Below are 72089 nucleotides of genomic sequence, written 5' to 3'. Positions count from 1 at the left end.
TACTCGCATATGCTGATGATGTTGCGATTTGTAGCACTTCCTATGAAGGTATCGAAGAATCAATCAGAGTTCCTAAATATTTCGCCGAAGTTACAGGAAGCCACATAAACTCGAGTAAATGCCCCGGCGTCTGGCATGAATATTGGCCTTCAACAATGGAATTTTTTCCAGCTATTAAATAGACAAGAATGCCACTTAAATATTTCGGAGTACTTCTCGAGTAATACATTATTACTGATGAATACTGGACACAGCAAACGAAAGAAATTAAAGAGAAAGCGAATAGGTGGAATGCAACTTATCTGACCATGTTTGCTAGGGCTACTGCAGGCAACTGGTTGTTTGTGTCTAAGCTGAGGTATGTGATGCAAGTGCTGAACTGTTCCCGTGTCAATGTGCAAAAATTACATCGGCTGTTTGAAAATTTGTGTGGGGGTCTAACTGGGAAAGGTGCAGTCGCAAGAATTTATTTTGACGGGTAAAGTGTGGAGGCCTTGGACTAGGACATCTGCTTATCCAGCAGTTAGTTAATAGGTGTTTCTTTTTTCGCGAGACAAGAGATCCTTTCCTACTAACAGTGTGTCAAACAAGACTAAGTAGACTGTTGCCCGAGTTTGTTGTGAGCACTCATGTTACCACAGGGGCTACGCAAGGACACATGAAGAAAGTTGTGGCCAGAGTGCGCTTTCTGTGTGTTCGTTTTTCAACTGACTACGCGTGGTCTGTTAGAAAGAAAAAACTGTACAAAGATTTATGTGGTACGATGCTCCCCATCCCACTATACAGAGTGCTATATACCGCACGCAAGGGCCAGAATGTCATAAACGAGTTTGAAAAATGCAGCAGCTCTAAATGCAAAAACGTTCCTTTTCAAACTACACACCGAAACACTTTTTGTAAGAACCTTCCTAGAAGAGCGTGGGTTTGATATGCCTTGGAGATCTCACTGTTTAATCTCTAAGAAACCGGAAACTATTGACCCTGTTTTCCTGCACTGTTGGGAAGGAGTTTATTTTTGAGACGTTATACAAAGAACAACAAAAAAAGAGTTCCCCTTATACCTTCATGGGATCAGGTATTTGGCAATAGAGAATGAGGATGAATTACCTTTCGTTTTTATCACGATGGCTGCCTTGCACAGTATATGGCGCTCTAGAATGGCTATATTTCATTGTGACCCAGACAGGAGACCAGCAGCAGAGTATTTTAAAAAAAGAATCTCAAGATTACTCGAGGTAGTAAGAACAGACGAATGTGCACCTTTATGGGTAGAAAGGGTGAAAGCCCTACTGACCATGAAGGAATTCTAAAACGTGATGTGTTAGAACAATGCCTGACGGCCTTAGTTATTTTTAAGTTTTAGTTTTGTTCGTTGGGAATTTTAACATAATTATCTTAGCAACCAGTTTGTGAAGCTTAACCGGAAATAAAGGAAAAGAAGGCGTGGCGCAGTGGTTTGTGTGCTCAGTTTGGAATCCGATGGTAGCAAGTTCGAAGACGTCCTGTCGCATCTTTTTTTTTTTGCGCGTGCTTTCTATACCGTTTTTGTGCAATTATTTTTATATTTCTTCAGTTGCAGCTTGTCACGGTGGTTCTAACGCTGATTCAGGCTCCATCACTGCCTGCTGGAGTGCGCTATCCAACATTCACTTCACCGTACGCCAACATGCACCCTGTGTCTCTAACAATTCCGCCACCATAATCCACTAAAATGATGATTAATGGCATCCATGATTCCTATGGTGGACGTTTTTTCAGTAGGGGAGTCCTGTAAAAGCAGTGTAGACTAGACCGACTTGCTTCATACAACTTCTGGAGCGCAGCAAGATGTTGAAGATAACAGAAACGCAGCCAGTCAGTGAAGAAAAAGATCGTGCTCGATCATGGTGTTGATGAATTTTTGGCGGAATAATCCCCCCCCCCCCGCTATGAACGTAATAGCGTCTAGGGACAAATACCCAGGCAGGGTAACAACCTGGCTGGTCCCGCCCACTGTGATATTGCCAGCATCACGCACCAGAAACGTGTACTGCTGTATCTAGCGTCACCCACATTAACTCTGTCGTGTGGCCCATCGGCAATGATTGTAGTCATGACCCAGTGTGATGAAAAAGACTAAATATGGGACCTTGACAAAAATGCGCATGCTAGGTGAGCGAGGCGGAGGAGGAGGAGGTATAGATTGGAGGAGCCGGCGCAGGCTTGGGTGTCGTCTTTTTCTCTGCATTTTAATATATTTCCATGCGCAGTTGCAAAGTAGTCTTTGTTACGTATAGATAAACGAACAAACTTGTGCCCCGCAAGTGAACCAGTTATTCAAAAGTGTTTATAACTAGAACACCTTGGTTTTTTTCTAGGTTCGGCACCTCGTTGTCTTCTCTTATACCGTGGAGCTCGCACGTGCCTGAGTTGTCAGGGTCGACCCTAATAGTCTCCACCAGCGCTTCGCTTGTTATCTTTCGCACGAACACCACAGGCAACATTGAGCGCTTAGCAAAATGACTGGCGCTCTAACTTTAAATGTTTCTTGCGTCATCATCTAACTTCCGAGAATGCATCCTCCCGACGCTTGTTCAGGTTCCAAGCTGGTATTGTGTAGTAATTATACTGGTAGTAGCAGTCATCATCCAGCGGTGTTGCTTCACTGCTCATTGTCCTTCATGATATAGCTTCATTCAGATGCCGTCCACAGTTTCTATACGATGCCATCGTATGAATGATGTAACTTGCTACTCAGGGACAACTTTTTAGTTCAAAGGACCAAGCTAGCAAAGCACCTTGTAGGGGCCAAAATGAAACCGAACTAGCTATTTGGAGAGCCCACGTACTGCTGCGGGTGTCCATACCTATACTTTGTCTCCACAAGCGTACTTGAAGTCTCTTTCTTGCAAATTATACCGATTGGCATCGCCTTTTTGTTGCTGCTGAATGCGATCTCTTGCCAGATGCCTTGTTTCTTCAGCTCTTTGCTTGAAGTCACTGGTGCTATGGTCTCGGTCGGTGTTATCATCGTCAGGTAACATTGCATTTAGAGGTGTCGTGACTGTTCGGCCAAAAACAAGTTGTAAAGCTGTCATTCGTGTTGTCTCCTGCACAGCGGTATTGTATGCGAATGTAGAGTGTGGTAGTATTCATTCCCATGCTCGATGCTCTACGTCGATGTACATCGACAACATGTGAGGTAGCATTCTGTTGAGCCGCGCTGTCAATCCGTTCGCTTGGGTTTGATACATCGTGGTTTTCCTATGACTTGTGTATGTCAATCTCATAATTTGATTTGCCAGTTCAGCTGTAAATGCTGTTCCCCAATCCGCGATTAGCACAATAGGAGCTCCATGCCGAATCACAGTGTTGGTCACGAAGAATTTGGCAACTTCCAGAGCCTTTCTCCGAAGAAGTGATGCTGTCTCCACATATTTAGTTATATAGTCACTTGCAACGATGATCCATTGCTTTCCGGATAATTACATAGGAAATGTGCCAAGTAAGTCCATTCTCACTTGTGCAAAAGGGGCATCTGGTGGTGCAATAACTTGTAGGACACCCGCTGGTTTCACTGATGATGTTTTGCACCTTTGGCAATTTCGGAGGGTTATTGCGTAGTGCTGCACAGAATTCAGCAACTTAGGTCTGTAGTATTTTGTGCAAATAGTGTCAGCGTTCGGCTCACTCCCAAATGTCCTGCTGATGGGTCATTGTGGCATGCTTCCAAGATCTTGGGTCGTAGCGCTGTAAGAACGACAAGGAGGAATGTCTCCGGACTGGGTTCACAATTTCACTTGTACAAGACGTCATTTTGGATAACGAACGACGACAGGTTTCGGTGAAGAAAACGAGAAAGGTCAAGGGGTTGTCCTTGTAGGAATTTGACCAGCAGCACCAACTCAGGTTCGGATTTCTGCCGGTGTGCCATCTCTGATGCAGCGACATCTCGCACACCAGGAGCATCCTATTCACTTTTCCTGGAGGTTGGAATCAATCGGTGCACGTTACAAACAGTTAGCATCACTCTGCTTGCGACCAGACTTATAGACGACCGTTACGTCATATTCCTGCGGTCGTAGGCTCCATCTCGCAAGACCTCCTGACAAGACTTTGAGATTTGCCAGCCAGCACAGTGAATTGTGATCACTGATCATTGGAAAGGTCTTCCCTGTAAATATAGCCTGAAGTTGCTTATGGCACGAACTGCCGCACAGCATTCTTTTTCTGTTGTTGAGAAATTGGGCTCAGTCATTGAAAATGCACGACTAGCATACGCAATGACCCACTTTACACCATCCTGCCGGTGAAGAAAGACGGCCCCGAGACCTAAGTTGCTTGCGTCACTGAGAATACCAGCCTCGGCTTCCTCGTAAATTGTGCGAGAACTGGATGGCTCTAAAGGCGGTTTCGCAGCTCATCAAAGGCATTCTTCTGCTCCTTCAGCCAAATAAAAGGTGAATCTCCTTTTGTAAGTCGCATTAAAGGTTCGACGATCTTTGAAAATTTTTTTCACAAAGCACTGGTGATAAGTGCCGAAATTCGGAAACTATCTAACTGCCTTTTTGTTCGTTGGTTTCAGAAGTTTTTGTACTGCTGCGGTCTTTTCAGGGGTCAGATGAATAGCTTCAGCACTGACAACATACCCAAAAAAGGAGCTGGCAAACACTTTCTAGGAGCTTCAAGCACAGATCACAGTCGTTCAACATGGTGCACGAAGATAGCCGAAAAAACTATAACATCGTAAAGATGAACGAGGCAAGACTGCCACTTCAGTGTGGAAAGCACACTGTGCATCATAAGCTGAACTGTCGCCGGAGCGCAACAAAGGCCGATTGGAAATATTTCAAACTCGAATACCTCGTCTAGTGTAACGTATGCAGTTTTCTCACGATCGCGTTCGTCCACTTCTGCCTGCCAGTACCCACTTTTAAGGTCTAGGGAAGAAATGACCTTCGCACCTCGTAGCCTATTGAGAGTGTCGTCAATCCTTGGAAGAGGATAAACATCTCGCTTAGTGACTGAGTTCAGCCTTCGGTAGTCTATACAGAATCATAAGCACTGGTCTTTCTTCTTTACAAGTACCGAAGGTGAGACCCATGGACTCACTGTCGGAGGAATTACATCGTCTTTGAGCATTTCTTGGACCTGATTTCCAATTGCTTCTCATTTCATTAGTGACACCCTTGAGAGTGGCTGGGAGAAGGGTCTGACTGATTTGTCGACAATGATGTGGTGTTTTGTGATGGGCGTTCGTTGTACTTTGGATGATATTAAAAAGCGCGCGGTGAATTCTCTTACCATGTTTTCTATTTGTCTCTTCTGGCTTGGCAACAGTCGTTGGTCCATGTCAATTGATTCCAGTACAGGTTCGACGTCTTGTAAATCAGGTGGTGACGTCTCAGAGGTGCTCAGCTTCGCAACATGGATGAAATCAAGAATAATTGCAATAATGGCCTTCTCCGTAAGGTGTTTTACTTAATTCGTAAAGTTTCTTAGCAAGACGTTAGCACATCTTTCACGAAGCTGCACAAGGCCCCTTTCCATGCAGATTCCCTTTTCGAGTATGAGTGCAGTGTAGCTGTCAGAGAGTCCTTTATAGTCAGAAAACGCATTGCTTCTTACCCGGACAGCTACTCTGGACGGGGGAGGGGGGAAGGGGGGATACCACCACGTCGTCGTGCGATGTACACAGATCATTGACTTTTTCTTCCAAATCGAAAATCGCCATATCATGGTCGGTTGAAAATGAGACGCATGATTCCAGCAAGTTATTACGGCACCATTATCCTTCAGGAAGTACCAATAATTACGTCTCGAGAGCATTCCGGCATAACAATAAAACTGTGACGTATGTGAAACCCCTGATTCTCATTCTTGCCGTACACGTTCCGTTCTGATCAAAGAGGTGTCCCCCTGTGGTGGGAACTTGAGCTCTAACCCATACAGTGAGTACCTTGTTGAGTGTTCTGGCGAGCTCACTACTGATTAGTGAGTAGTCCTCACCTACATTGAGTAGGACGTTCACTTCATAGCTGTCAACAATTACACGCATGTTGGAGGCGATGTCATGATTGCTGTATCGGCTTCTTATTTTGTCGTTATCACGCGTAGACAGCGATGGAGGTTCTGCTTCAGAATAGTGGCAGCCTTACCTTCACAGGTCCTTGGAATTTGTTTTCCCGACGCGGGCTTAGTAACGGCGCTGGGCAGTGGGGAGGCTGATGATCGATGGGGACTCAGTGACCGGCACCTCGATGGTGCTGTCAGAGCGAGGCTGATGTGGCCGAAGTTCATGAGAGTACTGAAGAGACGACAGGTACTGCTCGATCTTGAAAGGATGGTCCCTGCTCTGAGGCTTAGGTGCGATCCTTGCGATTTCCTGAAGCCCTGCCTTGTGGTACTGGCACATCGGATATAGGTGGCCGGCGTCTGTACAGTAGTAGCAAAGAGGTACCCTGTCAGGAGCTCACCACAGTCATCTTTGCTCTCCAATCCGGTGGCGGGTATGTGTTTGGTGGCGCTGTGCTGTACACCGAAGTGGCTGCGACGTTCTTACGCATGATAAAATGATATTGCTTTAGCGCAGCTCAGTTGGAGCACGAACGAAATATACTATACAGTCAAAAAGGAGAAAAAAACATACCACAGTGTGAGTGCCTTCACGCTCAAACTGAGCTGCACTAAAGCAACATCATTTTACCATGCGCCACCTAACACAGTCAGCAGTCCCTACGTACGAGGGGTCCTTGCACTAGAGCAAAGGTAGAGACTCTCTGCGATAACGATGGTGACACTTCTGGCTGGGCATACTGCTGACGTTCCCGAAAGACTACGGATCCCTTGCCGGCAGTCTGGCTTTCTCATGCAGGACTACGGCCAGTGACAACACAGCTGGAGCATTTTGATGAACTCGTTGCCTCTGGAGCTCCTCTCGCGCCACATACCTCACAAGTTCACGTGAAACTTCCATGCTGTTTCCCAAGGCAGTCGGTGCTGCGTCAACGGAGTTGATGCCCAGATACCACTTGTGCATTCTCACTCGTTGCTGAAGATTATTTTCTTATTGTGGCTGCCTCAGAGCTCTACTCCGCGATGGTGGACGGCGGATTCCTAATTACACTGGCATAAGATTACTGTCTTACGCATCGGATTAGTAGGCATTAGTAGGCTTACGCATCACATCAATGTAATCTAACGGTCCAGATATCTTGTAATCTTTTCTTTGGTTTGTCAATAAAAATCAGATTGATTGATTGATTTATTGATTAGATGGCGAAGCTTTTTGTCCTCGCTCATGTTAGGGTCTGCTCGGTGGAAGAGACGAGACATGACATCTACATACATGACCGCGCTTCATTGCTCCGCTGGTTTCGAGCTTGGAGAATGGTCTAGCCTCTCCTTGTGATCCTCATTCAGACAGGCGGCAAGTAACTGCCGTCGAAAGTCATGACAGTTCGAGATGGCAGCCTCGTGGTTGCGAATCCCATTCCTGCAGAATCCTCCAACAAAAAATAAACACGCCCTAGTTTCCCAGCTGCATTCCAGCCATTGACCCTTGCGACTCGCTAAAATTGCTGAAAAAACCGAAGGCTGAACTTCGTGTGCGTGACCGTGGAATAGTGAGGGCGTCATCGGCGGATCTACTACAATTTGTGTGTGCGCGGCCTGTGAAGTCATCTCATCAGCACCTCCGCTGGGGACTGCGACTGTTCTTGTATGATGCAAAAGTAAAACTCAGGGTCCTGACTACGTAGGAGACGGCTGCTGCGCCGTCTCCTACAGATATCAGCTCGGTGGGTCCGAGGCTCCTTTGCTCCGAATGCCCTACTCCAACTTCAGAAGAGGTTGGATTGATACCCCGGCTCCTCCACCAGATTTGTCGCGCACAGTTAAAAAGATAAATCTATACAAATAGATAAACGGGCTAACTTGTGTCCCACAAACGAGCGAGCTAAAGAAAGATGTCTACGTTCAGAACACAATGGCTCCTTCCAAGTTCAGTACCTTGTCATCTTTACTTATCTCGCGCAGGTCATACTTGCCTGAGTTGTAAATATCGATCCTGGTAGTCCTCACGGGTGCTTCATTTGTTCTCTCTTGTACGCACACCACAAGCAACATTGAGGGTGTAGCAGACGACTGGCGCGTGAATATTAAACGTATCTTGCGTCAATATATATATATATATATATATATATATATATATATATATATATATATATATATATATATATATATATAGACTGGGAGACGAGGCCTGGCTCACGGCTGAAACGTTGGTTATGTGAATTCGGCATGTATATATATATATATATATATATATATATATATATACACGTGTGACCTGGCCTGGCTCATGCGCCATGTTCATTTCGATAAATATCCTACCATGCTTCATTAGGTCATATGCTACCCTCGTCCCCCGAAAGATGGTACCAGTTACAAACTACAACAAATTGAAGATAATAAACAAAATAATGACCTAATTCGCAGTTTTAAGTCCCGAAAGAGTTCCACAATCTCACTAAATCTTCGAGGCCAAGGGAGCAGTCCAGCGATTTCTATGGCGGCTCTGGTGGACGAGCTAGACTGTTGTGTTACGGACGAAGCCGGCTACTCATGGATACTGAAAATACTGCTTGAACTCTTCTGGTGACTTAGCAAGGTTGGAACGCATTGTTGCATCGGCAGCTCGGATGTCATCGAGGATGTATTTTTTGCTGTGAATGGTGCAATCTCAGTGCTTCTTGTTTTCATGTTTTTAGACCGTCCCTGACTGAGTGCTTAAGGTGTGCAAGCAGGGCTTCCACGTCTGTATCGGTGCTTACTCTGGTGGTGCAGCTTGTGTAATAGCAGGTGCAGGGAGTGTCTCTGGTGGCTTTTCTTTGTGCGAAATTATCTGATGTCTTGAATGGGTCTTTGGTTTATGGATCTTATTTTCCGATGTTCTTCAATCGGTGAGTGTGGTTTTGTTGAATTTTGGGTTTTTTGATGCCCTCCTTGCAGTCTCTCTCGTGTCGCAACTTTGATTTGCTTATGCTGCTCAGGAGATGGCTGTAGTGGCACCCCTTCTGGAATTGGGTATTCATTTCCTTGGAGGTTTGACACGTCCTGTAGACAGCTGATGCATGGTGAGCTGGTGTCTTGCTTGTCGGGCATAGTTGGTATTGCGTCATCATTGCTAGCATGCTCTTCAGAAGCATCAGAGACATGGTCCATTACAAACGCTTCTGAAAGACAACTGTGTACAAGGTTTGATGCGTGACGTACTTCTGAATTTGTTTGATCCTTGAATTGGTGAGCTATGCATAAGTGTACCACAGGTGACGTGGCATTACCAGGTTTGAACTGCAGATCTTGGCAAATCTGTGGTGCCAGATAAATGACACAGAGCAGCTACCTTCTTGTTCGCTGTTCACTGCGAGTGGTTCTTGCGCCTCGTAACGTGCGACGTTCGCTGCATCTGACCCTTTTTTTTGACTGTCGAAGGTGTGTGCGCCGGACAGCGATGCATGAAAACGTACGGAAGGAGTATGGCTTGACAGGCTAATTTTCCGATGCGCCAGGTCATCTACCATGGATACGGCGTCCTTATAAGGGTGACGGGTAGGTGACGGGTTGCGTTCCACTGATTGTCGGTCGCATTGATGGGGCAGTTCTTGTGGCGCGTTGTACGGGGCCGGGAAAGAATAGTCAGAGTACGTTGGAGCTGCATCGGTGCCCGTTGCGAAGCGCCGGCGACAGAAGCGCGCCACGTGACCTGGATATCAGCTGGCGTAACATATCGGGCAATTGTTGTGTTACTGGAAATGGTGTCGTTGCTACTCGTACAGGCTGGGGAGTCGGCCAAAGTGGAGGTCATGGTGGAGTAGCAGCAACAGCAGCGTAAGCCAAAGGTGCATTGACGAGTGCTGTCTGAGAAACAGACGGCAGTGCCTTAGAGACTTGCGCCTGTATTACGTGCGCGATGGTGGGCGCGAGACACTCAGAAGTGGGTTTCGTTGCCGGTAGATACGACAGGCACGAAAGTTGTCGAGCCACTTCTTCGTGCACATATCGTTTGTTTTCCTACAATAATGTTTTGTGGTCTCCACTCATGGTCAACGCCGCGAGAGTTTCATCGTAGCCGCTGGACGCAGTGTCATTACCCGTTGTTTGCGCAACTCCTCGAAGCTCTGGCAATAAGTGGCGAGTTCCGACATGGTATGTGGGCCCTTGGCAAGCAGCATCTGGAAGACGTCGTCATTTTTTCCCTTTCAAGTGTGTTTCATCTTGTCTGCTTCGATCATTGAAGGGTCAAGGCGCTTGCACAAGTCGAGCACATCCTCGATGTAGCTTGTGAAGCCTTCCCTCTGAAGCTGTGCGCGTCCCCGTAGGCGCTGTTCGGCAGAAAGCTTGCGTACCTCGAGGCGACCAAACACATCTTTGAGGCGTAGCTTAAAAGTGCCGCATGTGGCGAAGTGGCGGTTGTTAAACCAGAGACTCGCTACCTTTTTCAAGTAGAAGGGTACATATTGCAGCTTCGAAGGGTCACCCCCCCTTGATTTTTGCGCCTACCTTTTCAAAAGTCGACAGCGAATCTTCTAGATCTTGCTTCTCAGTACCGTCGAAAAAAGGTGGATCTCGCACGCGTAGTGCAGTGGGCACGATGATGACCATCGGAGGTGCGGTCGGACTTTGCTGGGAGTTTTCTTGAGCCATTTCTGGGATGGCAGGTAGTTTCCTGTTGCGGAGTTCCATGTTGTTACCCCGCACCTCGACCACTCTGAAACGGGGTTTATTGGCGTATGTAGTACTTGCACAAGAGGTCTATTGATGCGGAAAGTGGGCGGCAGCCACCAACTCTGGAATCACACCACTCGGGGCAACAGCTCGCGCTCGCCTCCTCTCGCTAAAGGCGTGACCCATTGCAGATCATAAAGTTCTTCCTCTCTACACAATATATGCCCACCCAGCATGGAATGATAGCCTACCTGCAGGCATAACAGTAGCATTTTTCCGAACTAGCACCTAGTTAGAGGCAGCTCGAGAGAGTAATAGGTGTAACATGGGGACATTTGTTAAAGTAACTGCGACAGCAGCTGCTTCTGCGATCGGTAACTTTGCTTCCACCTTTTTTGTTCACAGACAGGGTACTGAGAAAGGCCATTGCATATGCGAATGCAGGACAGAGAACACATAACTTAATTTTACCATCTCATACACAACCATTTCACCCTCTCATACAAATTTTAGTTCATCCTAGATTAAGGGGTTGATTTTGAGAGCACCGAGGTGAAAGTGGAGAGATAGATAGAGAGATAGATAGATAGATAGATAGATAGATAGATAGATAATATATAGATGAATAGATAGATAGATAGATACATAGATAGATAGATAGATAGATAGATAGATAGATAGATAGATAGATAGATAGATAGATAGATAGATAGATAGATAGATAGATAGATGGATGGATATATAGATAGATAGATATATTGATTGATAGATGCTCAAAGTGCCTACACTGAGCAAAGAAATGCTTCGGAATTTAAAAAAAAGAACACAAGCATTGCCTGAACCACCGTGTCATAATAAGTAACATCACTTATCACTGTAGTGCGTGCATAAAATCTTTGCTGTTTATGAAATAACTTTTTATCACTCACTCATCGAAAGCTCAGGCAAAAAGACGCGTTTCGAAACAGTAAACGACAGGCCATCGAGCCTTCTGGCTGACAGCAGTGAAATATTTGTGATTAGCAGCCTCTTTCAATTGTACTCGCTTCATTTATTCACGTTAAGATTACTTTTATTACCCTTCTCTATTAACCGCTCGAGGTTGTGTCGACATCAGTGACGAATTTGTCGTGGAAAATCTTTTTTCAAAAGTACTTTTTTATTGTAGATATGTTAAGCATGACTGAGTGATAAATGATGTACTGCAATGTGGATGCTATTGTGTCTGCGCGTTGTCTCCGAAGGTGATAATACCCGTATTCATGCTTAGAACTTCGAACCTATTTAGGCCTATGTGCAAAGTGGAGTGTTACCTGTTTTTACGATAGTGGTTTTCTTAATACAGTTGTTTCATATATAATTGGTCAAGTTATCTATAATCAATTGGTATTTGATTCACATGGTGACATGACTTACATACCACAATTCTTCACAGCTGCTTTTTATTACGAAAGAATTACCTAGCTGATGAACTGAGTAACAAAACAGGGGGAAATCCCGGTACATAAGAATGCCGCCGCTGCCCAGGAGGTTTCAGGGAATGTGTAAAACGATGTTCATAGAATCGCTGTTGAAAAAGTGCAAGCTGATGCCAAATACTGATTTCTTTTTATTTTGATTACATTACGTCTGCCACAATGATTCAAGTCATTTCAAGCGTAAATATTGTAACAAATATCGACATCGCGGCTAACTACTCTCTTAAATGCATACGCGTGCTTGCTGCTGCCGTGTAACAGGCAGACTGATGAACTCTCTTCTCTGTGAGGGCTTAATTATGTGAAAAGAATGCACCTACCACGAAAGCGTAGCGGCGCCAACTCAGAATAACGAGTTGCGAGGTGACTTCCATGGGTTGTGTCATCCAGTGTGGTGCTACGTCCGTTCACTTCACTATTTGCCCATGAATTTGAGCTGAGCTGAATTGAAACGCTGACATAGTCCCCTCCCACTTCGATTTAAGGTGTTTTAGTGACTAACACTCTGTACTTTGAAGCAAAAAAAAATGAAAGCGTAAATTTAGGCACTCGTTCGCTTTGTTCGACACAATAGAAGTGAGAAATAAAGTAAAATATTATCAAGGGCTGTATGAGGAATCCTATTAAAAGTAATGGCAGTGTAAAGAAGAAAAAGTATAGTTACCGAAAAGATAATTTGCAACCGGCCGGGACAGAACCTGGGAATTTCAAGTAACGAGTCTGATGCTCTACCAGGGAGGTTCGGTGGTGGTCGTACCCACTTTCGCATTTTAGGGTACATATGTGCATTTAAAACTGGGAGAATCTGCGAGCGGGACCTGTGGCTGTTACGGCGAAAGTAAATCAATAATTTTTTTTCTAGCCCGTTTGGCGTCACGTAAAACTTTATAGCTTCATGCGATGTAAACTTACGAATAATTTTCCCCATACACCACCAGAGCATTTAGTACAGAAAATTACCAGAACTATTGAAACAAAATGAAATGTTCAGTTTGGGTATTGATTACCTGCTGGGTACGTTTTGAACTATTGTAGTTGCCGCAGCTCAAAGCTCCATCAAAGCATTTGGCAGTTGCGCGTTCTATACTTTCTTTCTGGGGATGTTTCCGAACATGACCTGCAAGGGTGACAAAAGAACACGTAGACTATTTATACAATTGTTTACGTCAGCAGAAAACTCTGCAGGTATTGTGAGAATGTTTTTCCGAAATGGAGCCCTCAAATGCTCAGGCAAAGACATTTAATATTGACGACAGATACATCTTTCCTTCTAATCAGCCTCCTCGCTGTGGATGCATTTATTATATGTTGCGGTGTTCGCTTTGTTATAAAAAGATGCCTGATCTGTATATTTACGCATGTAGTCATTCCAAGTAATGGTATATCTCGCCATGATAAATATTTTCGCTGTTCTGAATGGTGCGAGAGCAGTTGTGACAGATATCGCGAATAACTGGAGATGATTTGTTAACATCCACGTTTTCCATTTTCAATCTGTGTGTAAATGTCCGGGTTCTATTTTCCCATGCAGCTATTGTTGCATTCTACAGCGGAGCTGCCAAGCTTTTCACAACGTCAAGCAGAGGCGACAGAGACTTTTGTTTTGTCGACTAAAAAACATGGCTCATACCACCCACAAAAGAGATTGGCCATGCCTTACCTCCGACAATATCGAAAGACAATGCTATACGAAAGAAAGAGGGAGCAATAAATAAGCTGAGAAGGAGACATGACTTACATGAGAAAAGTAAAAAAAGAAAAAACAAAAAAAAACACGCGAAACCACCAATGGCTGGCGAGCTTTCTGATAATACTGTTGATCATGATGTTCCAGTTGTATTGGCGACACTCGCCCACAGTAGGGAATCGGTCAAGAACCGGGTGGCGGGATTGTAGGGTCAGTTGGGTTTGTATTTCAAAGCATCCAATGGAGTTTCAGTTAGATACGAAACAAATCGTAATTGTTGTAAAATGCTACACGAGATAGCGGTCAGGCAATCAGATTGTCTCAGAACAAGAAATAATATTATCAATAAAGAAACAAGGTAGTAGTTTTGTTTCTTTTATGTGTGCATACACAGCAGGGCCAACCTTTCTGGGGCTATAACCTAATATAATTCCTCCAGATGATAAAATTAGTGCTCCGTTGATCTCTAAACCTAGCATCTCCATTGGGTCGACAAGATATCTTTTCCTTTCATCGAAATACGGTTCACACAATAAAAAAAATATTTTATTGTTTGTATTTTTATGTAAGAGATTAATTAATTTGATTGGTATGTGGGGTTGAACGTTTCAAAACCACCTTATGAATAATAGAGGCGTCGTAGAGGAAGGATACAGAAATTTCAACCACCTGGGGTTCCCTAACCTGCAACCAAATCTTAATACATGACCTACAACTTTCCCGTCTCCACCGTAAATGTAGCCGCCGCAACCGGGATTCGATCCCACGACCCGCAAGGGGAGTAGAGAGGCAATTATCCACTTTGCTGCTCCCCCTGAAATACTTTGCTTATTGCGGGTGCATCCCGGGTATAGAAAAAAGCTGGCACCGACCCTGCCTAAAGTACAATAAGAACAACACAAAACTCAAAGCCAACGTTACCACCATACTTTGGCTTCTTGCTTGGTGTGAAAATAAATCTAGCGAAAAGTATGTGGAACACCAAAGAAGGCACCACAGTCAACACCTGCTAGTACCTGCTTTCATAATAGTACAAACTACTGAAGAAGAATGCACAAAGCGATTCTATGAAGCGAAATATTAGAAAGCAACAGGAGGCTGTGCGGCCCTCACCAACATAAGATCACAGCAAAAAGAAAAGCCTTTCAGTCATGTTAGCACTTCATGCACAGCACTAAAATTTTTGAAAACATACCTTCAATGCCTTTCTTCCACAAGAACGTTAAAAAGAATACACAATGATGATGAAGAAAGCCCTTCACAAATTCAGTGGTGCACTTTGTTTTGCTCCTAATTTATTATTTCAGATATAAAAATGCATAAAACACAGAAAAAGTATTTTCACTTCACCTGAAAGTGTGATACTGGTAAAAGCTTTATTAGCTAGACTGACTCGATAACCACTTAACATGCAATATAAATCAAGGAACTGTGAGGATTGTTTATTTATGTTATGTAAGTGGGATATTTTCGCTGTTTCAGGCCATTTGTGCATTGATGATGATTTCTGCATAGGAAGTGAATCATCTGTTTTGTTTTCACAAAACTTCAGTAAAAGTTACTTGAGGGAAAGGTTTCTTTAAAGTTGGCAGTATGACACTGATAAGGAATGGTTAGTCCATATTATCATTATGCATGTGTGTACAGGAATCAAGTTCACGGCTACCATATGTGCTTTCTAAAGCGCTTTCACACAGCTATAGGTAGAAGCATTTTTATGATGTAAAATAGACGAGTTGCGAACACACTGGTAGGAACGTGGGCTTCGTGTCGATTAGAGTAAAAGAACCTGGTCACTGGGTTGACCTACAGTCACGCCTAAAGCAAGTTTTGCAGTGTTGCAACCAATGTCTGCCTTGAATATCATGCATATACGTTTCATTATTTCCATTGCTCATTGGGAGGTAGGGCTTGGTGGAATACTCTCGCTCCATATTGGCTTTCTCTATTTGTTGTGATCGAGGATCACATGAGTGATGCTGTCAGCAGCTACAAATGCAGGAGTAACAGTGCGTATCCTAGTAATGTGTGGAGTAAGAATATATTCTACCCAACGCTGAACCATGCAATTAACACAAACCTACAAGTTTGTCTTTTGCAAAGCAGCAGTATAGTCCATGTCACGATAAGGTGCTCGGAAACGTCGCTAAATCAACAGGTCCGGCCTGAAAACAAATCTAGCAATGTCACAATGTGACTTTATCTTGAAGTGGTGCAAAGCATTCGACACAGGCGTTACGTGCACCCACGTCACGCCATACACCCTACGTTCTTTGCCTGGGGAAGCTTTTCGATTTCGTGTTTATTTGGGTGTGCAAGACAGCCCAGTTGTGCCCATATGCCTGATTGTGCTTGCAATTGGGTATAAATGGTCAGTTCTTGCGTCAGAGCATGTGTTGAAGCAAATATGTCTCCTGTTACTGGCAAACGACTCTGCACCACCGAAAGCCTAGCAGCGTCAAAGCTTATAATAATTGCAGAGGGCAGAATTTGTTGTCATGTATCAGTTGCGTCTTTTTGAAGGTGTATATATCTCTGGGACAGATGAACATGTTCATTGGGCTGTGTGACATGACATCAATGACAATGTTGACAGCTCCTTTGATGTCTCTCTAATAAGTTGGACACCTGCTGCGTTCATGAGAGTATGGATGCCAGGATTGCCACTGAGGGAGTGTATTATGTACTGATAAGAGATGCACTCACATATTCTATGACAAAATTCACTTAATTTCTTCCATGTAATGATGTAGTGACATACGAACTAACCATTTATACCCACTTGTGAGCACAATTAGGTATATCACTATGAGAGAGTCTTTCACGTACACCCAAGTACACAGAAAATCCAAAGACTTTCCAATAAAATAACATAAGGCGTAATATATTGCCACGACTCCTTTTTCAAGTTTTGTTATCTCCCCAATACATTACACAATTCTCAGCGCAAACCGCGCCTGCAGTTTTTGAGAAGCTTCAGTACTGTAGTAGAACATTTTGATAAGATCTCGCCCACTCCGCGAACTGTAAAAAGTATTCTGCAACCTACGTCACCACGAGCAATAACGCTAGAACATTCGATGGCAAGAGTATAAACGCCGACGCACTTCGCCGCTTGTCAGTAGTCGATCAACGGCCGACGCTCCGTTCACTGCTATCAGTGCAAAACTGAGACTTTAATCAGACTTTCCATTTACCTGGCACAGGTTCCATTTACCTGGCACAGGTTCGCCCAAATAAACAGTTGAATCTCAACATAAAGTCTCCTGCTTTCGGCCATGTCACGACCCCGTGACATCTGGTGGAGGTGCTGCTTCGTTCATTTACCGGACGCCGCAATCAAGCCGTCAACCCAGCCCACGTCGCGGAGAAGACACCGACGCTAACCAGGAGCAGAGAAGAAGCCGCCGACAGCAAGGTCTACCATCAGAGTGCGGGCTCCTACAAGACAAGGCGCGGAAGACCAAGGCTATAACCTGGACTGCTGTGACAATGACATCCGCAGTGTCCCAGCTCGCGATCGTCATGCATCAACCCAGGGAACCACCAACATTCCGTGGGTCATCGTTTGAAGGCCCGGAGACCTGGCAAAAAACATACGACTATGTGGCCGCGGTCAACCACTGGGATAATAAAGAAAAGCTCCGTCGTGGGGACTTCTACCTTGAAGGCACCACAAGGACCTGGCTAGAAAATTGGGAGTCTGCGCTTCAAACGTGGGAGGCCTTCGGTGGCGCATTCCGAGCGTCGCTCGAAAAGAGAGGCCCGCTGCTTTACTAGAGACCCAAGTTCAGCTACCAAATGAAAATGTCGCCATTTTTATAAAAGAAATGACCCGTCTATTCCGTCACGCTGACCTAGACATGCCTGAGGATAAGAAAGTTCGTTTCCTCATACTATCAAACAGGAGCTCTTTGCGGGACTGATGAGAAATCCAACAAACACCGTCTAAGAATTTGTAGCTGAAGCGACCACTACCAAAAAGACTCTGGACATGCGCACCAGACAGCATAATCGTCGCCTGACTGCAGACTGCGCTGCTGCTCAATCCATTGACTCCGAAGACCTGCGTGCAACGATTTGGAGCGATCGTGAAGGAAGAGCTGCTCAAGCTGTTGCCTTCAGCACAGCCTCAAGTGGATTTAATCGCCGACATTGTGCGAGAAGAAGCTCGGCAATCGCTTCGACTTCCCCAAGCACTGCTGCCCGAGCCGAAAGCTACGAGCCGTGCCACTGCAGTGCGCTATAACGCTCTTCCCCGTCCACGCCGAAACGCCACCCAATCGCACTTTCGTCGACAAACGCCACCGCCGCCACCACCCCCACTGACGTCCTACCGTTCGCCAGCCGGCTAGCGCAGCGCGCTGAGTGAAACAGACGTTTGGCATGCACCTGACAACCACCCGCTCTGCTACCACTGCGGCGAGGCCGAGCACACTTACCGGCGTTGCCAGTACAGACAGATGGGATGGCGTGGCGTCGCCGTGAATGCACCACGTCCGCAGCCAGGGGAGCGGCCACAAACATCGCCGACTACCTTAAAGGAACTCACTGGACACCATGAAGGCTTTCCCGTTCGCTGTCGCTCAGCCGCTGCATGTCACCGCACCACCGGCAGTATTCTGGTCCAACGCGGTGTCAGTCTCCTAGCCCGTATCCGAGAAACTAAGGGCAGCAACTGATGGATTTGCGGTTGTTGTGCCATAAACTACCAAGATCTTCCGACGACGACGACGCCGCGACGAAGACTTTCGAGCACGACGCCACCCAGGCAAAGTTCTGACAGCGAAACTTCACTTAACGAAGGTGACCTGACGATGCAACATGGAAGCAGTGGAACAAGCCGACGCAGCCGTGACCCAACGCCACGTCTTAATTGTAACGTGAGACGGTGAACTAGCGACCTCGACGTTCTTATCAACGGCCACAGTCTGACTGCTCTCGTCGATACTGGAGCCGACTTTTCCGTCATCAGTGGCCTCTTCGCCGCAAAGTTGAAGAAAGTCAGGACAGCTTGGGAAGGTCCCGAAATCCGCACAGCCGGAGATCATCTCGTAACGCCTGCAGGAAGCTGCACAGCGAGAGTCAACAGTACCTGCCGTATTTATCCTGCCGAATTCGTTGTCCTACGGCGTTGCTCGAGAGATGTCATCCTTGGCATGCACTTCTTATGCCTCCATGGTGCTGTCATCAACCTAAAAACAATGTCGATAACGTTAACCACAGAAGAAGCACTACCACCACACCCGCGGTCAGGAAACCACGCCTCGAATGTACTGGAAGAACAAGTCATTATTCCGCCTCCCTCCAGCGCCATTATTTCAGTTGGCACTCTGAAATCACCTGACCTGGAAGGCGTCGTTGAAGGCAGTCAGCATCTGTTGGTCACCCGCAATATTTGCGTCACCAGAGAAATTGCGGAGCATCGGGGAGGCAAAGCAACGGTTATGTTCACGAATTTCAGCAATGAATACAAACACGTGTACAAAGAAACGACGGTCGCATATATTGAAGAAATGGTGCAAGCCACCAGTGCTTTCGCCTTCGCTGATTCCGCGGAACCTGCTCACGGAGAGCAAGCCCCTTCCGCAGCTTTTGACGTCACTCTCAGCCTTCCGAACTATAAGCAAGAACAGCTCAAGATTGTGCTCTTGAAATACGAATACTGCTTTTTGTCGTGCTCCAAAATTTGGCAGACGTCTATCATGAAACATCGCATCATAACCAAAGAAAATGCCAGACCACTCCGTCAGGGTCCGTACAGGGCTTCGACGCGAAAACACGAGGCCTTAAAGACACAAGTTGATGAAATTCTACGGGACATCCAGCCATGCTAGAGTCCATGGGCGTCCACCGTGGTGTTAGTGAAGAAAAAGGTTAGGACCCTGCGTTTCTGCGTCGATTATCGCCGCCTGAACAGAATCGCAAAAAAGGACGTGTATCCTCTCCCACGAATGGACGACGCACTTGATCAGCCCCATAACGCTAAGTACTTTTCGTCAATGGACCTCAAGGCTGGTTATTGGCAAATTGAAGTCAATGAACGAGACCGAGAGAAAACGACGTTTATAAACCGGGGACGGTCTCTTCAAGTTTAAGGTGATGCTCTTCGGTCTTTGCTAAGCGCCTGCAACTTTTCAACGCGTTATGGATACAGTGCTAGCAGGATTGAAGAGGTAGACTTGCCTTATGTACTTGGACGACGTCGTCGTGTTTTCTCCGAGTTTCGATGAGCGTCTTCGGCGCCTTGAAGCTGTACTTGAAGCCATCAAGACATCCGGACTCACACTGAAGCCAGAAAAGTGCAGGTTTGCGTGCGAGGAGCTCTTGTTTTTAAGGCACGTGACTAGCAAGTCTGAAGTTCGTCCAAATCCACGGAAACAACCGCCATCGCCGACTTCCCGCTGCCTACTGGCAAGAAGGCGTTGCGCCGATTTCTGGGCCTGTGCGCCTATTAAGGGCGGTTCGTGAAAAACTTCGCCAGCATCGCCGATCCACTCTCTAACCTTACGAAGGCTGACGTGGAGTTCAGGTGGGAAACACCGCAGGAACACACTTTCCAGGAGCTTAAGCATTGCCTCCATACGCCTCTGTACCTTGCCCACTTCGACAAATTTGCCGAGACATAAATACATACTCACGCAAGCAGCGCAGGTCTCGGTGCCGTTCTTGTGCAGAGGGATGGCGGAATTGAAAGGGTTATTAGTTACGCCAGCCGATCGCTATTCAAAATAGAAGCCAATTATTCCACAACAGAAAAATAGTGCCTCGACATCATCTGGGCTACGCTGAAATTTCGCCCCTACCTCTACGGCAGGCCCTTCAAAGCTGTGAGCGACCACCACGTGTTGTGTTGGCTAGCTACCTAGAAGGACGCTTCAAGTCGCCTCGCACAATGGCGCCTGCGTGATGGAAAAAGTGCTTGAATAACGCGTCTGATGCTCAACCACTGAGCCACTAGTAGCCATGGCGGCAAGTGTGGCACACTCTTTATGAGCCTGTTTGGAATCACGTAGTCCGTGAACTTATTACTAACTGGCAGCTGACCAATAGTCCCTCGTATACAACCTAAAGGCACCAAGTCTGCCAGTACGAGATTCTCGTTAATGAATAAGGGAAACAAGTGTATAATTGAGGGCTCGTTTTTTCGTGTTTTAACAAACTACTATTGACATCTAACAGATAATGATGGCAGGGAATGTATATGGGAACTCATTAGACCAAATTGTATTGTTAATGTCAAGAAGAAAAGTGGGGGAAAAGATAACTTGAGGTGGGCCGGAACGAAACCTGCGACCTTCGAATAACGCGTTCGATGCTCTACCACTGAGCTACCATGACAGCTATCTGCCAGCCACTTTATTGGGTATCTTTGTCAATTTAATCGTGGGAGTGTCAGTCAGCGCCACTAGGAGCCGTGGCGGCGAGTGTGGCACACTCTTTATGAGCCTGTTTGCCATCACATAGCACGTGAACTTATTACTAACTGGCAGCTGACCAATAGTACCTTGTATACAACCTAAAGGCACCAAGTCTGCCAGTACGAGATTCTCGTTAATGAATAAGGGAAACAAGTGTAAAATTGAGGGCTCGTTTTTTCGTGTTTTAACAAACTACTATTGACATCTAACTGACAATGATTGCAGGGAATGTATATGGGAACTCATTAGACCAAATTGTATTGTTAATGTCAAGAAGAAAAGTGGGGGAAAAGATAACTTGAGGTGGGCAGGAACGAAACCTGCGACCTTCGAATAACGCGTCTGATGCTCAACCACTGAGCCACTAGTAGCCATGGCGGCAAGTGTGGCACACTCTTTATGAGCCTGTTTGGAATCACGTAGTACGTGAACTTATTACTAACTGGCAGCTGACCAATAGTCCCTCGTATACAACCTAAAGGCACCAAGTCTGCCAGTACAAGATTCTCGTTAATGAATAAGGGAAACAAGTGTATAATTGAGGGCTCGTTTTTTCGTGTTTTAACAAACTACTATTGACATCTAACAGACAATGATGGCAGGGAATGTATATGGGAACTCATTAGACCAAATTGTATTGTTAATGTCAAGAAGAAAAGTGGGGGAAAAGATAACTTGAGGTGGGCAGGAACGAAACCTGCGACCTTCGAATAACGCGTTCGATGCTCTACCACTGAGCTACCATGACAGCTATCTCCCAGCCACTTTATTGGGTATCTTTGTCAATTTAATCGTGGGAGTGTCAGTCAGCGCCACTAGTAGCCGTGGCGGCGAGTGTGGCACACTCTTTATGAGCCTGTTTGCCATCACGTAGCACGTGAACTTATTACTAACTGGCAGCTGACCAATAGTGCCTTGTATACAACCTAAAGTCTGCCAGTACGAAATTCTCGTTAATGAATAAGGGAAACAAGTGTGTACCTAGGGACTCGTCTTTCGTGTTTTACACAATATTAATGAGACCTAACAGACAATATTGCCAAGGAAGGTATATTGAAAGTTAATACGCAAATTTATTGTACATATATATATATATATATATATATATATATATATATATATATATATATATATATATATATATATATATATATATATATATACTATTAAGACGATCGAGACCAGGGACTGCTTCAAACGAATACGGTTTATTGGAAGAAGTGAAGTAGCGCGTGCTCGCTCTAGGCAGCAGTCTTCTTTCTTCTTCTTCCGGCGTTTGATGAGGATATTTTATAGGCTCCCGCCCGCCCAAGTTGAAATGTGATAAGCTCTCGCGGGCTATTTGAAACAACCTTCCATTTGGTATATGTGGTTCACCGATCTTCTTAGAAGCTCTTTTTTGCCTGTGTGAAAAAGACAAGCTCTTGTTATTCTGTCTCGCCCAGGGTAGAGTTTTTCAATCCGGCACATTTTCCAAAATGTTCTTGGAGCCTTGTCCTCAGCCAACGCGATGTCACCCTGTGAGTGGTTTTGCTTGCCGTGTCTTGGCTTTTACCGTAGCGCCTATTTCTTTGATATATTCTTGATGCCATCTTTTCCACCAAGCGCGCACTAGTTTGCATCTGCGTCGCCATGCGTCTTCAATGTCACCGTTGTAGAGTATTGTTAGTCCGTCTTGAAGCTGTCGCCGTCCACCTATGATGTCTGCCGGCGTTAGTGGCATTGGCTCGTCAGGTTCTCCATATACGTAAGTCAATGGTCGATTGTTGAGTGTTCCTTCAACGTCTGCTACAATGGTGCGTAGCTCCTCTACTGAAGCTCTGCTTTTCGATATTATTTTTCGCATCAACGTCTTCAAGCTTCTTATGAGGCGCTCGTAAAATCCTCCCCACCATGGCGCGCACTCGGCTATCGTTTTCCATTGAATTTGTTGGCCACTGCACTAAGTATTTAAGACCTCGTTTTTAATTGTTTCGAGCATTGTCTTGATTTCCTTTCTTGTGTTGTTTATGAATCTGAACACCCTTACTGTCACTCTTATAAGCCATCCGTATGATGAATACCTTTCGATTTTCAAGATTGGCGCAATTTCGGATCTTCCCATGCATTGGTGACATTGTGTTTTATGCTAGTCTTCCACGTCTGTATTTGTGCCAATTATGCTTACTAAGTTCTTTTTCAGTGATGTTATCCCTTCTGGACCGTTCCACCATAACTTTGACGTTATCAATGCCTTTGCGCTTATTCCTCGTGTAAGTAGGTAAGCAGGGTTGTCGTCATTTTGAACAAATGACCAGCTTGCTTGAAGTGTTTTTTCTCTAATTTCTGCGATTCTGTTGGCAACAAACAGATCTATTTTGCTTGTTCCCTTGATTCAATGCAGCACAATCATCAAGTTCGTCCAGCAGTGTATTTCCTGAAAGCTTTCGTTGAAGTGACCTTTGATGTAGTCGCATAATCTTGATGCTACCACCGCTGCCATCAGTTCAAGTCGCGCCAATGTCAGCTCTTTAATTGGAGCTACGTGGCTTTCTGCTGTTACTAGCCTTGATTCTTTGCTTCCATCGTGGTATACTGCTATCAAGTATGCTGCCGCTCCGTATGCTAATGGACTCGCGCCGGCAAATACATGCAGCTTGTATGCTTGTACTGGTTGATTCTTGCTTGCGTAGCATCGTGGGATTTCTAGAACTCCAAAGTCCTCCGCTTCAGACATAAGGTTCTTCCATTTGTCGCATTCACCTTTAGGGAACTGGTCGTCCCACGTGACGTTCATTTTCCACAGTCTCTGCAGTCCTATTTTTGCGCGTACTGTGAATGGCGGCAACAAACCGAGTGGGTCAAATATCTTCGCTGTGGTTTGTAACACAGCCCTTTTTGTCAAGTGCGTTGTATCTGTTAATAAATTCCACTTTTCAATAGGGAAGCAAATCATGTCCTTTGAGTGTTTCCATATCAAGCCCAGAAGCATTGTAAATCCTCTAGATCGAATATCTATGTGGGAATTGTCTCTTTCGTTCTCATCAATTATTTCATTTAATCGCTCTTCATTGGATGACCATTTTCTCAAATTCATCGATGCCTCTCTGAACATTTGCTTTGCCTCTTTGTACAACTTAACTGCTTCATCAAGCGTTGCTGCTCTCAAAATGACATCATCCACGTAGACCGCTTTCTGCGGTGTTCTTGTCGTATCAGGAAACTGGTCTTCCACTTGTTTCAAATGGTGTTTAATTGTAGCTGCCAGTATAAACGTGCTTGGTGTTGTTCCGAACGTTACTCTTGTCATGAGCCATGCTTGCACTTCATTCATTAACCTTCCTTCAGCGTCATGCTTCCACCACAGAAATCTTATTGCATCTCTATCCTCTTCATGTATAGAGGTTTGAAAAAATGCCTTTTCAACATCTCCAACTAACGCCACCTTTTCTTTTCAGAAGTTAATGAGCAGCGATAGCACGTCCTCATTCAAAATGGGTCCTGCCTCTAGGTTCGCGTTTAGAGACATGCCTTTTCTAGAATGTGATGAGGCGTCAAACACTACTCGAACCTTTGTTGTGGCTCGGTCCTCTCTAATGATCGCATGATGTGGCATGTAGTAGCAAAGTGCATTTGGCTGTTCTGATGGCTCTTGGACCTCCTCTGCGACTCCTAATGCCATGTACTCTGATATAGCTTTGTCGCTGCGATACAGCATGCCTTCATTTTTTTTGCAGCCATTTAGTCAGTTGCTGTAGTCTTTTCATCGCATTTTTCTTGTTGCTTTCCAAGTTTACGTCCTGTTTCCATGGCAAGCTGACTTGATAGCGACCGTTTTGTTGTACAATCTTGCGCTCGAATTCTTCGACCACTTCATTTTCGGTGTTATCCAAACTATTTCTTGTGATCCCCATTGACTCCAGGCTCCAGAACTTCTGTAGCTCTTGCTGGAGTTCTGTCTCCGCAGCTTCGACCTTCAGAACCATAAATGCTTGAGTATGTGTTAGCCTCGTCTTGCTTTGCTCTGACGGCCCTTGCGGTACCAATCCCAGTATAGTTTCTACAGCCATCAGTCTGTCCTCAATTCTTTGAGTTCTACCAGTAAAGAATTCCCAATAATAGTCTGAGCCGATCAGTAGTTCTACAGAATTTGTTGCAGTCGTCTTGGTTCTGTGATCAGCCACTTGCATATTTAGCTGTTGCATTTTCTCGCTGAGTTTTTTAGTTGGAGTGGGTATACAACTGTGCGAGATAACGTCGACTTGTAACGCTTCAATCACTGTTGTCGTGCTTGTTTCTCGTGATCCTACAGTCCCTTGCACCATGTTCATTAAATTGACCTTTTCGTCTCCTCCAAATGAACCAATCGTCAGTCTTTCCTGTCGCAACACATTCGCACCTATTTCTTTTGCTGATCCCGCTTCAATAAATGAACGTTGACTTCCGCTGTCTATTAACAAACGGCAATGTCGGCCACATGTTTCTCCTTCTACGCATGCTACAGCCGTCTGCAAAAGCACAAACTTATGCTTGATATTTTCGGTTGCTTGTAGCGTAGACGTCGTCGCTTCGACTTGCGCTGTTGAGACCAGCTCTGCCCTTGTTTTCTGCATCACCGTTCTACATACTGACGTGGCATGTCGTCCCTTACATTGCTTGCATTTTACTTGGGCCTTGCAAATGCGTGCAGTGTGGTTTGGTCGCGTGCATCTGAAGCATGCTCTATTTTCGGTAAGTATAGCTTTCTTTTCATCCATTGGAATGCTTCTACGACAGTTTTCGGTTGCGTGGGTTTTCTGCTTGCAGAATAAGCATATTCTGTCCGCTGAGCTATAGAAGCTTGAAGTTGTGCGCATCTGTCCGCGGTTCTCTCTTGGTTTTGCAGTTATCCTCTCTTGTTCACGTTGTGTTTCTTCACGAAAAGCCGCTTGCTCTCTTAAGAATAACATAAGCCTGTCCAGCTTTTCCTTGCACGCTTTTCTCGTTACGTTGCTTTGCTCGCCGTTTTCTGAAGCTGAGCTGTTTCTCATAGCCTCTTTTGACTTGAACTGCACTGATAATTTTGGTGGAATTGCTCTTTTCAATACCGGTAATAACATCGGCGCATAGCTCTCGGTTTTCACTTTTAGTGACTTGAGTGCCAATATGTTAACTTGCACTCTCTGTACAAGCCTATTTAAGTCATCGGTATCTTGAACAGACCTCACTTTCTCCAAACTCAATAGCTCATTCATGTGCATTTCAATGGAATGTTCTCGATTGCCGAACGTTTTTTGCAGTATTTTGATTGCGTTATCATAATTTTCCTCTGCCGAGTACTGAAGTCCTTCAATAGCAGCCGCAGCTTTTCCGGTTAGGGATGCTAACAAGTAATTGAACTTCTGTCCCTTGCTCATGTTCGGTCTCAGGTGAACTGCCGACTCGTACTGAGACCAAAAGCGGTTCCACTCCAAAGTTTTTTCCCCAAACTTTATTATTTCAAGCTTTGGTAGCTTAACTAGTTCCGTTGCTTCTTGTCCTGTACTTGAGGGCATCACCTGCCTTGTCCTATCGCTTGAATCCAATTGTTCAGGCTGTCGAAGTCTGATTTCTATTGCAGATAAGATCGTCGTTAATTTTATGTCGTACTCTATGACGCTTTCGAATTCAGCTTCGGCATTGTCTTCTGTTAGAAACTTTTCCATTTGCTCGTTTGTGCTCTTGAGACTGTCGATTAGTGCTTTAATCTGCGCCTGCGTTGTAAGCAGCTGCTTCCGGTTAGCTTCATTCTTAATTTGGCGCTCGGCTGCGTTAATTAGTCACGTGATCTGGGAGCGAAGCGCTTTCCTTTTCTGTGTTATCACTTCTTTGCTCATATTGAGGCGGTTAAAAATGACTCCTTACTTGTCAATCGTTCGTTCTGATGCTCGTACTGTTCACTGGGGTCTCGTCGCTTGATCCAGGTCGATCCTCTGCTCCTCCGCCGTTTTCTTCTCTGCTGCTCCGTGGCAGGTTGACCTTTCTTGCCGGCGAGGAGGTAGTATCCTGGTCTAGGCACCAGTATTAAGACGATGGAGACCAGGGACTGCTTCGAACGAATACGGTTTATTGGAAGAAGTGAAGTAGCGCGCGCTCGCTCTAGGCAGCAGTCTTCTTTCTTCTTCCGGCGTTTGATGATGATATATATATATATATATATATATATATATATATATATATATATATATATATATATTAAAAATACTGTTGGACGCCACTGCAACCGGCCTAACAGTACTGAGACATCAGCCAGTGGCAGCATCTGCTGCAGCACGAGCCTCCGCCACAACAAACGTCTTCTACATCGTTTCTTTAGCATAGCCCGTATTTGTCACTACATTGACTCCCCGGTGCGAAAAGAGCCATCCTGGCGACTTATGGTGCAGACAGGACTGGTCGGTCGCAGTGAAGTTTTAGACTGTCGACGTGCACAGGCTCGTGCCCGGGGCGCCACTGATCTCTTAGGTGGCTTAAGAGGTTCAGCCAAGTATTTGACTGGTGATGTCTGGCGCATGATCCGGTACGGACCATCATACTTTGGTATGAACTTTGAGCAAGGCCTGGGGCAGACGATGGCACGCGGAGCTACACGATTGTTTCAGGCGCGTATGACGAAGGGGATGAGTGTCAGTCATAAGAGTGTTTCTGGCGAGCCTGATTGTGCGTAGTGAGCGAACGGGCTAGCTGCCTACATTCTTCGGTATATGTGGCGACTTTGGCCAAAGTTGTCGATTCTGAAGAGTCTGGGCGGTGAAGGATAGTGTCCGAAAACGATGAAAATTCCCGACCACATAGAAGGAAGAAAAGGAAGAATCCAGTTGTCAATTGAATTGCGCTGTTGTAAGCGTAAGTAAAGAATGACAGTATGCGATCTCAGTTTATATGGTCATCGGAAACACACATGGAGAGCATGTCACCCAGCGTGCGATCAAATCGCTCGGTCATCCCGTTTGTTTGGGGGTGATATGCGGTGGTTGTTCGGTGCACGATGTTGCATTCGCGTAGGAGGGCTTCTACAGCTTCCGACAAGAAGGAACACCAACGGTCACTGAAAAGCTTTCGGCCTGCACCATGCCGAAGGACGAGGTTGGGCGTAATGAACAAGCCGACTTCACGCGCAGTGGTCTTGGGAGCGCCGAAGTTTCGGCGTAGCGCGTAATGTGGTCTACGGCTACGTTGACCCTGCGGTTTCTATTTAGTGTATGGCAGGAGAGCATACAAGTTGAGTCCAATGCGGCTGAAAGGCCGAGAAGGACAAGCCAGTGGCTGCAGTGGCACTGTGGTTGTGCGAGGGGAGCTCTTCCGGCATTGGCACAAGGAACATGAACGGACGTACTGCTTAACAAAGCAGTACATTCCATGCCAGTAATATCGAATTTGTAGGTGAGCATACATCTTCACTACACCTACGTGGGCGCATTACAGATCTGTGTGAACGGAGGCACAGACGTCAGAACGTAGGTGGCGAAAGCTTAACAGCAACCATTTGCGGCCATCAGATAGGTAATTTCGCTGGTACAGAAGACCATCACGGATGGTAAAATGGCGAGTAGGTCGTCGAAGTAAACGGTTGTCGGTACGTGGAGGTGTCGGAGACAGGTATTCTAAGAGAGACATTATCCATAGATACTGTCGTTGCTCAGCGGACATGTCGGCAAGTTCAAGTGAAGAACGTTTGCAGCTGCAAACAGACGCTGTAACATAATCGGGGGGAAGTCGTTAGCGAGAACTAGCGTCGGCGTCCGAATGCTTGAGGCCTGACCGATAAATAACAAGAATGTGTTAATCTTGAAGACGCAGAGCCCAGCGAGCTAGGTGACCAGATGGACCTTTTAATGACGGCAACGAACACATTGCGTGGTGATCAGTCACGACGTCAAACGGGCGGTCATATTCGTAAGGGCGGAAATTTGTGATTGCCAAACAATGCCAAGGCATTCTTTCCCAGTGACTGAATAGTTCTTTTCCGCTTTACTGAGGGTGCGAGTAGCGTAGGATACGCATACTCAATGATGCCAGGTTTACGCATAGCAAGAGTAGCGCCGAGGCCAACTCCACTAGCGTTCGTCTGGATTTCGGTTGGAGCGTCTGGATCAAAGGGGTGTAGGATAGGTGTTGATGTCAGAAGATGGCGTAATTAGGCGAATGTTTCGTCGCATGCTGGGGACCACGCCGAGAGGTCTTGGTTGTCGGCAAGTAGCTGCATCAGAGGGGCGAATATCAGAGGGGCGAAAGAGCCAGCCTGGGAAAGTCAGCGACAGCGCAAAGCTTGGCTGTAACAGGACGGACACCGTGCTTGCTATTAACATGCACTAAGATGGTAAGCTGGCGGGCAGCGAAGCCACATTTTTTCAAATTCAGTTGCAGTCCAGCGTCCGAATTTAAGTCAAAACGCTTGCGAGGCGGCTGAGGTGGTAGTCGATGTCCTTCGTGAAAATGACGACGTCAACCAAATTGCACAGGCATGTGTTCAAGGCTCTGAGGATGTTTTCCATGAGGTGGTCGAAGGTAGCAGGCGCATTAGAGAGGCCACATGGCAGTACGTTTAACTCGTACAATCCGTCAGGCGTTACAAACACTTTCTTAGAGAAGTTAGCTTCATTCATAAGGACCTGCCAGTAGCCGGGTCAAAGATCTAAAGAAGAGAAGAACTCTGCCCCTTGCATGCAATCAAAGGCGTTATCAATTCTGGGCAGCGTATAAGCATGTTTTGTCGTTATCGTAATAAGACGCCTGTAATCAACGCTAAATCTGATGCTACCGTGCTTTTTTTACCCAGTACAACCCGAGAGGGCCAAGGGCTGTTTGAAGGTTGTATTACGCCACACCGAAGCATATGGTTCACCTGATCATGAATGGCACTGTGTTCAGCGTGAGAAATTCGATATGGGTGCTGGTGCAAAGGTGCATGACCACCGTTGTTGATTTTGTGAATGATGGCAGACGTTTGACCTAAACAAAGTTGGCTATGGTCAAATTACATCTTGAAGCAACCAAGTAAAGCCAGGAGTTGGGTGCACTGAGCAGCAGAAAGTTTAGGGCAAATCGATAGGAAAAAACCTCCGGAGATGAAGTGAGAGCGGTATCAGAGCTAACGGTGTTTAAGTGAGACGATGGCAAGTCATCAGGTAGGTGACTAGATGAAACGGAATCAATTTCTTCAAGGTAACCGAAGACTTCACCGTGGAATAATATGACTGGGGAAGGAAGCGACATCGTTATATAGATGGAGCCACGTGAGTTTTCTACGGTGGCAAATGTGAATGAGAGAAAAAGCTTTTGCGAGGCGTAGGAGGGAACAAGGAGGGTGGTGTCAGAGGGTGCGTCGTCACAGAAGAGTGGCACAAAAACACAGGATAGAGGGGGTATGTGAATGTCCGCGGCCACGATGGCTCTGGAAGATAGCGGCTTGAAAGAAGGTCTTTCAGACGTCGGCACATCACACAGGGGCAGTTCACACATCGTGGACAACTGTAGTTCGGCACTGGCACAGTGAACGGTGGCATGATGAGTGCAGAGGAAGTGCCAGCCTAAGATGATATCATGCGAACATGGGGAGAACACAACGAATTCGACTACAAACAAAATAATTTGTATGATCAGTCGAGCTGCGCACGCCAAAGAAGGTTGTATGTGATGCGCAGTGGCCGTGCGGAGAAAGACATCGGAAAGCAGCAGCGTAAGCTTCTTCAACTTGCGGCACAGTTCACCACTTAGCACCGACATGGCAACACCAGTATTAACGAGCGCTTTTGCAGGTTCACCATCAATATGCACAATTGTATCATTAGCAGGTAAAAACGGAGGCCTTGAAGATTTTGATCTGTGCGCATCTCTTGCCTCGGGAGCTCCGATGGTCAGTTTACTATTTGGGTGGGTGGTAATCAAGGAAGCATAGAAGAAATCGAACGGCCCCGTGGTAAGGGCGACCGATCCCGGTCGAAGCCGCGGTGACGTGGCGGTGACTAATCCAACGTGGGGGGGGGGGCGAAGACGACTGTGGCGGTTTTGGAGTATAGAGAGTCATGAGTCGCCTCACCAGCAGTGGGGTTGACTTCCCGACGACGGCAGTAGCGTGCTACAAGTTCGGGAAGATTGAAATAGCAAATTGGCCTGTTGTCCGGAGTGCACCAAGAGTTAGTTAATGGGGGTGTGGGGTGGCGAACAGGAGGTGGGTGGGGATGGGTGGGTGGACTTGCTACGTACAAAAAATGGGAGGTGGGGCTAGTCAAGCTGCTATAGCGCAGCTTTTTTCCTACTTTCCATGCCACAATTGTTGTTTGTGTAAATCACGGTGTATCGTTGTGGTGAAATAAATTTCAACTTTCAACTTTCCACTTTCAACAGGGGACGGGGCTGTCTACAAGATCCGTGACGGTTGGCAGCGACGGCGGCCTCAGAGTAAGTGAGAGGGGCGGAGATAGGCGAAAGATGGTATGAGGGAGACTGGGCGTCAGAAACGTGCTGATCGATTGTCTTGCTGAACGTTGGGGTCAGCGTGCGTGCACTGGTCGGAACGTATGACACAAGAGACCATTGGTGCGCCACTTCTTCTCGGACGAACTGATTGATTGATTGATTGATTGATTAAAACTTTATTTTTGTCCTGAGAAGACGCAGGGGAGACCCCGCGCCACCCGGCTAATCCCACGTTGGGACCGTCAAGCCGAGCTTGGCGGCCCGTTCACGAGCACTCTTGACGGCCAGGGTTTGATCCTTAAGTTCGGGGCTGCGTAAGAGCGCAGCCCACCTGTGCTCGCTGAGGGCGGGGCCGATGGCTTCACATTCCCACAACACATAATTGAATGTGGCTAACAGTCCACAAGCGGGGCAATCCGCACTTGGATACCGTTCAGGGTAGATGGCATGAAGAACCACAGGGTTAGGATACGCACTGGCTTGCAATAGTCTTAGGGTGACTGCCTGCGCCCTGCACAAGGCCGGGTGTGGGAGAGGGAATACCCTTCTTGACAGATAGAAGTGCTTTGTTATTTTGTTGAACGTAAGTAAGGGTTCCCAGCGAGGTAGAGGGACTGTGGAGGCAGCGCGGTCAGTGAGTCCTCGCGCGGCCTCATGGGCACCCTCGTTCGGGTTAGAGGTAGGGCCCTCAATCGACCCCAGGTGAGCGGGAAACCAAGTGAGAGATTGGGGCGTGATACTCTCGACGCTTTGGAGAATGCGGAGGGCCTGAGGGGCTACCATTCCGGTTTAGTAGGCTTTGATAGCCGCCTTGGAGTTGCTGTATATTGACTCTCTGCGACTATCTAGCATAGCCAGCGCGATTGCAACCTGTCCGGCTATCACGGGCTTCGATGTGCGTACTATGGCGGAGCAAGTGAACCTGGAATTTGAGTCGACGATGGAAACAGCGAATGCCTCTTGTTGGACATATGGCGCAGCATCCACAAAGCTTGCATCAGTGGGGTTGCTACGGACGTGCTCGAGCAGAGCTCTACCCCTGGCCCTACGCCGACCGACGTTGTGCGCAGGTGCATATTGCGGGGAATGGGTGCGATGCGCAGCTGAGACCTGATGTTTCTGGGAATCTGCATGGAATCGGGGCACTGGTCAATAGAGTTGAGGCCCAAATCATCGAGTATCTTGTGGCCCGATTTGGTTCAGGAAAGCCTGAGCAGCTGTGAGCGCTCTTGCGCCTCGATTATCTCTTCGAGTGTATTGTGAACACCGAGCTTGAAAAGGTTTTCAGTGCCAGTGCTTAGTGGCAAACCGAGCGCGAGCTTGAAAACCTTTCTTACGAGGGAATTGAGCTTAATTCTTTTTGCAACATGCCAAATATACATGGCTGCCGAGTACGAAAGGTGGCAGAGCACAAACGCATGTATGATGCGGATGAGATTGTCTTCCTTGATTCCTCGGTGTCTGTTGGTGATCCTCCGGATGAGGCCGAGAGCACTTGCCGTCTTGGTAGTGATCTGTCTCAGTGCAGCTCCGTTAGCGCCGTTGGACTCGATATACATTCCCAATATTCGGATCGAATCCGCTCTTGGCACTGAGACCCGTCACTAGTGAAAAGCCGTATTTCACTTTGAGACGCAGGTTTCCAGTCACGGTGGCTGCCGCCTCGGGGTCTTTTCTTGTAGAGCAGAAGTTCAGATTTCGATGGGGAGCACATGAGACCGGTGGGACGGAGGAAACGTTCGGTCACGTCGATTGCGTGCTCCATGGCTTCCTCAACTTGACCGTCGCTCCCACCGCTGCACCAGATGGTTATATCATCTGCGTAGATGGTATGATTGATTCCTTGAATCTTCGCGAGTTCCTTGGAGAGGACGATTATCACTATGCTAAATAGTGTTCGTGAAATAACTGAGCCCTGAGGCGTGCCGCGTGAACAGAGGTTGATCTCTCGTGAGAAGTACCCTTCGATCTTGAGCTTGGTAGTTCTCTGGTAAAGAAAAGATCTCACGAAGTCGTAGACCCTCTTCCTTTGCCCTAGGCTGGCAATAGACTGGAGAATGAATTCGTGAGAAACGTTGTCGAAAGCCTTCTCCAGGTCTAATCCAAGGATGGCTCTGGTATCTCCTGTGCTCCGGTCGATGATCTGATGCTTTATCAGCTTCATGGCATCCTGTGTCGAGAGACCAGCTCTGAAACCAATCATATTGTGGGTGTACATGTCATTGGTCTCAAAGTGCACCTTGAGTTGGTTCAGAAGGGCGTGCTCTGCGACCTTACCGACGCAGGAAGTTAAGGAAATCGGTCTTAGATTGATTATCTATTCCTGGTGCTTTACCAGGTTTCAGGATTAGTACTGTGTAGGCCGTCTTCTATTGTGCGGGAACCTTCCCACTGCGCCACACCTCATTAATCTTTTTTGTAAAGAATTCGATGGAATCATCATCAAGGTTCTTGATCACCTTATTGGTTATGCCATCAGGGCCAGGGGCGGATTTGGCATTTAGAGAAAAGAGAGCCTGCCGTATCTCTGCCACAGTATAGTCCTGGTCCAACTCCGGCACGTCGCACCCCGCGTAGTCCGGGAACTGTGCGGGTGCAGAGCTATCCGCGACTCGCAGATACCTGTCTATAAGCTTGTTGACAACCAATTCGTCCGGGGTAGAGTCAGTAGCAAAATAGATGGCTCGTGGGAGGGATCGCCTCTGACTGGACCTGGTGCTGCCCTGATCGAGAAGGTCTTTGAGAAGACCCCAGCTCTTCCCAGATCTGAGCTGACCTTCGATGCTCTCACAGAGCTCATGCCATTGTTGTTTACACAAGGTTTTGCAGTGCTCCTCGATCGCCCTGTTAACCTCGGAAACCTTCTTGCGGAGCCTCCTGTTATGCTTCTGTCCCTTCCACCTCGTGAGTAGGGCTTGCTTGGCTTCTAGTAGGTGCGCCAACCTGCTGTCCATGTTTTCAACATCGAGGTCAGTGACGACCTCCTTGGTCGCTGCCGTGGCGTCATCTCTGATTCCTTTGTACTATCCTTCAAAGTCTGTCCCAGCCGTCGGTGCTCTCTCAGCTCTGACTTCGCGAAAAGCGTCCCTGTCGACCACCTTGAATTTTTTCGTCCTAAAGCGGGCAATCGCGAAGGATACCTCGATGACGTAGTGGTCACTTCCGAGGTCTAGAGCCGTGTTGACCCATTTGACCCCATCTATATTCTTCACAAAAGTCAGGTCCGGGGTGGTATTCCTACATATGGAGTTACCTCTCCTAGTGGGGAAATCCTTGTCAGTTATAAGCGTTAAGTCGGCTTCTGTCGCAGTCTGCCATAGCTCGCGTCCTTTTGGGGTATCATACATGTATCCCCACATGCTGTGTGGGGCGTTGAAATCCCCTACAACTACAAGGGGTAACTACTGGCCATGTTCACAGCCTTCTTGAGGAGAGAGTTTGCTCTCGCCCTGCGATAACTGGGACTGCAGTATACGTTGAGAATAAAAAGGCTATTTTTTCGAAGACCCTTCTTGGGTGAGTTCATTATAATTTCAGTCATTACGTACTCAATGCATCGGCAACTGCACCGAGGTCACGCGATAGGTAATTGTACCTTTTGCTGATAAGTGTGGCAACTCCCCTACCTCCTGAATGTGATGACGCTACTAGGTAACCCAGGATTTTGATGGGGGTTCTTCTCGGACTTCTTCTCGGTCGAACTGCTGGATTTGCTGCATTAACGTAGTTCGTTGGGAAGAAACAGCACCAATAGGTAACGCAGATGTAGAGGTTGTGTCGAAGTTTTGACGTCGAGTAGGAATGCGCTCTCTCCACAGGTCGTTGAAACTCTGACGGTGCTCAATAAGCATGGCGATGGTTCGCGGGTTTTTCGCAACGAGCATGTGAAAGACGTCGTCACGATACCTTTCATGTTTTGCCGTATTTCGTCAGTGTCAAGCATGTCCGAATCGATAGGATGGCAGATGTCCATAACATCCTCAATATACGAGATAAGGGTCTCGCCACAGCGCTGTGCGCGGCAGTGCAAGCGCTGTTTACCGCGGAACTTGCGAACAGCGGTTAAGCCAAAGACTTCAGCAAAGCGCGTCTTGAAAGTCGACCAAGTGAATATTTCCGCTTTGTGGTTGTGAAACCACAGTTCAGCCACACCCGCGAGATAGAAATCGACGTTAGCGAGCTTGTCTGTGTCATCCCATTTATTGTGGGAGCTAACCGTATCATACTGCGACAGCCAGTGTTCAGCGTCTTGGTCGTTGGTCGCGTTATAAATCACTGGATCACGCAATCTTGGCATTCCGGAGCAGGTGACAGATGGGAATATGACTGCAGGTGTCTGGGTCATGTCGTCAGGCATTGCCAAAGTGGGAAATTCAGGTAGAGTCTGGGAACGAAGTTCCAGTTTGAGACAACCAGCCATCTGCACCAAATGTAAAATTACTGATAGACGCCACGCGGGGGTGAAGCAACCGTTAATTGGGCCTAACCACGAACCCGAGCGAACGGGGGGGGGTTCTCACCAGAGAAGGTTTGGCCTCCCTGTTGCAATATGTGGCCACTACCTCCCTCATGCAAACGTCAATTAAGTCAAGACCCTCAGTTCCCAGCAGCTGCAAAGCAACAGACCATGGCGGCGGTCAGATCTGCAACCCAGCAGAGAGTGCTAGGAATCTCTGGATCCGGACAGGCCGTAATTGGAACCTGAGCTTGGCAAAGTTTAACGCTAGAACCTTTTCTAGTGAGGCAAGTCTAGCTGTACCATTCGAGGAGCTAGATGGTGTTAAATGGGATATACTAGAACTCAGCGAGGTTAGGAGGACCGATGAGGCCCATATGGTGCTACGGAAGGGACAAGTCCTTTGCTATCGGGGCTTGGCTCGAAGAAGAGAACTGGGGGTAGGGTTCCTTATTCACAGAAACATAGCTGGCAGCATAGAGGATAACTTTGGCTATAATGCAATGGTGGTAGGTATTGTAATTAAACTTAATAAGAGATACAAGATGAAGGTGATGCAGGATTACACGCCTACATCCAGCCATGATGACACTGCAGTTGAAAGCTTCAACGAGCAAGGTAAAAACACAGTATACTATATTGATGGGAGAGTTTAATGCAAAGGTGGGGAAGAAGCAGGCTGGAGAGCAGGCAGGAGATTATGGCATTGGTACTAGAAATGCCAGAGCAGAGCTACTAGTAGCATTTGAAAAACGCAATAATTCATGGATTTTGAATACGTTCTACCGAAAACGAGAAAACTGTAAGTGTAATCGAAGGAGCCCTAAAGGCGAAAACAAAAACAAAATAGACTTTATAATGAGTGCACACCCAGGCATCGCGCAGGATGTGGAAGTGGTTGGCAAGGTACGACGCAGAGACTATAGAACTGCACGGTCTCGAATTCACCTAGACTTGAAGAAAAAACGGCAGTAACTGATACGTAAGAAGCCAATCAATGAGCTAGCAATGAGAGAGAAAGTGGAGAAATTCATACTCTCATTTCAGAACAGGCACTCGGTCTCTTATTGAAGAAACCAACCTTATCGTAGCTACAATGAACGATAATCTGGTGAGTATAATTACGGAGTGTGTAGTGGAAGTTCGAGGCACGGTAGTTAGACAAAGAATCGGAATTACAACAAAGAATCTGAATTAAAAGGGTCAGAGCATTAAAGTTGGAAGTACAACAGACAAAATAGAACTGTCAGAGCTTTCAAAGCTGATAAATAGGCTAAATGTATTCAATGTAGAAAGGTATAACATGGAGAGAATTGAACACGCTCTGAAAATGGAAGGAAGCGTGAAAGCAGTGAAGAGGAAACTTGGGATAGGAAAAAATTGGCTGTATGCGCTTAGGGACAAAGAAGGCAAAATAACTACCAATATGGACAGGATAGTTAAAATGGCGGAGGAGTTTCACAGAGATCTGCACAGTCACCGGGACAACCATGACCTTAACACTATAAGAACTAGCAGTAACCCAGAAGACACCACATCACTAATGACCGAAGTCAGAAATGCCTTGCAGAGCATGCAAAAAGGATAAGCGGCTGGTTAGGATTAGATAAGACAAGGTCTTCTGAAGAAACGAGGACAGATTGGGTTATAAAAACTAGCCACCCTGCATATGAGGTGTCTTCGGACGGGAAGTGTACCAGAGTCTTGTAAGAAGGCTAAAATCACCCTAATACATAAGAAAGGAGATGAGAATAACTTGAAGAATTACAGGCCGATCAGCTTGCTCTCCGTAGTGGACAAGCTATTTACAAAAGCGATTGCTAACAGAGTTAGGAAAACAGAATTCAATCAACCCATAGGAACAAGGAGGATTTCGAACAGGCTACTCAACAATCGACCACATTCATGCTATCAATCAGGTAAAAGAGAAATGCTCAGAATATAACCCTTAATATACATAGCCTTTTTACGTTACGAGAAAGCGTTTGATTCAGTAGAATTATCAGCAGCCATGCTTACACTGTGGAATCAGGGTGTCGATGAAGCATATATCCACATCCTGGAAGAAACCTACACAGGATTAACTGCTACCGTATTGCTTCATAAAAAAGCAACTGAACACCAATCAAGAAGGGCGCAAGGGAGGAGGACACAATGTCCCCAAAGCTATTTGCCGCGTGCTTACAGGAGGTTTTCAGAGGCCTAGAATGGAAACAATCAGATATAAGACTCAATCGAAAGTACCTTAGTAACCGGCGCTTCGCCGATGACATCGCCTTGCTGAGTAACTAAGGGGACGAATTGCAAAACATGATTACGTAGTTAGACAAGGAGAGCACAAAAATGGGCCTTAAAATTCTTCTGCAGAAAACGAAAGTAATGTACAAGAACCTCGGACGAGAGCAGCAATTTGAGATAGGTAATAGTCCACTTGAAGTTGTAAGAGACTATGTCTACTTAGGGCAGGTAATAACGGCGGAGACGAACCACGAGATTGAAATCCCTACAAGAATAAGATGGGGATGGAGCACATTTGGCAAGCACTCTACAATTACGGCAGGTAGATTGCCACTATCTTTCAAAAGAAAGGTGTATAACAGCTGTATCCATAAAATACTTAGCTACGGAGCAGGAACATTGAGATTTGCAATGAGCGTTCTGCTTTTATTGAAGACGACGCAGCGAGCAATGGAAAGGAAAATGGTAGGTGTAACCTTAAGGACAAGAAGAGAGCAGAGAGGATTAGGGCACAAACAGGGGTTAAGGATATAATAGCTGAAATCAAGAAGAAGAAATGGACATGAGCCGGGCATGTAGCACGTAGACAGGATAACCGCTGGTCGTTAAGGATAACTAACTGGATTCCCAGAGAAGGCAAGCGGGTTAGGGGGATACAGAAGGTTTGGTCGGCAGATGAGATTAAGAAGGGTGCGGGTATAAGTTGGCAGCGGCAAGCACAGGACCGGTGTCACAAGTCCCGTTAATTAGGGAGGCGATCGCCGGGCTAATTCCAAGGGCCGAAGTATCAGCACCACGAACCGCACCACGAAAGCGTGGACAATTTAGAGGTGGTCCTATTTGGTGCGCCAGCGGACGCCGGCTGTGGCCCAAAGAACAAGTCAGAGCCGAGAGTTATTAAACAAAACAAAATTATATTCTCGGTTATGGCAGATCAAAACGATAGACAAGTATGCACACTCGACAATAGTTGAATACAATGTTTAACCAATCAAACAATGTACTACACAGCACAATTAGCCACACTCGAAACAACGGACACAGACAACAATACGCACTACAATGCAGTCGCATGCATCGAACAACCAAGACACCTAAAGACTAAAGAGTGAGGAAACTTATTCAGTCCAAAGTCCTTGGAAGAAAAGTCTGGATGATACTCTTCGAGAATCGCTCACTCAAGGTCCAGCATTGTTGTCGTTCCGCTGCCCCCGAAGTTTCTCTTCCAGGAAACCTCGCGTCTTCAATCGGCCGCTCTCCAGGCTCCAAACTTTTTCGCCGAAAACACGTCGGCTTCACACAGACAGCTGTTGCCACGCGTCTTCGCTCGATAGCGATAGACACACACTCTTGCCTGTAGCTCGAGTCTTCACCCCTCCGGTGGAAATCCTCTTCTTCTCCTCCTTTGTGACGGAACACAAAAGGCTTCGCCCACAAGGCGGAACACCCTACGCACTCTGGCGCATACTTTCTTCTTCTCCTGCTTTGTCACTAAGGACAAAACCTTCGCCGAGAGACACGGCGGAATACCCCACGCACACTGGCACTAACTTCCTTCTTCTCCTCATCTCCCATCACGGCTGCTCGATTAAATACTTTCCGCGCAAGATTCCAGAAAGTTCTCATCATTTCGTCGGCGTGATACGCAGCGAAGGCTGGGGAGAGAGCGAGACGGTACGAGGGCCGTCCGCGACGGATGACGCAACCCTGCATCACCACGCCCCTTTCCATCGAGAACGTTCTAGGGCTTGCTCGGCCGCCGATGCGAGGAGGTTCGACGGCGAACTTACGCTTCCGAGAGGAGAGGGACACACGCCCGGGGAATCTTTGGATGCTTGTTTTCTTATTTTGTTATTGACCTCTCAGCGCTTCGTCACGAGAATTTGGCAGCGCGCCCTTTTTTCAGCGCTTGTTTTGTGACACTGCCCCCCACTTTAAGACTATTGTCTCATCATATTCAAAACCACACAAACGTCACACAAACCACACTACCACACTTCGTCACTAAAGATTAAAGGTAAAGAGCTGACCGACCCATTAAGGGGAAATCCTTTCTTTACACATGCCGTCACGGACCCCTCCCGCCACCGCGGCGACAATCTTGGGTGGCCCGACACACGCCGAAAACAGAAAAGCACGTGATAAGAACCGGATGTGGACGTAGGCGGACAGTTTGTTTCGTTCTCAGTGTTGACAGTGGTTCTTCCTCTTTCTTTCTTCTCTTTCTTTTTCTTTTTTTCTTTTTTTTCTTTTCGTCTGTTACTTCTCCCCTTTTTCTTTTTTGCTTTCTTTCCTTTTTTTAGTTCCCTCTCACTCTCGCAAACATCTTTCAAGGTGAGAGGGACGCGGCAGCAACAAAGTTTGGAAGTTCACGACAGTATAACTCATCCCCTGATGAAGGGAGGACCCCTCCCGAAACTGTTGGGAAATAAATATATTTATCCTTGTTGACAACGCTCCCGTTGTGCCATATCTCATACCTTTGCGAAGACTAACTGGCCCATTGAAATATTACTCCCACTATATATATATATATATATATATATATATATATATATATATATATATATATATATATATTTATATATAAATATCTATACATATATATATATATATATATATATATATATATATATATATATATATATATATAAATATCTATACATATATATATATAAATATGTATATCATCCTCAACCTAACTTGTGCTAAACAAAAATAAGTATGTATGGGAGAGTAAGATGGCAAGAAGAATGCGCCTTGCCAGTGATGACATAATGTCACAATCTAGTCGCGCACGTCATCAAGCGCTTTCCGACAGTGGCACCTACACACGGGCAAATATGAGCGACTGGTGCGTGGGTATGTGCCATAGGTGATTTCACTTCATATCTACCAAAGAGTGTCGAGAACATACAAGAGGAATTTTAACGCACGAGGAAAAAAACTGATAACGGCTGCGCTGACTCGCCTAATGTAAAGACGGATATTAGGAGGTCAGCAGGAATCGTTAAAGCCCCACCATGCTAAGTCTGCTCCAGCAACTGCTTTTCAGATAGACACTAATGTGTGTGAAGCATCGATTAGAGATGCAATGATGGCTGTTCCGTTTTCAAAACAATACATATGTACTCTTACGAAACAGCGTGCCAGTAGTGTCAAAATAAACTGTGATTAATCGCAATGCACTGAAGGCGATTAACAGTTTATATCATCCAAGAAGCGGTGCGTAAATACATAGGCGATTTTCATTCGAGACCCTTCAGGTAAGCTAGTGCATCTCCACAAAGTGAATAACGATGAATGGACGAAGAAATAGGTCTTATGAAATAGATCCCTAAGTTATTTGTTGAAGTAACCGACTAGTATAAACAACGGACAGATAGATGGATGGACACTCGGATAAACGGGCGGAGAGATGAATCGATTGTTGGATGACCACACGGATGCATTATTGGACGAATAGACAGACGGACAGAATATCATTTATTTCAAGTATCGTGTATTGTGCGGTCGTATAAATAGCTTATTACACATAGAGCCTGTATGCACACATACACTTTCGTTTTTTGTTGTGATTGTGTTCAGTTTCGGTTTGTGTTTTGTGGGGCGTGGTGGACGCCTTTAAGGTTAGCCATATGTATCTTCGCCCCTAAAATCGGGCAAATGCAAAGTTTACCCCAACGAAGGCACAGCACTTAGTCGTGAACACAGAAGGAAATATGTGTAGAAGTAAGGTATTCTTCCGCAGAACCACGCCAGGTCTTGAAACAGCTCTTCAAATACACCGTAATATTCGCGAATAGCCAACAGTAATTGTAATTCTGGCAGTCAAATCTTTTACAAAGTAATTACTCACTTTTCTTACTCAGCTGTCACGTCGGGTGAAAACAATTGTAGTGAAGCGCCATCCACTCAAGCTTCTTTGTCTAGCAGTGCTCAGGGCCGTCATGCTCGTTGGCACAAACGCGACATATAAGGTTACAGCTTCTTTTATTTCTAATACCAATGTTACTGTTGGCATCGTTACGCAACAGAAAACGTGCAACTGTGTAAAATATATCTGTGCGTACAAGATATGTACATATAATTAGCGTCGTTTCGTAACGTTTCCTTTAATAAAAAGACACAGCACATTCACCTTTCAACCGCATGCTTCGCATAACGTCGATTTCCAAGGTACGTGGGATCTGCCAAAAATATAAATGTATATTATGATTGATTGGCGTCAAACTCAAATTACACCTTTTTTTTTCTTTTGGATTGCACGTAGCGAGCTTCTCGACATTATGCAGTACAGCTTGTCGCCAACACGGTCAACCCCAAATAGCGTTACGACTAGAATGGGATGTTAAATTCGTATCTTCCACTGAAAAAGCAACTACGTGTTCTGACTACGCAAGTTATCACGGGGACGTAATGTATTTGGGAACCATCACAACGTTGAACATGAAGTCCCATGCAGGAGTGATAGCGCTACTCATTGGCTGCCTTCTACTACGGTGAATCTGTCAAGCAGGCTCGGTGCGTACTACTTTCAGGCACCGTTCAATTCATCCGCAAATTCTGGTTCACGTAGTTCACTGCATCACGCACAGAAATTCGCAAAGCATCGCTCCTGTAGTCTAACTGATCTGAAATGAAACGCTTCATTCCGCGGCAACCAATTTGGTGGCAAGTTTGCTTTGCTCGCTTTCGAAAAGTATATTGGTATCAGCTACATTTCATAGGAGCTCTTAACTTCATCACGTGAAAGCGTCATGGACCAAACGTTGTATCTGTTCCTATGCAGAAAAACGGGCTGACCCTTCGTTGGGCGTGATCTTGAATTGTACAGCGCACCACCTATACCTCTGGGGCATTGCGAATAGTCGTTTGCAGGCGCAGTGCTTGGAAGTGATTCAATGACGTCATGAAAGCGCGCATGACTCGCCATTTTCCTAATTGCCTATTGGTATAATTTTATACTTGTCTGCGAAATTCTTTTTTTTGTTTTAATCTACTTTCTTCATTAAATATTCACTTAACTTATCTTGCTTAATTCAGCAAATTAGAAGTAAAATAGTGGTGTGGTGTATAACAATAAACAGCAAGCAAAATGTAGATCACATCGTCATAAAATGTGCCAGAATATTTTTCAACGCCCTCTGCAGTTGGATCTAATTGTATGCACACCGGCTTTTCATCATTACGCTCGTTAAAGGCTCACGCTGGAGCTGATTGTGTGGTGATTTTTTGTACTTTTTATTATGGGTGCGTTAATTTATCATTGTACCTTTGGCACTGCCTAGTTATGAAGTACAATAACCAATCAGTGGCTCAGAAATATGCTCAAGCAAGCATAATAAGCTTTGCTCACGTATAGACCCAGGAAACTTTTTTGCAGGTTTCTTCCGCACACCTTTACTTCAGCAGGAGACAAAAGCCGAGACTCATGCTCATATACATCTTTATTAGTACGACTCACCAAGTGACAAGGTCTTTATAGAACTCAGTTAAAGTGATACTACAAGTGCATTCTTGACGCGAAGTAATCCTAACTGGATTTTTTCTTCAACATCTTGTCGGTGCTTTGCCTCCTTAGACAGTGCTTTGTTTTACTCTACAATTTTTCGAATATTGTTTCTTGGTCTTCTTCGATTTGATAGTCTTTTTATATTGTTTGTTGCAGTCAGCAGGAACACGGTTTTTGACACTCTCAGAAACAATAAGTTCGTAAAATGATGAGCCTGCAAGAACGTGTAAAATTGGTTTATTACACCAAATACAACTTTCTTATCAACGTTCCTTTAGAAACTTTGGTGAAAACTTAGGCCTCGTGTATATCTGTCTGTCGGAACGCACTCTGTTCAGCATAAAACCTTCATATTAGGTTAGGCCTGATTAATGACACCAGATGATGACATATCAAAAACTGCAAATTTATATTCACATTAAACACCATCAAAACAGCTGAGTAATTTGCAAGAGGCTGATTTCTGTGATAAATTGATCGCAGAAAGACAGACCTGAGTGAAAATAGTTCCCCGAAGTTTAAACCCGAACTGTACCTTTTGAACTGCGCAAAAGAAGTGAGCAAAATTATTTCAAGATTTTTTGACGTGAACTCACTGTTTTAATCCTATATAACACAACCTTATTTAACACACAAGTGTTTTGTGTGGGACCTATTATGGCTTCTGCTACGTTTTTTCTTGAAAGAAATGACGTTTAAAATGGTACACCATAAGATGGCAACAAAAGAAAATTATCTGCGAGATGGCCTCTAACCCAAAAACTCTCGATGCCATAAAACAGACCGGGCATCCTATCTAGTGCTTGACAATCACACAATCTAGAGGCTTTATAAACGCTACTTTTAACTCTCCCACTTTCCACCGAAAGTACTCTGTTCGACAAGGTGACAACGCACACTTGGAACGGTAAAGTGAAGTATTGCATCATCACCATGTCCTACACATTTACACTTGGAACATGTCCTATATACCTGTCGATTCTGATTTCAACGTCTTCACTGTCCGGAAAACTTTGACTTTAGCCACTGTGCCAGCGTCTCGCATAGCATCCATTTATACCAAAAACAGCCCTGCGACGTGCATCTGCCTGCATTGTGTGTAACACCGCGTTCTACGCTTTGGCTCGCCACGAGAAAATATGCGGTCCGGCTACATGAGAGACTCAATGCAAAATGAGTCTCCTCCGAGTGCAGCCATAATGTTCGATAATGCTTTAACGTGCTCGAGATGGCCAGCTAGCCCAAGTTTTGTGTGGGATCAGTAACCCCCCTCTAGTCTCTTCTGCTTACGCCTCACCGTTTTTCTGTATACACCCTCAAGTACCCCACGGTACTGTTTAGAAATTGAAATGAACGGAAGTCTTCGGTATAGAAATCTACCTCAATGCGTCAACGCTGGTACATTCACGTTACAAGGAGATATATCCAGTCATTATGTATTTTTGGCTAGTTGCTTCATATTTGCAGTAGAACAGTGCGGCCGAACACAACCTACTAGGTGAGGAAAAGTACCAATCAATTTAGTGCCTTGTGGATGTGTCCTTCTTCTCTTCTAGTCTATTGTTTTCTTCGGTGCTCTTTTATTGGTGCTATAGCTGCCGGACACCATTATTACGGTCTGCAAGCTGTCTTATATCGCAACATACAGCAATCTTGAACTGGTGCAGCAAGGACATATTATCATTTTGTGTTATAGCGATTGCTATGATGAAGTAATCAACCTTTTTTTTCTTCAACCTACTGGCATGAACTTGCATAGCTACAATTATCAATTGACTAGTAGATCTTTTTGATTTAAAGCATCACTGCTGGACGCTTGTTCTAATAATACAAACTTTTTCTAAAACTTCAAACGTGTATTGAGACTACAATATATTTAGGAGAATATATTAAATACTAGGACAACCACAGAAACAAAAAGCAGAAATATTGTGCTGAATTTGTTTTATAATTGGGAAAATAGCATTCTGTCCTGCACTGCATTGTCATTTTCACTGGGTAGCGGTCAAAGTTAAGTTGTGGCTTGTACTCTGTTGAAGACCATGACTTGCTGGTAAAACATACGTAAATTTTCAAAATTTAAAACCTCGCTGATACTCCACCATGTGTAAATGCAATCGCCTTTTCTTCTGTTTTGTTGGCAATTGGAAGCCCTCGCGAGAACACTGTTTCTAGATACTATTTTATGCCTTTTTCGTCGCAAACCAATGTGGTCATATAGTTTGCATCATTTCTCGCTTTTCGGACGTGAATGGTGCAACACGCCACATTACTCTTCCTGCAAGAGAAACACAACGCACAGCTTCACATATTTACGGATGGCTCTGTCCCTTCAGCGAGATCAGAAAAGGCGGTGGTTACTCCCGCAGGGCATATTACAATTAAATTCATGGCAAGGAATTTTACGTCGATGACAGCTGCATATCTCGGCGCCATACGTGCAGCTCTGGAGTTAATAGTTTAAGAACCTTCGGAAACTTGGTCTATCTTCTTAAACTCAAAGAAAGCTCTTCAAAGTCTCATGCACCCTTTCGCCGTGGACTTAATGAACAGTTAGTAGTTAAAAGGAGGCTTCTTCATCACCAAGCAATCGAGCAACAGAACAGCATAGTGTATGAGTGGATACCAGATCATTGCGGTATATATGGAAATGACCACGCAGATGAGGCCGCTAGATCTGCACACAACAGTACTCAGTTCACAACGATCCCGTTCTCAAGAACCGATGCAGCTATAAGACTTCGTTCACTTGCACGTGATCTCACACTGGTACAGCCCAACTCGACAGAAATCACAAACGCGCACAAGCATAACTTGGATTGTGATCTGCAGCTTCGTCTATCCTCTTATATATCTTGAGCTTTCATGCCAGCTGTGGCTTTGAGTGGCTTTCACGAATGCATACTTCTATTTTATTGGAATGGCCAACTATTCTACATGAACTTACTGCAGCTGTGAAGAAACCATCGCCCACCTTCTGTAGGAGTGCACCCATTTCAACGCACTAAGACAAGAACTTACTGCAGCTCTGGATACACTAGATGATCGGCCTTTGTTGGAACGAAAAATTCTGGGTAACTGGCCGAGCTCTTTCTTAGCCCAGAAGGCTTTGAAAGGTTTACTACGCTTTTTGAGAAGAACTGGCCTCAGAGACAGACTGTAATGTCTAATACTCTTGGATGTTGCCTTTTGCTCTGTCGCCAATTTTTGTATTTTTTCTCTCTCTTTGCAACATTTTTTTTATCATTTTTTATTTCCCTCACCCCCTTCCCCAGCACAGGGCAGCCAGCCGGTCTAAAAGCTAGGTAACCTCTCTGTCCTTCCTCTTCTTTACTCTCCCTCCTAACAGGATATGTTGTACTGAAATATATCAATGCTTTGCTGTATAGCGCCTTTCCTGAATATCGAAGAAGTGTACGACAGAGAGCTTCACCTCAAAATTGTTTTACGTCACAATTATCAGAAAAATTCCTTCAAATATAGTCGAACTGCACGTATCAACACGTTGTTGAACACACATGCTGGTGTAAAATCTTAGTAATAGAACATAATGATGAAGTAATAAAAGGTATTACTCACCTTCACATAAAGTCTTGCCCTCCACTGCGTGAAATATGAAGAAGTAGTTCTTTTAGTATTAAAAGCTTTCGAATGATGAATATTCAAATTTGAGTCATATTGCATTCATTCGTTTCGTCATAGTAACCATGTCTCACAAAGTAAAATGAGTGGGACTTTGACGGCACGAATTAACTTCGTTATGAAAAGAATTGCTGTAATGATTAAGCCCCGTTTAGGTAGATGTGTTTCTTACGTGTTTTAATATATTGGAGTCATATTTGTTTCATTCATTGTACTTTTTGTGGTCAGTAGTCTATATTTCACGCTTTCCCTATTCGCGAATATGCCTTTTACAGCACCTTTATTAAAGAATTGGTGTTGAAGAGCTCGTTTCACACCCCCATGGCTGTGATCAAGAAAATTCGCCCTCTTACAATAATAAAACAGTTTGGTTTTGAATAAGAATAGGATGCAGGCCATCGGCAGTGCAAGCACATTTACTACCATAGAGCACCACTATCTGCTTTACTTGCTCGTCGTGGTCATGGATTACAACACAATCCTCACGAGAAGCAATTCTCCTCCAAGCACCAGCCGGAAACACATCATTGGCCCACCACTACTACACCATTGACTTTGTAAAATTCCTTGATTACCACTTGAGCTACAGAGATACCTGCTAATGTAATTTCAGCACTTGCGTATATCGCTCCGTAAATTCACCTAAACGTTCGCGTGCCGGTTTTGTAAGTGGGGTAACAAACTGAGCTCACCGTGCCTAAGAACCGTAAGCAGTGGGGTCCCAGAACCATAATCTGGGCGTGCACACTTAGAGAAACAGCGTGAGAGTTCAGATTAGTCGTTCACAATGTGAAGGTCATTCCGTAAGGGTTTCGACTCGCTATCACTTGGAATGCCACTGGGGCCGAGTTACGGTTGTCTTCGCTGCCATTTCAGAAACTAAATGAATCTCTTCTCGAGTTTTTGTTTTATTTGTTCTTCTCGGGATACAAAAACAGTGCAAAAGTATGAGCCTGGGCTGAAGAGGAGAAAAAAGGCGCAATCGACACTGCCTTGTTGCTGATGCAGAACATCTCGTCGTAGCTCATGATTTGAAAAGCGCATTTGAAACTATCTCCCTTGAGCTCATCTTATCTGAGTTAATTGGCATAGGTTGAGGGCAAAATGTATACGGCTACGTTTGCCCTTTCGTAACCTCTCGCACTGCTACAAAAGGCGTAGGCATTACACGCTCAGAACCGTTTCCTATGCTCAGTAATGGCACACCACAAGGGGTGATACTATCCCCTCTGCTCTTCAACATCGGCATGAGCCTCTTAACAAGAAGACTAGACGGCATTTCAGAGCTATGGTACATGTTCTATGTGGATAATATTAGCCTGTGGGCCAACAGTGGCTTTTGGGACAAAAAGTCAAATCCTAAACGACGCAGTGACCGCTGTTGATGGCTTCGCTTATCACAGTAGAATGAGTTGTGCTCCTGATAAATGTGAATTTATTAGAATTCGAGGTAAAAGCCTCCAAATGCACGAGCCGGACAGCCTCTTTATTGGATTCCACGCGATAAAAGTGGTACAGAAAGTGCGAGTCCTCGGCCTGTGGGCACCAGGCAACAAGCGAGTGGACCACACAATCAAAACTCTTAGAACAACGGCGAAGCAGATATTCTGTAAGAATAATAGATTCACCGTTAATCAAAAAGTCTTCAAGGAAGCCGAGACGCTCCGGCTGGTTCAAATGTTTGTCCTCAGTCGGCTTATATATAGTCTCCCTCTCCAGGACATCAATAAATTCGATTTGAAAGACCAAGATGTGTTGATCCGAGCATCGTACAAGGCGGCTCTCAGCCTACCACTTGGAACGTTTACAGAACGTCTCAAAGTCTGTGGTATACGCAATCATTACGAGGAATTTCGCGCAACAGTGCTCATTTCTAGATGGGAAAGGCTTACCCTAACCACTCCTGGGAGAAAATTTTCTATGCCGTGTAGGTTACCCAGCTCACCCTCAGTATGCGGGAGAGGAAGTGGAGTCTACGGTTCGAAACCTACGTAAGAAAATTCTAGTATCCCTTATCCAAAAAAAAACAATACATGAGCGCACGATATCACAAATGTCGTAGGAGTGCACGACCTCGCAAGTTACAGCGGCAATTCAAAAACATGCCAGACATGTGTACACAGACTTCACCCTATGCGGCATGAACAAATACGCGCTCGCTGTCATAGGAGTAGCCCCGGGTCAGTGCCTTCTGACGTGCGCCGCGGCTCGAGCCACGTCCCTGACTAACGCTGAGGTTTTACCTATCGCACTTGCTACTAAAACTAAGGATTTTCTGGAACGATCGTCCGTTATTCCCACCAATTTCTTGATCGCATGTAGACTTTTTCTCACGGCAGGACTACCACACAACACCGTTGATCTACTACGACTGCGCCTAACGAAGGACCATCTGGTGCCCCCGTCACGAAGCTCGTGCATTAACCAACCGAGAGGCCTACCACACTGACGACAGGCCGTTTTTACTTCAGGATATCCTTAAGAACCAACGGCTTGTCCGATGAAAGTACATTGTACCATACACACCTCTCACCCGGAAGAACTTTTATGACTGGCGTTGTATAAAAACTAACACATATCCAAATCTTACGTTGAAGCAAGCCATTCACCTTGCGGTGTACAGTGACAGTTGTCCGTGGTGCGGAGGCAGGCCAACTCTCGGCCACATAACGTGAGATAGTCACAACGCGCCAAGAGAAATTTATACGCCGGAAATGGCCAGCAAAACTTCCAGAAGGTAGCAGTGGGAGAGTGCTCACCAGCGAGAATCTCGAGGTGCAACTGGAGCTCCTCGACCACGCGCAGCGGGCCTCTAAATCCAGTGGAGCCCTGGAATAGGGGACCAACCAGCATGCTTCCCGTACCTTTTAAAGACGATAGTCTCTGTTGGGGACTTTCGGCGCAAAAATGTTTGGTCTGTCTGTCTGTCTGACTGTCTGTCTGTCTGTCTGTGGGTCTGTCTGTCTGTCTGTCTGTATATTTCTCTGCTTGCCTAGTTTAACAGTACCGGGCACTTTAAACGGCAACAGCGGATATCCCAAAGAGCCGATGCAATCCGTACGTCCACCAATGCTGCTCAAGATTCAGCGTTCATACTTGTGCGATTTTCAATTGAAAAGCAATTATCGCGCATATATGACGCACCATAACAACACGGATATATTTTTATTGTGCGTCTTTTACTGGAAAGGGCATACATAGGTTATTCTAAGGACCGTAGCGGTTATCACTTGGCGCAGACCACGCAACGCTTGCACTAAAAGGGAAGTGTTTTGAACGTTTTGCTAAGACTGCATAGTGGTGGCACGTTCCTCTCACTTTGAGTTCTGCCCCTTATCACCTCTGAGACGGGTGTGCGCGCCCGTCTCAAAGCCGTGCGTTTCGTTTTCCAAGATAACTGCCAGATAGCGCTCATGTCTCACGTGTGACGTGACTTGGTGAGCTCGTTCACCTCCGCTGCACGCTCGAGGCACTCTAACGCAGCGCCTCCAGAATACCATTCACCAATGTTCGTGCGCAGAACATCAAAATAAACATTTTGTTCAGTCTCTAAAGACGCAAGGCTATCGTGCCTTGACGACATTTGCAGATTAACATGTACATATGGCACCAATTTTTCTTTTCTTGTTTTTTTTTCAAAGAAGCGTTTTGAAATCTATTTCCTTATAGTTCTTTGTTCAGCTTTTCGTCCATTCGCGCTCCTCCACCATTGGACGCATATTGTTACAATGCTATATACAAGGAAACAAACAGAAATTATTACTACACGCAATATAATGAAGCATACATAAAATAGAAATTTCTAAAGCGTATGAACCTTTTCACAATGATTTCCTAATTTGTGTATTCGGCAAGCAATAACGCGATATTTGAAAATCATAGGTTGTGCGTCGTCTCGGCACATGCCAATATTCAGAGTGTCAGCTTAGGCACGTCGAAGGACTTAAGTGCAGGTTAGCCAATCTACGTATATAGCACTGACGTTGTACCATGTCGTATCTAAAAGAGATTGCCAAAGGAGATTCGTAACAGTGGATGAGACGCACAAAGTGTTCATTAGTTCGTTGGACAACTCATTAGGCATTCTAACAAAGCTGTTATTTCTTGTGACGACACTCTTCTTCCTTTTCCACGGCTGCCTGCATGCATAACCATGCAAAAACCTTCGTAAACAAATAACAAGGAAACAAGACAGAGAATGCCAAGCGGGATTTTCAGGAGCTCTCGTTGTAATACCTTGCAAAAACCTTCGGAAACAAATAAAAAGAAAACATGGCAGAGAATGCCAAGCGGAATTTTCAGGAGCTCTCGTTGTAATATTTGTATCAGGTCTTGAGTGTACCTTCTTTCACGCATCAGTTATCCTCTAAATTTCTCGACGACGTAAAATTAAGGATGCAGAACCTTATTGCACGCATAAAATTCCAGCGTAAGCGAATATGATCCAAACACAGGTGGTATCAGGTTTTTAAAACGGCACAATTTTGTAGTTAGCGTTTGCAGTGTGCCAATAGACGACGCAAGTGACCGAAAACGGCGTGTGCAGACAGCCTTAAAGAGTAGCCTTGTGGGCATCGCTATCGCCATACACAAAGGATTAGATAAAGGCTGTATTGACATTTCGGGGTAATTTCGGAAAAGCATGGCTTGATTTAGTTAAGACTCATGTCTTCCTCTCTGCCTACGCTGAAGAGAAAGAAGCGAATAACGAACCTTGTGCCACGTGTTGAGTACATATGCAACGTAGCCACCAATTTGACATACTCCCACAAACGTTTCGCATTCAGAACATACCGCGCCGCCATGTTCGTGAAGTTTCACGATTGTCTGAAATCTGCTATCATTTCGTTACGATTGCTCACTGGGCGTCCATCGTGAAGTTTTTTAGAGCTCCGCAAATGCCAGCAATAACGTTAGAATATTTGATGCCGCATGTGTAAGTACCATTGCATATTGCCGCTCAGCCCTTATATCGATGGCCGCCAGTGTAATCAGGATCATCGGAGACGGTTCAAAATTGATTAAACACGCTTTAACACCACGACCCATATTTGTATATAATGCCGCGCTTGAAAACGAAGACAAAGACAACAAAGACGATGTGCATGCGCACCAACGGTATCGATAAAAGGGACACTGACCAAAGAAAACGTGCTTTGTTTTTGTCGTTGCTCTTGGCTGCAGCATAAAACACGCCGTCAGTTCTTAGACTTACCACTCTCGGTGGTCTGCTTACGCTTAACCGCGACAATATATAGGAACTGTTGCGAAAGTGGCCGTATCACGTTGTGTATAGTCAAATATACCCTTCTGGAGAACGGTAATAACAGAAACGTGAATTTCGATAGTTTCGGCGACAGCCCAACCTTCTTCGGTAACAAGGGCATATTCTGTTCGCACTCACATTTTGAGAGTTCTGAGAACAAAAAGAGAGAGAGAAAAAACGGCTAAAAGAGAAAAATAAAGAAGAAGAAAGTAGCAAAAAAAGAGAAAGGATAGAAAAAGTTCTAGAGTTCATTGCACTATGCGAGTGGCTTCGTAAGTGTGTATTTTCTTGGAAGCATTGCGTTCGGTGTAGTTGAGCAGCGTACCCTTTATTGAAGACGGTGGCTGGTTCAGGTAAGGGCTTGCGTGCCGCGGCAGTTTTTCGTTTTTGACCGACTGTCAATAATCAGGGGTCGATGCTGGACGTGGCGGGGTTTGAACTGCTGGTTGTCGTCTTTCTACCTCGTGAGGTGGCGTACCGAGGCTCCACCAAGGTGGCACGGAAGAAAAAAAAATTAAAGAGCTGTCTCACTTTCAAGGGGTACCAGGCACTGTCACCAAAGGCTCATATGGGCGTTTAAAAAGTATATTGTTTTGTTGTGAGAATACGCGTTCAGCGGCTTTTAGTTGTGTAGGCGGTGGCTGTTCGACATGACGTGCTTACTATCGTTGATCAGTTAGTAAGAGAGAAGCCTGGATGACAGTAGTACACTAGAAAGGCGAGGTACAATGAAACACGGAAAGATATTTCAAATTGTCCGGTCATCGTTGCAATTACGATGCTGCGAATTCTTCTTGAAGTATCATATTTATTATATGCACACAAACACATCTCTCTCAATATATATATATTTATATATATATATATATATATATATATATCCTGATGAACGCCAGACTCTAGGCCGAAACGTCGAAATAAACCATGTTGTGACCACTCACGAAGGATCTACTGGACTTAGAGCATCAAACGCGATATTCGAAGGTCATAGGTTCGATTCCTGCTACGGCTTGTTATTGTTTCACCCACTTTTCTTTCTTCTTATTTACAATCTATTGGTTCTAATAACTTCCCTTATACATTCCTTGGCATTACTGTCCGTTAGATCTCATTATTATTGCGTCAAAACATGGAAAAACGAGCCCTTAGGTATACTTCTTTCCCTTATTCATTAATGGGGGTCTCGTACTAGCAGACTTGGCGTAATTAGGTTGTATACGAGGGACTATTGATCAGCTGCCCACTCGTAGTAAGTTCACGTGCTATGTGACGCCAAACATGCGAACAAAAGAGTGTTTAGCACTCGTCGCTTGGCTTATAGATGGCGCTAAATGACACTCCTACTTTTAAATTCACATATAAACCCCCACAAAAGTGGATGGAGGGAAGACCGCTGTGATAGCTCAGTGGTTAGAGCATTGAACGCGTTATTCTAAGGTCGTAGGTTCGATTCCTGCTCACGGCTGGTTATTTTTTCACCCACTTTTCTTTCTTCTCATTTACATTCTATTGGTTCTAATAAATTTCCCTATACATTCCTTGGCATTACTGTCTGTTAGATCTCATCAATAATGTGTCAAAACACGGAAAAACGAGCCCTTAGGTATACTTCTTTCTCTTATGTATATATAAATATATATATATATATTAATATATATATATATATACTTACGTTTTTAACGTTTGCAGTTTTATTTAAAGTCAGTTTAAAATTGCGACTGACAACGTTCGATTGAATGGTTGGGAAGGTTAAGGTTTTTCGATAGAGGTTGCCTAAGAATTGATTTTGCGTGGGCTTTTTGTTATTGAAACGAATCTCACAGGGTATTTTCGTTTCTTTCGATGATTTGCATGCCACACAAGTTTTGTTCAAGCCGATTTGTCACATCAGAGGAAACGCATATTAGATTTCCTCGTACGTTTCGAAATTGTCGATTGTGTGCTATATTTTTTATTCAATCAAGAATGCAGTTAGGTGATACCGAACTAACAATTTGCACCGCTTAGCCAGGTTCTAGCTATGCTTTCTTAAAGGATTGAAACTCCCACTATGCTTATTGTTAAACGTTTTTCAACATATGCAGTCATGGTTTTAATAAGTTTCCACTTGTGCGTTTTAGTTTGACTTTTCCTATAAAGTTCTGTGCTTATTTGTTAAACGAATGGCTTCGTCCTCGTTCAGAATTTCGGAAGCTACGATCGAGAGAGCAAACGCGAAGGAGAAAAAGAGCACGCACCACAAATTGGCGTCCGCAAAAAGAAGCAATCGTTTCTTTTTCATGTTGTTATTTTCGACACATGTATAGCCTTGACCAGCACAAGGAAAATGTATGAACTGGCAGGATGAATTAGTCTCGAGGAAGCGGCGTTCAGAATCTGGTAAGAGGACAGCTTGGCGCGAAGCGAGAGAAAAGGGCTGCAGAACGAAGGGCAAAGAAGAAGCAGCTCAAATAACAACTTCCGACTACATTAGTGTAGCTTGAATCGTAGAGTAGAGCTAGGACGCAAGGATTCGATTCAGAAAGGTGAACACTTGAATGCAGGCTTGAGATCGCTATGGCTGAAAATACGTTGTTCGAAAGCCAGAGCTATCAGCCAGTCGTTATTGTTTGCTTCAGTACGATGTTTGGTAGTCAAAGTGCATTCTTGCAACGATATCCTTGAGCATGGCATAGCCTTACTTTAGAGCCAGAAGCTCTAATACAGAAGGCGAAAAGGTAGCAGCCAAAAAGTCAGAAATATTGAGCTTAATTAGGGGTCGACAGCTTCTAAAGCATAGAACACGCCACGTAAAGCTTAAGTAACTTGTGCTTTAGACTCTTCGAGAGTACGAGCACATTCCAACAACAAATAGGATGGCCTCCGAAAGGCTCTGTTGAAAGGTAGTATAGTTTGGGATAACAGTATTTCTAGTATTGAGAGCGCTGACGTTGTGGCGGCCAATTTTGGTGTACCGCCGGACGCGGTATCAGATGGCACAAGTATGGTCGAGGACCATGCGGATGACTCGCTCCCTTTGCAAAACTGTCACACGTATCCTGCCAGGACAGATTCGATGCATCAAACAGAAATCGCGACGAGTGCAGAAAATGATCTGGAAGCAGATAGAAACAGACAAAGCTACGGTCATGCAAATATGAAGGCATGGTAGTGTAAGATGGTGAAGTCCTAAATTTAGATAGCGCTGAATTCATTATTGAAGATACAAAGTATGTGCTACCAGGTGGTGCAGAATGTTCTGAGGACAGAGAAAACCTAAGTGTGGTCGCTCACAACTACAGGTGCTGAACCCTCTTTTTCCAAAATATAAGACGCATTGGTGGACTATCAGCAGAGGCCAAATGGTGGCTTTAAAGAAGAGTCAACTCGAACGCTTTCAACGCACTGCCGGCGGAGTTGACCCGCCAGTCAAATTTCGCTGTCCGGCTAAGTTAGTCTATTGTGGGAGCATTTGTGTAGCGCCATGCCGATTTACAAAGTGGTGTCGAGTCGCGAATTCTTCTAAGCGTATGAGCTGCTTGGTTGTAAGAAGAACAAGCGTGCTGGTCGTGTGGTTTCCGCGTCTTCACTAGAGCGTAAATATATGTAACCGTAAATATATGACTCTTTCTTGGCTGTCACTTTGTATATTGGAAAAACATTTTTGTTGATAGTTGCCCTGTGTGTGAACTAGAATTGTAGGTGGAATGTCAGGATATATGCACGTATTGTGGTCGGTCAGTGTGCAACATGTGTGCAAATTTTTCACTACGCATCATCGCCTTCTTGCTTGTTACACCAGTAGAAATACGTTTCGTATGCAGCAAGTTCCTTCGGGTTCTTTCCCCCCGCAGATATAATCCCGTAGCGATCGAGCGTAAAATCAGAGGTGGTGCTAGGGAAAGGGCAATTGCTGTCTTGACCAGCCGGTAACGCTGTGCATCACGACCGGCTGGTGCCAGCATATATCTCAGAAAAAGTTTAACAGTTTTGTGTAAATAATGCAATGACTGTCTGACTATTTTTATTACTTACACTATTTTTACCTTCGTTGACTTTAACATGTCATTCAGCATTCTTAGAGGGATTACGGCCTGCATTCAGCGCTTACCAGAGAACGTGATGACGTTACATCAATTGAATGAACAAGCAGAGCCGCAAAAGCGATCCGCACTTAAAATTTAGGATCACGCTAAAAGCGGAGCAGTGATCTGCTCTGGCTGAGAATTTCCTGTTGTTTCAGACCTATCGTTCTTCATTTGTGGATAAGATTGTTCGCATTCTCCTCCATTAGAAGGTGCACTTCTCGTGAAGGATACAACTACACTTTGACTTTACGGCTATGCATAACATAGACAATTACAAAAGGGTATCCTAAGAGAATTCTTTGTATTAGATATATTTTTTGTGCATGGTGTAGAAAAGGCTGCAGAATACTTAGAATTTCTCTCCGTCGAAAATATGCTTCAAACCACGTTCTTGGTGAAATGATGATATTTATGTTGCCTTACCTACCAAAGTGCTTTATCAAAATATTTGACTTACCTTGAACTTCATCGCAATCCTGCCCTGAAATTAAAATGAATATAGCATGTTTGGACCTTGCGAAATATCAAGTATTTTAGCCATCAGATAGCACACTCCTGGCTACGCGAAAAAAAAAATGCAGGCGGAGGCGCCATCTTGAAATTGCCGCACCAAACAACGTGACGTATCAATTTTTTCTGGCGTATACTGGGTAATATGTGGCTTTTAATAATTTTATTTAAAGCATATTGTTGTCTAAGTGTGCCATTATCTCGCTTAAAAAGTTTTGTGAAAATTTTGTCAGGAAAATGTCACTAATTGCGAAAATTTATTTTGAAACCAGAAGCGTCATGTGCACAGATTTACGCTCAGTATGTAAAATGAAACCGCAACCTCCATTATCTCCACTAATAATGAAAGTCTGGTTATAAAGGTTTCCACATCAGAGTTCTGCGAGTACAATTTGTCAATCGTAACATTGAACACCAGCGTCTCTAAATGCACATATCTACCTCATGAAATAGAGGCAGGGGGGGGGGGGGGTTATGGCCGATAAAGCTGAGTTGGTAGAGCGACGGATCTGAAGGTCACCGGTTTTGTCCGAGCTAGTGGTACTGTTTCGTCCACTTTGATTTTTTTCTTTTCGCACTACAGTTGCAACTGATGACATTACACAAATGCTCATTAGTATTATTGTCGCTTACTTCTCACTACAATGTTTTGGCAGGATCATGTCGGGTGACCTTCGTTACGTCATTTTCGCCGTATTACCTGCATTGCTACAATCCCTTTTCTCAAACTGTCTTGGTTGCGCAGCCTTTCTATTTCAATCTCTGTCTTTCTATTTTTTACACGAAAGTGTTTTATGCTGTTAATCATTTACATTTCAAGGACGTGTTTCTGTCACCTAAAGGAAGTCGAAAAATTAAGCACGATCAAAGGACACTAAAAACGTTTCCTCAACAGGATTCAAACCCATTACCTCTGGGTCTTCGATAACAGAGGCCAGGCATGCTATTGGTGGCATGCTATTGCATGCCAAACATAGCATGAAAGGCATGCGTTTTTTCATTTGTTGACTGTGCCACGACCATATACGTTGTATTATTTAAAAAAAATACAACTTATACGGACTATTTTACGGAGGAGAATCAGTACCGTCGTTGTTGGGCTGTTAGCCTTTGTGTTTTGTACAATTAACAACTTAACAAGCAATGTTCCAGTAGACGAATAAAAATGAAAATAGTTGAGTTGGTGCATAGATGTTCCATGGCCTCATTTTTGTACACCGCAATATACAAAAACAACAAAAGTGACTTAATATCCCCAGATTGTGGTGCCCGTATGTTTTTAGGTAAAATAGTCAACAGCTAGCACTCTTCTTTCGCAGCGTTCTTGGTAAAGTTCATTAATGGTTTATGACCATGCTATTTGCCATTAGTTCCTTCACCGCATCGTTTTAGGCGCCCGTCCCATTTTGCGAATTTCCAACAGGAGAGGTGCTATTTCGCAACTCCTTAACACGACCCCAGGCGGCAAGATTACCTCGTGCGTCGCTCATAGTGTCCATTCATACTAAACTAGTCTGTGATGTCCATCAGCTTCATCTGGCTCTCTTTTTTTAAGCATCGGTGCTGAATTTCAACATGGCACGAGTAGGCGACCTTAGCCCAAGGTTTCTGGCTGTCACAACGTTTTCTGTGGTTCTGTTTTCACCCTTAAGAACTGCTTGAGCTACCGCAAGCATGTATTACAATTGCGTGAATGCACTCTCTCTCATCTTGTGCACCTTGAACAATCTCACCAAGTGGAAACTAAAAATTTTGAAATACTTACCCCTGTTTACCCAGAACTCGTTTATTTGAACAACGGCACAATTTTTATCTTTGCCGAGGAACACAGCGTAACGGACGTCTGCTCCATCTGTACTTATTTGTGAAAGAGGCACGTAAAACGCATCTACAGCAACACTTGCGCTAGAGTTTGTGTCACTATACTCAGTTATCACAAATTATGTTTCACACATCCAAGCAGACGTGCAGTATCAACAATCCCAATGACTATGAATAAACGAACGTCTGAATTGTATTACATGCATGTAACAGCAGTCTTTTCAAACTGGTTTTACATAATTGATAATCACTCCCTACTACTGACGTTTGTTATGCGGAAGGAGACACGATGCAGACTACCTACAAGTTGCATGAAAACCAAAAAGTAAGTATTATGAGTAGATGGGCAAGAATACAACCACTAGTTTGTAGCGTGACGCCACCATGAAATCCTTATCAATTTTGCAGAAAGAAGTCCTCATAGTTACCGGAAAATTTGTCCTGGTTCGGATACACAATACCAGCTAGCACATATTACCAATAAAATAGCTTGTCTTACCGGAAAGTAGTAAATGTTTCGCATAACATTGAATGGAACCTAAATTCTTCAGATTAGCTGCTAATAATTTGACTGCATTTTATAGTCTACAGAATAAATGTTTTCATTTCTCTTGTAAACACATTCGTATATATCGGAGAAACAAGATAGGCTATGCCCGCTTCCCTGCCCTCTCCAAAATTTCTGCATCTGGAGACGTCCCATACCAACGTTACACAGAGCGATCGCTTTTAGCATACTAAAATAAAGCCAATGCATACAGAAAATTTATTTTTTAATTGAAATCGATTGAACTGACCGTTAAGGTTGTCATGTGGTCGTGACCTAAACCCACTGATCGCCGTCAGTGGGCTCAATGCGAAGTCCTTTATTTATATGAACTATATATGAGAACCCAATCTTGTTGTGTACCGATGTCGAGTGCTACGCCGGATTACTGGCTCAGTAAAACGATCGATACCGGCACAATTTAGATGCATAATAATAGGAACCAATGGGCGTCCTAGCGCCAAAAAGATGCCCATTAATAAAAGAAAGCTGTTTATTCCAGAAATATATAGATTGCCAGTCAATATCCTTCAATCAGTCATTTATTGCTGCACAGTGATAGCACCAAAGAGAGTCAGCCGTAGAGGACCTGATACATATAAGGGCGCGTCTGCTTTTATACAAGGGCTAGCGAGATTTATAGCGCTTTTGCTGGTGGACACCTAAGCTCTCGAATAAACTGAACTTTTTACGTTCTGCGCTTCATCTGAATGGAACCGTCTCACGCCACTTTGAAAATTCTGAAGCACTACGCTATGGTCTGTGCCAAGTTTTGTAAACCACCGTCTTTGGTAAAATTAGAGCAGAAAAAAATAATCGGCAGAAAGATGGCCCATCGTAAAAACAAATCATCGCCTCGATGCATAACATCGAATTGAAAACGTGCAAGCAATGCGAAGGTACAATGATAAATCTAGCATATAGGTACCTTTATAGCTTCTTAGATGTGCATAGACAGGATTAAGACGCATGGCGTGAAGATCTCTCAGGATGTGCGCTGGACTGCTTAGATTTTACATTGACCCCCGGCATAACCTTATAGTCGACAGCACTCACAAATCTAAGAACTTTATATGGCCTAAATTACCTTAGAAGAAGCTTCTAAACATAGTACTCGTCCACATCCAAATAGGTTCACCTTGCTGAAACACTATGTGGCATCCTCGAAAGCTGTATTGATAACTGCCGGTCTTTGAAAAACCTTGATTACCAGAGAATAGAGTTTTGCTTCTTCTTCGGCACGTTGAACGTATTCGGTGATATCGAGGCCTTCGTAGGGGCTGTTGGGTATCATGACTTTCAGCGTCGTCGCCAGATTCTTACTGTAGATCTAATTACATGGCGTCAATTGCGTGTTCACTTGGCCAGCCACGTTTTATGTGAGGGTCACGCATGAAAGTACGTTATCAAATGTTTATGTTTCACATCCATGTGCATGTCCCGCATGCCACCAATGGTATTGTTTAGATGCTGTCTGAGGCGAATTGTAGGCGGGTGGTATGCTGGGGTCTAGTATTGCCTAATTTGGCTGTACTTTAGAATTGCTCCAGTAAGCTCAGCTATAAATGCCGTACCTTTGTTGCTGATTAGGGCTTTTGGGTCACCCTGATTGAAAACTATGTTTTCAACAGTAAACTTAGCTAGCTATACAGCACTGCCTTTGGAGATGTCTTTGTTTCTGGTGTAGTGGTTGAGGTAAATGGTAGGTATTACGATCAACATGTTTTGCAAAGTCGCTATTGGTTTTGTCCCAAAATATCCCATTCCGATTTGCAATAATTGCTAAGGTGGTTCGATAGGCTGTAAAAGCCTGGCATGTCGCCGCTACACCGGGAGCATTATGCGGCATGTACTTCTACTGCCATAAAATGAATACCATAAAAGGCAGCAAAAGGTTGCATGCACCGAGTTTGCAAGTCGAGGTAATAGACACTGCTTGTGCGCAGAAATCCAATTATTTACCTCAAACAGTGCCCTCACCAACAATTTGCTAAAGGAGCATTGAAACGCGAACGAAATGCGATGGTGGGTGCACTCCCTGCGCACTCTGGTTTCACAGCAGTAGAGCTGCAATTAGCGTACCATGCAAAACAACACCAATCGCGATGTTGCCCTTAAACGTCGTCGCTATGTTAATACTGGCACTCATTGCAGTGGTTGAAGCAGCTGGCAACGTACGGTGGCGAATGTCTGCAGCAAACTCCACTAAACGTTGTATGACAATTTTCTGTGAACGCAGTGGTGACTTGATAGTCAGAGCAGCGCTCGACCGACACAAACACGGATATTTTACACAACAGCTATTGCCGAATGCTGTTGTCTTCCTCTTACTCAATGCAGCAAATATAGTTTTTTTCTACATACAGAAATTTTCCCTATTCCGCCTTGAATTAGTGCTTGCCTGTGAAACGTTTACAATATGTTTACTGCACCACTAACGAGGGGCGCAGGTCGAATTTTTTTCATGGGGAGCTTTTTCACTGATATCAAATCTGAACTGGGCAGGCAGATGTTCTCGACAGTCATTATATGCCCTGCATGCCTTGTCGAAAAAGATAAGAAAAAGCTATCTGGAGAAGGGTCGCAGTTGCAGTGTGAGCCCCTGGCTGTGTCACAGCTCATAACAAACAGCTATACTGCAATAGAATATACGCATGCCTCTCGGAAATTGTGGATTCTATCCTGTTTTTGCAATAAAGCAGCTCTTTCTTGCGCATTGTTTTTAAGCATCTCTGGCTTCATACTATTTGTGCTAGTTTCGTTCTTTAACATAGAGTTTACTTCACACAAGAAATTGTTTGCAAAAAAGTTCAATAGAACAAGGGGTACCATTCCCAATGCATTACAAATTTGTTTCAACAAATGTCTCATAATTTTACTCACCGGGGTGAAACATTGAAATAGAATTGTTTGCGCGAAACATCCATTTGTTGGGTCGTGCGAAAGTCCTGAAAAAAGTCGACAATAATTTATCTCTTAAAAAAGGGGTTGGAGATCTCAAATCTTACATTGTTCGCTTTTGTACGTTGTAGAAACTTTCGCTGAGAGTGACATCAGTGTCAGTCATCTCTTCCTTGTGCTCCCCGCGGCATTCAAACTTCAAAAACTGAGTTGTTTTATAATTCCACACATCTTGATTGTTCTCCCACAACTGCAAAAAAACATGAAGAGACCGTGTTTTTCTTTGTGTTAGGGCGAATAGGCTTACATTTAAGAAACGCGAACAACCTCAAATAACAATACATACACTCTACATGGTCAAATGTAAGAAGAATCGCAGAAAAGCATTCAAAATAGGCATGCTTTCCAAAACGTTTATGCGAAGTAAATCGCAAATATTAGATGAATTTACTCATTAAACTTATAGGTAATTTTTATCTCTGTAAATGTTTGATGAGGCGCAATACTTGTTATGGTAAAGAAGCCTCCTTTAAGGTAATTAAATAACGTAAATGTTGCGTTAAATATCAGAAATGGTTGCAATTGTCAATTCAACAGGATGTGAAGGTGTGTATTTCCACTAACCTCTGGACCTCCGAATTGAAGGACGAAACTAAGTGACACCAGAGAACTAAGAGCAAAGCCCGACAACGTGGGACATTTTATCCACCAGGTTCTTTGCCAAGTTCACGAGCGTCCCGTTCCGCAAGGAGAGGGCAGAAATGTTATTGGAAAGACCTGTGCGGCTGTTGAATGAAAACGTGGCGTTCCTCATGGAAAAGATGACAAGATTGTTCCACCCCAGAACCCCCGAAATTCCGGATGACAAGAAAGCTCGCTTCTTTGAGCGAGGATTAAGGCGTGAGCTCTTCCCGGTACTAATGCAGAACTCACTCACTAGTGCTAAAAATATTGTTTCTGGACCTAATACTATAAACAGACTTTAGACGTGTGAATCGGGCAACGGAATTGTCGTCGTCCTTAATGTAATCTGCCTGAGGCTGCCTCCATCAAAGCCTCAGGTAGATGCCATTTCGGATGCCAAGAGATCCATGAATATCTGGGTGTTACTGAGCAAGGAAAGCTCCAGGCTATCAGCTTATTCTTGACCAACAACTTTGTTAGCTAAGTGAATTCTTTTTTAGACTGAGTCACTGAACCAGAAGTCCTAGACAGCTGAAAATATGATAGCAATAACTGATCAGCACTTGGGCGGTACTAACGTACAGTCGTTGTGACGTTTGATAATGAAACGAAAGTACAGAAAAATCAATTATTCGTGAGAGATATTCGGTACCTTCATCCACTATGTCTATACCACGTCATGTGATCAGTCCAGTTCACTCTGGTCCAGTGTAGGCACCGCGTTGGCAGCCTACTGTAGTAAATGGGATGGCATCTGAATGCCAATGCCGCCGATGATTCAGCTAAAACTTACATTCCATTTGCCTAAGATGACTCATAAGCGAAAGCAGTCGCAAATATTTCATCTCAGTCTAAGTATTAAATCCCTTGCCGGGCTCCTAAAGTTTGCTGCCGCGAACTAGTCCTTGCTCTGTATCCAAAATCATACGTTTTATGAGCCGTCTACTTTTTGCATTCTGTGCAGCCTGTGCTATCGGCAAGTCATTTACCAAGCATCGATGTAATGCGTTGACGTCTTCACGTGGCGATGCTTTTTTTCATAGCTCGTGTTCCCCAGGACGCCGAAGCTGGTAATGGTGAATTTCACAGCTGAATTATGCATATATGCCCTAAATAAAGGGCAGCCGTGCATTCTCAAAACGGTTCAGGGGCAGCGTGCTTATGAAGAGCGATGACTTGTGGATAAACAAAAGTGCGCCGTTTCCTCTTCTGGTCATTCAGCTTCAGTCTAGACAAGTTCCGAGTGCTGTCAAGCTAACACCTAGACGCTAATATTACACTGCGACGAATTCTAAATTCATCACCGAGTTGGGCTGTCGATACATTTTCGAGAACCTAGATGACAAAAAGAAAGGATAAAAACCGGATCACGAGTGAGAGATATTACGCAGGAAGTAAGCGTATTGCGACAAAATAAACATTTACTGCCCCACACAATTATTGGAAGAAAATCAATGATGACCAGTGTGTCTTAGAACTAAACTTGCGAGCACAGTGGTTTACCTCAAGGGCCTATTTTAAACTCACGTTCTGTGAGTTTGCGCTGCGTATGCGCAAGACAAGTTTTCGCCCTGGCTCCCATTCAAACCGCAGCGCAGCGGCTTCGTCGTACCGTGCTCTACGCGTGGTGCTTGATTGGCGGCGCGGCAGCCTTCACGTTAATCCTTCTCGAACAATAAAGCACCATTACTGTTGTATTCTGCCTGATATGGTCAACCCGCCATAGACATTAAAAACTCACGTTGAAATTGGATTTTGCTTGCATAGGAACTGTACGGAATCCACGTGAGGAGCGGGAGTACTAAAGTTACCCCTGATTTTCGAGTGAAATCCGCCGATTGACGGGCGAGGAGTCGCCGAAACTCGCCACTCTACATATGTGTGGCAAGTGTGGTTATAAAAAATACAGCACCATCCTTAACACCGCACTTATCTTGACATTTTTCAATGGCAGTCACACCAGTCGCTGCACTATTCATGTTCCAGCCGCATACCTAAATACTAGCGCCTCACGAAACATTTGAGATGGTTCAATTGTATCCAATACAGGACGAAGCAGTCGCTACAACAAATAGAGGGTGTTTGTAGCATTCCTTCAGGTTTATATATTTTCATTGCAGTCGAGTCGTGTGCCTGATAATTGTTACACCTAATTTACGAAACAACGGAAAACCCAGCGGGAACACGTTAGCCTATGTGCAGCTTTTTAAGTTTTAAGGGGCTTGAGGAACCCGAATTCCTGACTGGCCCAAAAAGTTTGCTATTACAAATTTAAATACGACACACCTAATTAGGGGTACCCAAAGTAAGAATACTAAATCAGTGAAGAAGTTGACAAGCTGTTGAAGAAAATTTGTGCTGTGGTAGGAACACGATGCCTAACTGTCCTCTAGGCACTTCAGAAGCGAACTTTGCAGAAACTTAAAGCTTTTAAAGCACATAAAGACACTTAGTGTAATACTACCACCTTCACTACGAGAAGTTCCACTGACCTAAATTTTGCTAGCGGGTTGCTAGCGGCGCACCATAGCATAAAATTCCCTGGATCTTGATGAATATAGGAGATACACAAGAAAAACAAGAAAGCGTACTCAATCGCGCGTAAAGTGTACCTTGTACTGGTGAATCTGAAACTACAAAAATTAGAAGATATGTCTGGCATAAGGATACAATGCATAACTCAGACGAGACATGAGTAAAGATTCGCCAAAAACTTCCCATGTCGCCATTCATAATTGTAGTTTGCCATTGGTCTGCGAAAAGTAGCCACCGTTGGGAACCCTCGGAGTAGTGTTGTACTGTGTCAAGGGGTTTTTGTCGGACGTCATGAAGTCGTATGGTGTCGGAGTGTTTTCGACAGATTTGGTGAAATGTAACAAGGCCTCTTTCATAAGAAATTAGAAAACCCAACATATATGACATAAGCTTTTTCACACCTTAAAAGAAAATTTTCAAGAATTTCACCCTTTCTTCAACAAAATGTTTGATTTGATTGAGAAGTTCTTGAGAAGTGGTACTGTAGAAACTCTACTAGAAAGTGTTTTGAAATTATTGTCTATGTACAATGAGAAATACTATTTATAAAAGCACTCAGTTATTGGGGTTTAGCCTCTCAAGGTAGGAAGGAACAGAAAGTAGACAGCTACAATAAGACAGACAGTACGCTATACTACAGGGGTGAAATGGGTAACGAAATTTAAAGAAGGGGGAAAGGAAGCAAAGAGCACGTACCGAAGTCACTCATCACAGACATCATAATAGCTTAGATTTATAATTGTAAGTGCATGGCTGTTGCCTTTAGGAAGTTTAGAACCGCCTTCATCGCCATCACGCGCGATGGTTTCTTAGGTGGATGTTGCAGAATGGTTTCTGCCATGATAAGTCTGAGGTATATTTGAGCTACATCGGCTGCGAGGAAGTTCGCTGCGCATCGTAGTGAGGACAGTGGCAGAAGATGTGCTCTGAAGCTTCGTCGCTACCACAGGTGTCGCAAAAAGAGCTGTCGGTCTGTCCAACTTCAAAGGAGAATAACTTCATGAAAGCTATTCTCAGCATAAACAGCAAAAAAATTGACGTAGTTTCAGCGAAGTTCAGTAAGTATCTGAATAAGTTTAGTGTTTGGGCAGATGTGGTGTTGTTGCGTAGTCTACTGTCTTCTTGTGAAACCACTCGAAGTCGGCTGGTAGCATCGATCCTCAATGGGGCAGTTGCCTTGACCTTGTTCCTTTAAAGAACTGATTGAGCAGCAGACTTCTTGAGTTCTATGGGACTGATTAGGATACACTGAATTCAGGCTTTTCTTTGACAACTTGTTTCCTCACTCTCTTTAAAATATATGAACACTCCCGCTGTCCAACAGAACATCATAATTATTCATGAGTCTCTTTTCATTAGTATTTCAACCACAGCCTTGGCAGATGCCCAACACAGGTCATCACGTGCCACTTCAGTTGTAATTGTTTGCTGAGCATCTGATGCCTGCTGAATGAATTATATTTGATTTACTCCAGCTTTGACTACATGTTAAACTTCATGGGATTCAACTACTTTTAGAATGTGATAATCACCGCAGCAAGACTCTGCTGGCAACATCCTTTGCTGAAGGAAACGTTTTTCTTATATTTCGCTCCAATTTCAGATGCGCTGAGAACTTTGCGCTGCACAGAGTAGACACGCTCTCTCGACGGAGCTCTCGTACGACAGCTAAACGGGATTGAGCAAGCTTTAGTTACAGCAAATTCAAGCATATGGAATCGAGTACATGAAATCTATGTAAGTTTTACACAATTATTTCACTCATCTTTGCAATGCTGCTTGTGATAGACGGAATAACCTCTCAGGAGTAGAAAACCTCATCATGCTAGGTTTATTCTAAAAACTAGAAGATCGTCAGGTACTCCCTTTGGGAGAGTACTTTTTTGTACCATATTTCGCTCTTTTTTCAAGGGTAAATCACCTCTTGCTGAGGCACAATAGAGTGATTTCCACAGAACAGGCCAAAGCACTCTCCCCTTCCTTAACGCTGCCCGAAGTAGAATAGAATGACCCCATCGAAGAGAGTGGTTGTACACCTCATGAAAAAAAAAAAAACTTGCCGAAATAGGGCTTTTTATTGTTTCTGGCGGATTTCCTTGCGCGCACATTGTAAAGATGGCTAAATAAGAGAACTATGACAAACAGAACAAGAAAAAGTAAAAAAAAGTGTGCGAGCGGGAGTCGACCCTGCACCCTCTCTACACGCACAGCACATTTTAAGCCCAAAACAGTAACTACTGCACCACCCTGTATGACGGTAGGTTAGCGTTAGAGCTCATGTCATAAGTAATGTGTGTCATTTGCCTGCATTTTTTTTTGTATAGAAGAGCAGATTTCAGGGCCTCAGTGCTTCACAAAACCAGCTGGATTGTAAATAACGTGTTTATGGGTTTATTTTGGGTTTGGTGAGATCACAACGTCTATAAGGCACTTGTTTGGAGTACAAAAAAGAAGATTAGCACAACCGATTATATAAGTACAATTTTCGCGCTGACTCGTTAAGTGGTTAGTCACTCCTGCGTACAAAATATCGTGCTTCTGAAGCCTGCACTAAACAATTTATTTGTTTTTTCACTCTTTTGGACATATTTGCGGTTGTATTGTTCACGTTCTTGTTGACGTTCCACAAGTAAAGCCACCATTCTTCACTGTTGCCGTACAGTACGTTAGGCTTACGGCAGAATCCTCCATGTGCGATGGTCGTACCGAAATATACGAATAGAACGGCATAATAGTTTGCGTTGATTGCAGTCGTGAATGATTGAATGAGATACTATTCGCTGATTTCACTGCACACATTCGTAGCTAAAAACGCGGATATTAGGAGTTACGAATGCCCTCAAGTGCGCTGAAATTAACCGGCAGTAGGCTGAAAACGCTGTTCTTTTATTATTCGTCTCTAACGTCTCAGTGAGCAAACGCCGTAAGTTTTACTGCATATATGTATGGTTGTTAGGTAGTGATAATAACTCGCGGTGTGCCAACGAATCTAAACGTAATCAAGACCAAGAGAGGAACTACGTTTTACTCTCTCATGCCTGAAGAATATATGGGCATTCCACCCTCTTAAAGCGAGGTGGGCTGAAAAATGAATTCACTATCTCATTTCATAAAGAACAAAAATGAATGTTACTCTCTCGGACGTTTTGCGAAAGTAGAAGAAGAGTCTGAAAAGTAAATTGGACTCTTTCCTCCTTCGATACTCTCTGCAGTTTTCAGAGTGTAGCACGAAAAGAAACTTTGATAGAAGATGCGTTTTAATTGCGCCGCATTCCTTAGCCAACTTCAGCACGTTTTAATCTATCTATCTATCTATCTATCTATCTATCTATCTATCTATCTATCTATCTATCTATCTATCTATCTATCTATCTATCTATCTATCTATCTATCTATCTATCTTTCTATCTATCTATCTATTTGTCTGTCTGTCTGTCTGTCTGTCCGTCCGTCCGTCCGTCCGTCCGTCCGTCCATCCATCCATCTATCTATCTATCTATCTATCTATCTATCTATCTATCTATCTATCTATCTATGTATCTATCTGTCTATCTATCTATCCATCTATCTATCCACCAATGACTTTTAGCTCTTCGGGTCGTTGAAATATTGGGATCTATACCAAAATTGGTATGACATAACATGACTGTATGACGAGCATAAGTGAATAGTCCTAACATGAAAATTATGGTATTTATGCCCTTAGTGTCATGAATTACTGGCCAAGGTGTTGCTGCTCCTGTGGAAGTTTCGTTCACATGACATATCTCAAAACAGGTGTGGTATGACATTGCTCCAAGGTAAACATAAGTGACAGGTCCTCACGTGGAAATCCAAACATGCGCCTAATATGACAACATCGCTACACGCCACGCTCATAATGCGCTCGAGGTCGTTTTGCTAATTTCACATATAGCAAACGGTATAACGCGACAGGATTGAATAATGAAAGTATATAGCTCTTGCAAACATTATAATTATGACATTCGTGTCAAGTAAGAACATGACTGCATGCAACGCTCATTAAACACTCATGGTCGTTTTGCTGGCTTGACATCCACAATTATTGTTATTATTGACAATTATTGCAAACAGCATAATCTTGACATGCGTGTGGTGTGTGAACATTACTACATGCCATGGCCATGATTCACTCGTGGCTATTTCGCTAGCTTCACATATACCAAATTCGGTATTACGTAACGCAAACGGACGCGGAACGTAAATGACTTGTCCAAATATATTAATCATGACATGTGTTTCATGTAAAAGTTGACTACGTGTTACTCTTATAGTGCGCTCGTAGCCATTTCGCTACCTTCACATATACCAATTTCAGTATTACGACACGTGCATGGATGAAGAAGGTATGTGACTAGTGCAAACATGATAATCAAGAGGTGCGTTTCATGTAAGAACATGACTACATGCCACACTCAAGTTGCCAATACGCTTCGACGTGACGCGGGGCGAGAGTGCGCCATTGTTCTTTTTGTCGCGTTACGGTGGCGATGACACGCCAGGCGCCGATCTATCTGCCATATACTCGCACACGTGTGCTGAGCTACGTTTCATCTGACACATGAGGATTGGAGCGCGTCCGGCATCCCTCTGTCCTTTAGAGATGCAGACACGGTGCTGTTTGGGTAACGTCGTCAGCGCAAAATGCAGCATGTCGCCTTTCGCGCCAATTTGCCAGCGGGCCGCGCCGACGGATGGTCGCGCTTGCCTTCAGGCTATAGCTACTAGCGTAGCGTCGCTTACTCCAGCGTGCGCGTCAACGTTAAAAAGGAGTCTATTGCGCCCTTCAAGAAGGGCTCGCCATCGTTTCGCTATCTCCAGATATACCAAATTCAATATTACGGGACGCGAATGGATGACGAAGATATGTGGCTGGTGAAAACACGATAACCATGATATGCGTTTTAAACCCGATAATCATGAGATGTGTTTTATGCAACACGAAAACATGCCACGCTCATGATACGCTCGCGGCCGTTTTGCCAGCTCAAAATATACCAAATTGGGTATTACAAGACAGGAACGAACTTCAATAGTTAATGATACGTCCAAACATGATAATCATGAAATTTGTGCTCTGTAAGAACATGACAACATCCCACGCTTACGACGTGTTCGCAGCTGTTTGGCTAACTTCACATATACCAAATCTGGTATCACGTGATGTCAATAGACGACGAATGTAAATGACAAGTGCAAACATGACAATTATGAAATGCGTGTCATAGAAATTATGACTGCATGCTGCGCTCATAGCGTGCTTGCGGCCGTTTCACTATTTTCACATATACCAACTTTCGTAAGCGTGACGTGAATATACGACTTAGGTAAATGACACGTACAAATATGATCATCTTGATATTTGTGTAACGTAAAATATGACTATATGCTGCGATCATAGCGTGCTCACGACCGTTTCTCTAGTTCCACATATGCCAATTTTGGTATTGGACGACGAATGTAGGTGACATGTCCAAACATGATAATAATGGCATGCGTGTTATGTGAAAGTTAAGTAAGTGCTACACTAACTGCACGCTAGCGGCCATTTCACTAGCTCCACTTATACCAAAATTGGTATCAGGCGACGAGAATAGATAACGAAGGCAAATGACAGGTCTACACATAATAATAATGACAGGAAAGATATGTACGGCATACTTTACGCCCGCCTTATAACATTGTGCTAATTTTAAGGTGACATATCAACTTTCAAGATTCGTCCTTCGCATATCATCGGTCCCCGCTCTACGTGAGATCTCACAATTACTTATTCTTCGGAATTTTAGCAGTGAATCAGCTCATATTGTCAAAGGTTGACGTCACATATAAAAATTATTATTTGCATACACAACCATGCAAAACACAGCGTATACCGCTCACGCTATTGCTGTAAAGGTATTTGCTGTATGCCTGATGTGTTGCCCTCGTTCATAGCCGGACGCAACAGCTCTGTTGTAGGTATTCAAACAGCAAAAATACAGAGAACGCATTCAAGTATCTGGTAGTCTTCAGAAGCACTGCACGCAAACGTACCTGAGGCTGCCAAATTTCCTAATATTCAATGACAATTTCTTTAGGTAATTTGTATGATCAACTGGGACTCTATCCTTACAGTTCAATCCAGCACATCAGCTAATGCCCATGTCTAGCTGTAGCAGCGGGCCACGGAATACA

The sequence above is a fragment of the Rhipicephalus microplus genome, chromosome 6 (genome assembly GCF_043290135.1).
Source record: "Rhipicephalus microplus isolate Deutch F79 chromosome 6, USDA_Rmic, whole genome shotgun sequence".
Lineage (NCBI taxonomy): Eukaryota > Metazoa > Arthropoda > Arachnida > Ixodida > Ixodidae > Rhipicephalus > Rhipicephalus microplus.
This window is presented reverse-complemented; position numbering follows the sequence as displayed.